The sequence below is a fragment of the Aegilops tauschii genome, chromosome 5 (assembly GCF_002575655.3).
Source record: "Aegilops tauschii subsp. strangulata cultivar AL8/78 chromosome 5, Aet v6.0, whole genome shotgun sequence".
Lineage (NCBI taxonomy): Eukaryota > Viridiplantae > Streptophyta > Magnoliopsida > Poales > Poaceae > Aegilops > Aegilops tauschii.
Genome location: NC_053039.3, coordinates 110381693 through 110453626, shown reverse-complemented (window position 1 = coordinate 110453626; position 71934 = coordinate 110381693). Strand labels below are relative to the sequence as shown.

Here is a 71934-nt window from a genome sequence, read left to right as displayed (position 1 = left end):
CTAGGGCTTTAGCTTAGTAGTCGTGTCCTACAGTCAACGTGTGCTCTGATACCATCTTGTAGCGACCAGACCTCAATAGTCTGATCTCTGTGCATCAGTGTCATCCCTGGATCGGTAATGCTGACACGCACAGTACTTGAGGATTTATAACAGAGTAGCAATCACACACTTAATACATCGAATGTCCCAAAAGAGAACTTATTACAATAAAAATGGCTTAAGGCCATCTAATACGATAACAGCGGAAGGCTTGGAAGATAAAGTGAGTCCATCAACTCCAATGGCATCACTGAGTGAAATACCACGACCTAAGGCTCCTTACTCGTCGTCTGAAAAGTCTGCAACATGATATGGTGCAGCCCGAAAACAGGTCAGCACATGGAATATGCTGGCAAGGCAACACAAAAGAGTAATGAACAGAATAAAGCTATCAGTACATGCATATATGGCTGGTGGAGGCTGTATGGTTAATAAGTTTTGCGAAAAGCCAATTTTTTCCTACAACAAAGGAATAAATTTTTATTTAACTACAAAGTTGGTTGAAAACATTGAGAATGGTAAACCCCATCTCAATCCCAATTAAAAGGTAATTAATAACCGAGCAAAATTAATTTAGAGTGATGAGATCAACATGATAATCCAAGAACTACATACTCAAGATGTCCATAACTGGGGACACAGCTAACCATGATTAGTTTGTACACTCTGCAGAGGTTTGCGCACTTTTCCCCACAAGACTCGATCTCCTCCGTTGGATTTCTCGCACTTCATAATGTTTGAGAAACGGATGACCGAGACACAGTCTTTCCGAAGAGGTCCCCTTAACCGATAGATAGGCATGTACACCTACAATCCCCTACATCTGCTAGCCCATCATGGAAAGGTTTCCAACAACTTACTCAACTATGCTAGAGCCCATAATGGCATGTGGCTGCACACGGAAGTTTCTAGCATGAATAATCTTATGATCCCTTTGAGCCTGGGTGGCAGTCCATAGGAAAATCACACGGTATCCCGGGATTTCCAAAAATACAGACAACACTGGGTTCCCCAGGTGCCTCAATCCACCCAGATGTGTATTAAAGTTGCACCTTAAGTTAACCATTAATTAACAATACTCACATCTGTCATGAATACACTCAAACCCAAACCACGTCTACGAGCATAGCATAGCAATATAAGCAACGTAGAAGTAACTCCCATAGGTTTGATAATACACAGGTGAATAGGTACTAACTCATCTACTTCCCAAACCCACAATTTAATCAGATCCTAACCATGCAATTGTTTGAGGATTGATCTAATGCAATAAAACTGGGTAGTAAAGAGGTATGGTCAAAGTGTTACTTGCCTTGCTGATGATCCGTGAAACCTAGAGACTCGTAGTAGCACGCTTCGCACTCCGGGTACTCTATCACAAACAAACAAGCATACAATAAGCAATCAAGCAAAGATGCACGGGTAAAACTCAAATAAGAAGATCTAACCAGAAAGTTCAACTTAAGAACTCGGGTTTGCAAAAAGAATCAATCAAACGAAGCAACAAAACTCAAACTGCGAAGGAAACATGCTTCGATTACTAATCTGGACTAAAGCCAAATTTTACAGTAGCAAAAACTTGTTTAAGTTGATTAAACAAAAAGAGGGCTTCGAGCCGAAACTCTAGGCGCTTGAATTGCCTGATTCCGATAAACGAGCGAAATGATAAACTAAAACGAAAATCGGATACGAAATCGCGATCGGAAATAATCGCGAAAAATCCGAGAAAAAGAAAAACCGACGAACAGGCTAACGAACGAACGTTCGCTGTCTGCGGCTAAACGGTGAAAACCGTTCGTTAAAATGAACGAACGAACGGGCGTTCGCTAAATAAGTAAACCAGAAAAAACCGATCTAAAATTAAAAAACGGGATCTAGGGTTTTGAAAAAAACCGATCGGTTTTCTCGCGAAAACTGAGGGCGGCGGCGGCGACTACCTCCGGCGAGGTCCGGCGAAACGGTGGTGGCGGACGGCTCCGGCGGTGGGGTCGGGCGGCGGCGGGGCTCGGGACGGGCGGCGGCGGCAACGGCGACGGCGGCGAGCGGCTCTGGCGGCACGCAGCTCCGGCGGCCGCGGGGGGTTCGAGCGGCGGCTAGGGTTTCGGGTGCGGGGGCTGCGGCTCGGGCCGGCCGGGCTAGTGTCCAGGTCCGACACAGCCCGGTTAGGCCGGTATCTTTTTTTTAGATCATTCCGTGCAGAAAAATGAATAAAAGAAATACTAAACGGACTCCAAAAATCCTGATATAAATTTTTCCCGTCCTCTAAAAATCTACTAGACAAGGTGAACATTTATTTGGGACTCTAATGCAATTTTGAGAAACGCATATTTTCCTAATTCAAATAAAATAGCGATAAAACTCCGAATAAAAATCTTATTTGATTTTAATATTAAATCTCCAATATTTCTTTATTTTGAGGAAGTCATTTTATCCTCTCTATTTTATTTTTATAAAAGAAATATTCTAAGAGAAAATAATTAAAATCCAACGATCCTCTTTTCAAAAATTTGAGAAAACTCAAATATGAAAATAACGAAATCCCCAACTCTCAACGTGGGTCCTTGAGTTGCGTAAAATTTCTAGGATCAAACCAAAATGCAATAAAATATGATATGCAATGATGATATAATGCATAACATTCCAAATTGAAAATTTTGGATGTTACAGGCCCATCCGCGATGACCCCCGATTGGGACGCACCGACTGTGGATTTTCTCCCTCGCCGATGTCGACCGCGTCTACGCAGAACATTGTTCCCTTCCCCCAACTGCGGGATCAGGCCGGATATGTGACCAGCGGTGTGGCCACCGTTGTTCGATGCTTGTGAAGAGAGCAACCCAAGCAAGCAGGCTTGTAGCTTAGACTCCTGCTAGTGTATATATAGTGGTTTTCTTTTTCTCTCCATATCAACCATTTTATATTGCGTACGTGTCATTGAAGAGTGAAATGATGGTTGCTTCTTCCGACTAACTTACTTTGTGATTTGACTGCTCCTTTAGTGGCCCCTACACGTACTCCCCTTACGTGTATGCAATAGTCACACGTACACATGGAAGCAAAAACACGCGCGATGCCCTAATGCATGCATGTCCGAGCACACGACGGAACACACACGGTCACGCTCAAGTGCTCAACCTACACGTGCATACACATACATACTCAGCCAGGGTGAGCTAGTGACCGTATAAACACCGGAAAATGTATATATTGAGTGCAATGAGCGTATTATGAAGTCCACTGACCGTATTTTTACAAATATACAGTGACAGACAGTGTATTTATCTCGTTTGAAATTAAGCCATATTAACCGGAGAGGAGGCAGTATGGACTAGCATTACTTTGCTGTGTCCCGTCAACTTGCCGAACAAGGAGAATCTTGCAGGACGGGAGAAAGCTTGCGCGCGGTGGCTCGCAGGACAAGGAGAAACTTTCGACTAATGCAAGATGTCCTTCACTCAGGCGGTGGACGTGCAACAGTTAATTCGGTGTCAGATTGCCAGAAGCATACACTATACTAGTACTATTATTGTTACACTTCCCGAAGAGGCGAACAGCCAAGCGCAAAGTTTACTAGTACTACTACTATTGTCTATAGAGGTACTATACTAGTACTAGGAACCGGATGGAGGAGCGTCTGCACTCTTATTATATTTTTAAAATGTGATAAAGCAATCTCAACACATTTGGTTCTCTTCGAGGGTTCTTGCATGTGATAATGGAAGTTGATTGCATAGAACACTCGCCACAATTCTCGTTTAATTCTGGCTCATATCCTGTTACAAATAGGAGCGCTCGGTAATATTTCCTCTCTTTTTTGTTATTCAGCATGTAAACAGGTCAGCAAACCTTGCGACGCATCTTTGTGCGAACCGTGCTTGCTGCACTTTGAATGTGGCCGAGAGCTGGCTTGATGAAGCACCTCACTTCCTACTTATTTTTTGCGGGGTACCTCGCTTCCTAGTGACCAGTGTCTTGGCTGATTGTCCTAAGAATGCTTATATATGAATAAAGCTCTCTCATTTACCCGCAAAAAAGATTAAGCCATATTAACCGGAAAGGAGGGAGTATGGACTAGCACTACTTGTTGGTGTGTCCCATCAACTCACAGAATGAGGAGAAGCTTGCAGGACAAGGTGAAGCTCACTTACGCCTTTTGACTAATGCAACGTACCTCGCCCAGGCGGTGGACATGCATCAGTTCATTTGGTGTCAGATTGCCAGAGGCATACACTGTAGTACCGAACATGCGGAGTACCATCATTGTTCGACTTCACGAAGAGGCGAAGAGCCAAGCGCAAGGTTTAGTAGTACGAGTAGTACTACTACTAGAATCGCATGGTGGAGCCTCTGTACTCTTATTTTTCTTAATCTTTGATAAAGTACACATTTATTCCGGAGAAGGGCGGAAAACGGCAGCCCAACATGTAATGATGATATCGATCAACCATGCTCGAATATATCTTGGCCTCCGTGCGAGCCCGTCTGTGTGTTCTCGCTCCTCGTCTCTCTCAAGGAACGGCGGGTTGGCCATTCTGCCGTCAATCGAGATAGGTTTGCTCACACTCCGGTCCCACATGTCAGTGATATGCCAAGACGAGGTGCGTTGACCGACTGGCCATACGCGTACTTGGTTTTGCGCCTTTATACTACTCCTCCCTCCGTCACAGTTTACAGGGCGCGCTTCATTATGATGCATTTCTCTCAATGCATTTCCACCACCAGAGAGACTTTAGACACGTTTGGTTTAATGCTCAATTAATTAGGGCATGGTAACCGCAATTTTCTCTCGATGTAGTACTACGGAGTGGAGTACGTGCATGCATGTGTATACCCGGGGTGGAAGCACTGCATGCATGTGTGTACGCATTATTTCCTCTAGTAATAGACGCCGTGCTATAACTACCAATGCTATTTTTCAGGCCGACCGCTAGTCGCCTTGGTCCCAGAGATTTTCTCTTTTCTGAAGCGCACTCTATAAACAGTGACGGGTGGAGTAGTATGAGCGGATTCAAGAAGAGCGTATTGATGGTTGCTTCTTCCGAGCAACTTACAGTGGGAAAGGTGAGGCTTATGATTTGACTGCTCATTACTCACTATTAATGCGGTGCAATGACCGGTCTGAGTCTCCCATGCGGCTGTGCACTACCCCCTCAGTTCTTAAATATACTCCGGAGTATTTGTGTTTCTAGAGATTTCAACGAGTGACTACTCAAATATTTGTCTTTTTAGAGATTCAAATGGACTACTACATACGGATGTATATAGACATATTTTAGAGTGAAGATTCACTCATTTTGCTCCGTATGTAGTCACTTGTTGAAATCTCTAGAAAGACAAATATTTAGGAATGGAGGGAGTACACATACGAAGCAAAATGAGTGAATCTACACTCTAAAATATGCCCATTTGAAATTTGTAAAAAGACAAATATTGTTGATGACAGTTGCGACGACAAAAAAGAAGCATATTCCTTGTCCTAAGGGAAGATAACAACACGGTTGTGTTTGTCTAAAACGGTGTGAGGACGAGATTGCAATATGGAAAGTACGCCGGATGAGCTACGTTTTGTGCAAAGAACTATGGAAGATCCACATGCAGCGATGTGGGAAGACGGGCAGTGGAGCAAGGCCGGAGGGGATACCTGGAGGTCGTCGGGATGTAACTAGGTGAGCGGCGGCGGGCGGAATCTGCCCATACTGCGGCAGCGAGCAGGTGGCATAGGCCCTACCGCGCCGGAGCTTGGTCAGAGAGAACGGCGTGTACCGCAGATCGGGACGTGTTGCCTCGGCGCCGTCGAACGAAGAAATGATGCACGTCCTCCCTTTCCGCCGGTGGACGGGATGCGGTCGGATTAGTGACCAACGGTGAGTGAGAGAGAGAGAGGCCACCGCAGCCTTGTGTGAGATACTCTGAAGAGAGACAAACCAGGCAGGCAGGCTCCATTGTATATAGTGGAGCGGACTACCTTTTTCTCCATGAAAATCGGTTTTATATTATGTGTACATGCCATTGAGCGATATAACTTTATTTAAAAATAACGCGCCAACGCATCAAGTCGAACTTTGTTTCGTGCACGCGTGGTACACGAACCTCCGTAGGTAAAGAACCGCTACACGCGTTCAAATTAGCACGTGGGCTACCATTTCATACAGAAATGAGCTCCACCGTGTACCCGCGTGGGTGTGGCTGGGCACGAAGCGTGAGTACGTGCACGGTGCACCTATTCTCTTCTTGTATACGTACACCACCTACGTGGGGTTGTGTGAGAGATATACAAACATAGAGAGATATAGTGTGTGGGTTCGTGAGAGTTTTTTTTAGGGGGGGTCAATCAAAAAATGTAACATATGCAATGTGTGTGAAATAGAGTCCTGGATATATCATATATATAGAGGGGGCGATCCACGAGAAGAGAGTGGAGGTATCATCGACTTGAGGTGTCCATAGAATCGAAGAGAGGGATGATGTGTGTGTGTGCGCGCGCGGTCGATAAAGAGTGCCATCGAATTTGTGTGTGCCCACGTCAAAGATATAGAGTGGCTGGCCTACTAGAATGAGAGAGGGGACAGGTGCGGTTTGTCTCTGTGGCATGGATACCTACCTACAGAGCTCGACTATCGGTGTGTGGTGGGGGGAGGGAGGCCTAATTAACTATAGAGGTACAATGGCTGGTATATTTGTGGAGGAGGAGAGAGGCCTACCTCATGTATTAAGGGATATCGATCTACCTAATGTATTAAGGGAGATCGATCGGCATCCATGCATATGTGCAGGAGAGGAATAAGGTTGGGAGAGAGACAGAGCTAGAGTGTTGGAGGGGGTGGTAGTGGAGTTGCTTCTAACAAATGGTGGGATAGGATTGCTAGACAACCGGAGGGCACGCCTGCAATATCAATAAGAGAGGGGATGGCTGCCTGTCTGTGCACGTGCGTGTGAGAGACAGGTCAGGAGGCATGCACGAATGATGGGGGTGATATGGATGTGGTAAGCAGACATAACTACATAGGAAGATCAATCATCCTTTGTCAGAGAAAGGAGAGAGATAACTTGTGAGGTACGTCGATCGATGGGGGGAATAGTTAAAGTCGACCTAGGTATATGTTGGGAGATCGATCGGTATACATGCATGTGTGTGTTAGAAGCAAATGAGGCACGGGGAGAAGGATAGAGAGGGATGCATCTAGGAGGTGGTGCGAGAATCATACTATATCGAGGGGGAGAAGTGTGCGAGTACGAGATCGATGAAAAGAGTGGTGGGAGTGAGGCATGGACGGTGATAAGAGAAGAGGGGAAGCTTGTGTTTTGTGCTAGGCACACCTGGCTAGAGAGGCATATCGATCGATGTGTGCCGTAAAGAAGGAGCTAGGGGGCCTACACTCACCGTGGGTTAACGACCTAAAGTGAAAAGACGAATTTGCGCGATGGAGCTAGAGAATGCTGAGGGAGGGTTAGAGGGATGCGGGCGTCTGCATGCACGAGAGAAAGTTAGCGCTAGCTAGCTCGAAAGATAAAAGGATTGTGTGGGTGTAAAAGATGAATAGAGATCATACTTCATTATAAAAAGCGAATTCGGATATTTGAAGAATTTATCATAGTGTTTTAAACCGACGCATGTGTGAATATATATAACGGTGATACACAGGTGTGGTTATGAACATGTTATACTACATATAATATATTTTATCTCTACTCTTATAAAAAACGGAGTTGTTGATGATGGTGCCATCCTGCAATATAGGCCGTCCGATTTATATCTGACGGATAGGAAGGAAACTATGGCAATTTTGAAAAAAGATACCCACACCCCTCTCCATATTTGCAAATTAGGCCTCCCCTTGATCATGTTGATGTTCTGTGGAACGCATGGGCATCTTGCTAGTACTACGTATAACATATAGAACATTGATCCTAATTTGGGCTAATGTGTGGCTTTTGCAGCTCAGGTCTAAATACTTGTCATAATGTAGGGGGCGGGGCACTATACTATGTGTAATAAACACGGTGTACACGTATGGAACATGGTTTAGATTATGAATATATAGTTAGTACATCAAATGTACTATTATTTGGAATCAACATCAAGTGTATTCAAGAAATAGAATTCGAGTTCATGTAGTACACATAGTTCATATCTATCTCTATAGTAATCATGTGGTGTGTTATTAAGGTAATACACGAATGATGGTTGAAGTTGGCAACAATCATGATTGTAGATTTGTTATTGAAATAGAGAAACGAATTCAAACTTAGTTCGAATTGCAGCGGTAGTATAGACATTTGGAATGCACTAAAATGTTGGTATGAGTAGGTTACATGCATTATACAGCAAGTGAAAAAAAAATATTGGACATAACATGGATTCATACTACCGAATAGCATTTAATTGCACTAAATTGTTGGTATGAGTAGCTTTAAATAGCATTTTTATAGTAAAACGGGGCAAGACTCTCTCTTTGTGTGGTGTGAATAGTTTTAGTTTTTCGTTTTCTTTTTGGTTGAGGGAAGTGCGAATTGATTTGGTACGTACAAGTACAATATTACACGTTAGGCTTGTCCCTAAAATTCAACCCGCGCCTTGTTATATCCCGACAATTCAGATATCGTGCTCCCAAAACTAGCGCCTTCACAACCCGCGCCTTGCTATCCCGAAATTACAACGCGCGCGGAAACTCCCTCCAGCTGCCAAATCCCGACATGCGAAACCCCCCTTCTAACCCTGAGCCGAAAGGGCCGCTAGTTCAAATCAGTGCGGGGTACTTTTGTAACACACCCTACATTTTGGACAAGCGCGTCCCTAAGTCATGGTTCACCCCCTCCCATCGCCTCCTTTTTGTCATTCGAAATCCCAGGCCGCCATAACCTCTCCGCTCCAGCCGCGAAACCCCACCCTCCTCCGTCCGCCACCTCACCACTGCTCAGCCGGAGCCTCTTCCCCGACGACTTCGTCCACCGCAACAGCTCGACGTCCCTCGTCCACCTCCCCGGATGAGGATCCGTCATCCATCTCGTCGTCCCACCGGTTTAGCCGCCCCGTCCTCCACCTCCAAGGAGCTGCTCCGACGATCGCCTCGTCTATCGTGGTTGCTCCATCCCCACAGCGCCGCCTTAACCTGCTCCACCGGAACCGCAACATCCTCACCGACTCCTCGGACGAAGCCGAGGCCTACTCGGCGCCACCAAAGAGGTTGTACACTCATCGCATCGCACCTTCTCCTTAGCTCGACCTCCCAGCGCTGACGGTGCTCCATCCCGCACCCCCATGGAGCGGCTACCTTGAAGCCGGCGCCACGGGCGACATCTCCACGGCGGCTCTCCCCCAGTGCGAGGCCCCTTCGGCGGTGGCGGCCATACCAGCCGGATCTACTGCTGCTGCTCCGGCTCTCACTCGATCGCTCGCTCGCCCAGCTACTGCTGCTCCGGCTCTCGCTCGCTTGCTCGCACTGCTGCTGCTGCTCTCCGCCTCGCTCGTGCTGCTGCTCTGCTCCGATTTAGCTACACTTCAGTCGACTGAATCGACTTTTGGGTCAGTCGATTTTCAGGGGGTGGGGGGCTCGCCGGAGTTAAGGAAGAACCACCCGCAGCGGGGACGGGGGCTCGCCGGAGAGGTACCCCACTATCTATCTTAGGGTTCAGGGTGGGGGCGGGGGGCCTATAGGGCTGGCCGGGGCAGCGGCGGACCGGCGGTGGGGAGTTGTTTCGGGGCGGCGAGGCGGCGCTGGGGCCGGCGGTTCGGCCAGTGGTGGCTGTCGGCTCAGGGAGGTGCAGGTTGAAGATGAATTGCAGGCCCTCCCTAAACTACATGTCAAGTGCCTCTCTGCTACCATTGCGTTCAGTTTCGACAGTAACATTCAGATTCCAAATTAATGTTCAAACTTGAGTTCTAAATTAGTTATGGGGCACATATCGAGGAAGCAATAAATAGTATCTCTGTCTAATATCTGGTTCACCTAGGGTATGCCTATGTTGTTCATCTTGGGTGGGAAACAAATAGTAAAGCAATCATCATCTGTCTTTTTATTAAATTAAAGCAATCATCAGCCTGCTATCATTATTTTTGGATCCACCTACTGGTTGTTACCATCACTCTAAATTTCTGCATGCTCTCCTTACATAATCTCACCATATTTTTTTCGTATGCATGTCAGATATTGTACACAGTCATGCTGAACATGTAGAGAAAAAGAGAAGAGTTTTGCGCGGCAATACAATGTCATGCAGACATCACTCCATGGTGGGTTCAATGGCAAACCCTCCCCACCCCTCTCCAGATTGTAATCCAGAGGAAGCTATCTATTCTGAGGCGGATTCAGACGCCGCTGACCACTCCTATTTACCCCCCAAGGTGTTTGCTCTACCTTGGCATGATGATGTTAGTCATATCATGCATATGTTGCCTTGTAGTGCCTACTTTTGAAATCATATACGTCATCTGCTTAGTTTAGACATGTTCTGTAATGCCACCTGTTTAGTTTCTATATCATATATGGGAATTGTGCAGTCTCATGTCTTTTAGCCAGCCATAATATACCTGAAATGTGCAATGCCATCCTGTTTAACCAGGCATCATATATTTGAATGATATCTTGCCCATCCTTTTCTTCATTACATTTCCATTTGTCGACAATGTTTGTACATTAAACTACTCTTCCTGTGAATCGGCCATTTGGGTGGGAGATTGAAAAATCTGGAGTGAAAACAAGGCCTTCTGAGCAGACAGTGCTACCTGTCGAAGCAGATCTCTTGTTGGGTCCCGATAGCTCCTTAGAGATGGATTCAGAGACAGATGACCAGTCCTATTCCCCCACCGAGGTGTATGCTCTAACTTGGCATGGTTATACTGCTCATATCATGCATATGGTGTCTTGCATTGCATAGATTAGACATCATATACACAATATTCAACACCATGTTCTTAGTTCAGACATCATATCTAATGCCCTCTGTTTAGCATATAAATCACATATGTGAATTAAATGATGCGATCCTGATTACTTAGATGACATGTAGGTGAATTATGTCATGCGATCCGGTTTAGTTATTCATGATATCTTTGAATTATGTTATGCTATGCTATCCAGTTTAGATAGACATCATATATGTGAAATTATGTCATGCTATCCGTTTTAGTTAAAGAATATACATGTCAACTATTTCATGCCCTGTTTTTCCCACACTATCTATTGCATATGTCTCTCATACAATGTCTGTACATTCAACTATGTTTCCTGTTTATCAGCCATTTGAATTGGAGCGGGTGATGCCAGCATCTAGCGGACTAAAAACACAGTCTTGGAATAAAACAGTGCTACCTCTTGGTGGAGATAGCACCCCGGTTGTACATGCACGAGAACCAGCCCTACCACACATAACCCAAACTCTCGCAGATTGTACCCCTACTGCGATGGACAGAGAACCAGCTTCACCCAATCTAACCCCAACCCCAGCAGATAGTAACCCAGTTCCTGTTGACACAGCACCATCTCCACCACAGAGCTCCCAAACAAGAGCAGTTAGTAAGGCAGCTCCGGTGCCCAAAGGGCCAGTACTACCACGGCGAACCCCAACTCCACCAGTTAGTACGCCTATTCCTGTGGAGGAAGCACAACCAGCTAGTCGTAGTTTAGCATCTATCGCATTTGATGTTGTTAAATCATATGTGCGTATCTTCCCATCTTGGAAATATTATACTGAAGATGAAGGAAAATGCCAGTTGCAGGTGTTTGTCCAGGAGTTATGTGTAAGTAATGTTATTCATGGCAATTACTTTGCTTTGTCTCATACATCCTACCTCCATGATGGTTATAATATAGCAAATTTTCCCATTTTTCTCTATAGAGAAGGACCGATTTGGAAATTCATAATGAGGTAACCTGTGCTAATACCTCTGCTATCTTCAAGAATGCTTGGTGGCAGTATCGGAATTACCTGAAGAAAACGTACTTCACCGGCAAAGAAACTCATCAAATTCCCTTGCGTTCTCCTGAGACACATTTACTGGACGATGACTGGGAACGCCTTGTTCTGTACTGGTCCCGAACCAAGAATGTGGTAAGGTCTATGAGCTCATTTTCTATTTTTTAAGTACTATATTCTTGCGTCTTACTGTACTCTGTTCATGTAGAACAAGTGCCTAAACCTGAAGAACAACTGTTCTAATTTAAGATTCCATTGCTATCATAGTTCAAAAAAGCGCTAGGCGTAAATTGTGCGTTTTGCCACCGCCTTGCGCTTTACTGACCAAAGCGCATGCTTATGCGCAGTTATGCACAGATTAAGCGTAGTTATGCGCAATGCGTTTCGCCAACGCCTAGAGCCTAGGCACGCTTACGCGCTCGCTTAGGCGCGCCTTTTTTAACTATGATTGCTATTGTGCATACTGCTTTGCTCTTGTATCACTATATTTACTCATACAAACTTATTTTTAAATTGAAGGATCCAATCGAAACTGCAATGGCACAGCAGGTATGTTCACGCATGTTTCTTTAACAGGCTTGCTCTTATCAATAGCTCTGTTGATTTCAATTGCAATTGTGTATACAGTTGACTTCTCATATCATGCACATTACTAGCATCACAACAGAGCCAATAGTGTTCTTGTACATGTAGACCCGTGGTACCCATCTGAAATCTTGTTGTGCCGTGTAGTTTCCCACGCTTTGTTTTCTTTCACTGCTGCTTTGTCTTGAACTGATATGATTTGAACCGTGTCTCTATTTTGATTTGGCAAGACAATGCAGTGACCATAGGACATAGACATATGTTTGTTTGATGCTTTTATTATGTACTAGTACTTGGCAATAGAAGACTTGGTAGTTTAATCATGTCCACCTTACTAATGAACTGGTTCACCGAAATGAGTTTCATATACTAGTACATGCTAAACTTATGTGTCTGCTTGTTTCTTATTTTAGAATGCTGACAGAATATTGGGGAAGAGTGCCTTATTAAGCAATGGTAAAGGAAGTAATGCAGATAAGGTTCAGGATAGTGACACATCCTTGTTGGTCTCCAACAAAGCTGATAAAACAGCTAAGGAAGACTATCTCGAAGATAGTGAGACAACCCCAAAGTACTGTCTTGGTTTAGTGTTGGAGTTACTGGCCACTACCGCTTGCACCAGCTATTCAAACTCACTGTCTGAATCAGTTCAGTTTCTTGAGTCTCAACTACAAGCTGAAAGACATCGATCAGTTATGCTGCGACAAGAAGCGGAAGGACTGCGAAAGTCCCTGGAGCATTCAGATGCATACTTTCTGGTGCAACAGCAAGCGTTGGAGGATTTTAGCGCCAAACAGGACAAAGCTAATAAGCTTGCTAAGCTTATTGCCAGCATGGTGGATACCACGTTTCTTGAGCTCTTATGAAGTTGTTTCAGTTATGCTCTTGTTTTGCTGCCGCGTTTATTTGCACTAGTGGCCAATTTTGACGGCCAGTGTATGTAATATGCTGCTTTGTTCCCTATATTTGCACTGGTGGCGAACTTTGATGCCCATTGGATGTAATATGTGTAATAGAGGTAATAGGCTAGCGTTAATTGCTTGCTTATTTATTTCCTTATTGTCTTGTTTAGTTGTTTGCTTGTAGTCACTGCAGTTCTTTTTCTGTGTTTTTCTAATAATCATGGCAACACACGGACTGTTGTAACCATGGGCCTCCTGTGGGCCGTATGATCCATGGGCCTTCTATGGGCCGTAGGATCCATTGGCCTTCTATACGTGCCATAGGATCCATGGGCCTTCTACAGGCCGTACGATCCATGGGCCTTTTATGGGTCGTACGATCCATGGGCCTTCTACGGGGCGTATCATCATTTCGCCAATCATGGGCCGTACTATTCGTGGACAATAACGGGCCGTTTATTGGCCGTATTTGATAACTCTATGAAAACAGCCCAACGGGTTTTTTTTGACATGAAAACGGCCCAGCGTATTAACGGGCCGCAAACGGGCCAACTATAACCACGGGCCGAATTTGGCCCACAAGCAGAAAATGACAGTAACGGGCCGTAAGTAACCGAATGCTGGAAAGGAGCCCAAGATTAAATGGGCCGTAAGAAGGCCGAAAGATATCATGGGCTGGAAACGGCCCAACGGAATAATGGGCCGTTAATGGGTATAAAGTGATACACTGTTCATTACGGGCCAGTTTTACCACGGGCCGTTAAGGGGCCAAGGGTTACTAAGGGCATCATATGGGCCGAAAGACGTCATGGGCCATACATGGGCCGGAAGTTAAAACGGGCTGGAATTATATTGGACGGCCCAGATGACGCTACTGGGCCTAATTCGGATAGGCCGTAAACGGGCCCTGGGATAGCGGGCTGTAAATGCGCTATATGCGAACAGGCCGTTAACAAGCTTGTCGTGGGCCGGCCCGCCACCTTTTGACCAAGTCAAACGGGCCGGCCTTTTCACACGAATGGGCCTCTATTGGGCCGTGCCACGTGTCGACGTATCATAGGCGCTTTGTGTCCAATGAGCGGATGACATCTGTCCCAACGGTGAGCCGACACGTGTTTCCTCCAGCCAATGATGATTTTACACGTGGGAAATCCCCATTGGTCAGGGTTGTTAACGGGTTATCGGATCCAAAACCGGACCCGATAGCTTAACGGCGTTCCGTTACGGTGGATGCCACGTGTCGGTCACCCTTGACGAAAGCACTTCTGTGACGCGCGATTTATCGTCATGGAAGTGGACACTTCCGTGATGATAATTTTGGTAATGTCATGGAACACTTCTACAACAGCACAGGTATGACTATCTTGATTCTGTCATAAATTTGTCATGGATGTACATGCATGACAAAAAACGCGACCTACTGTGACAAAAACGTATCATCACGGAAGTGTATTTTTTTTGTAGTGTGACAATATATATATGTGTGTGTGTGTGTGTGTGTGTGTGTTGCTGTTATAAGAAGGATCATGATGCCGTCATGTCCGTATTTTATTTTATCGACACCTCTATCTCTAAACATGTGGACATATTTTCCGATATCGGCTTCCGCTTGAGGACAAGATAGGTCTAAGCTTGGGGGAGTTGATACGTCCATTTTGCATCATGCTTTTATATCGATATTTATTGCATTATGGGCTGTTATTACACATTATGTCACAATACTTATGCCTATTCTCTCTTATTTTACAAGGTTTACATGAAGAGGGAGAATGCCGCCAGCTGGAATTCTGGGCTGGAAAAGGAGCAAATATTATAGGCCTATTATGGACAGCTCCAAAAGTCCTGAAACTTCACGGAGGCAGTTTTTGGAATTAATAAAAAATACTGGCGAAAGAATCAACCAGAGGGGGGCCACCCACCATCCACGAGGGTGGGGGGTGCGCCATACCCCCTGGGTGTGCCTCCTGCCTCGTGGGCCCCCTGGCAGGCCTCCGGTGCCCATCTTTGGCTATATAAAGTCTTTCGCCCTGGAAAAAATCAGAAGGAAGCTTTCAGGACGAAGCGCCGCCGTCTCGAGGCGGAACCTGGCGAAACCAATCTAGGGCTCCGGCGGAGCTGTTCTGCCGGGGAAACATCCCTCCGGGAGGGGGAAATCATCACCATCGTCATCACCATCGATCCTCTCATCGGAAGGGGGTCAATCTCCATCAACATCTTCACCAGCACCATCTCCTCTCAAACCCTAGTTCATCTCTTGTATCCAATCTTTGTCTCAAAACCTCAGATTGGTGCCTGTGGGTTGCTAGTAGTGTTGATTACTCCTTGTAGTTGATGCTAGTTGGTTTATTTGGTGGAAGATCATATGTTCAGATCCTTTATGCATATTAATACCCCTCTGATTATGAACATGAATATGATTTGTGAGTAGTTATGTTTGTTCCTGAGGACGTGGGAGAAGTCTTGCTATAACTAGTCATGTAAATTTGGTATTCGTTCGATATTTTGATGAGATGTATGTTGTCTTTCCTCTAGTGGTGTTATGTGAACATCGACTACATGACACGTCACCATTGTTTGGTCCTAGGGGAAGGCATTGGGAAGTAATAAGTAGATGATGGATTGCTAGAGTGACAGAAGCTTAAACCCTAGTTTATGCGTTGCTTCGTAAGGGGCTGATTTGGATCCATATGTTTCATGCTATGGTTAGGTTTACCTTAATACTTCTTTTGTAGTTGCGGATGCTTGCAATAGGAGTTAATCATAAGTGGGATGCTTGTCCAAGGAAGGGCAGTACCCAAGCACCGGTCCACCCACATATCAAATTATCAAAGTAACGAACGCGAATCATATGAGCGTGATGAAAACTAGCTTGATGATAATTCCCATGTGTCCTCGGGAGCGTTTTCCTTTATATAAGAGTTTGTCCATGCTTGTCGTTTGCTACAAAAAGGATTGGGCCACCTTGCTGCACCTTGTTTACTTTTGTTACTTGTTACCCGTTACAAATTACCTTATCACAAAACTATCTGTTACCGATAATTTCAGTGCTTGCAGAGAATACCTTACTGAAAACCGCTTGTCATTTCCTTCTGCTCCTCGTTGGGTTCGACACTCTTACTTATCGAAAGGACTACGATAGATCCCCTATACTTGTGGGTCATCACCCCCTCACTTACCCCTTCTCCCCTTGGGCTATAAATAGACCTCCTCCACCTCCTTTCTAGGGTTAGCAAAGTAGTAGCCCATTTGAGATAGAGCTTTGCTCATCCATCCGGATCTACTCCATCGAGAGAGACCGCGCGCCTCTACAGAGAAGATCCACCTTGGATTCAAGACCCCTTCATGGGATGACCCCTCAAGACCTCCTCATGGAGATGAACTTTACCTTGTACCTTTCCCTTTGTTGTTCATGTACCTTGTAGATCTTGTGTGCTTGATTGTCTAGTGGATGTGTGATTGGACTTGTTCTTGAGTGTTCCTCTCATTTTCCCTCGTGTTTCCCCTCGTGTTCTTCGTCTTCTTCGTGGGATCAGTCCAATCGTGAAAGATCGGGCCACTAGGGTTCTACCCTACATCGATTCGCCATGCCGTTGTGCCTAGCGCGCGCAGCTCCAGGCCTGCAGGTCGTGAGTTTGAGTTCTCCTCGTGCAGGATTTTTCGTTTATGTTATTTGTTTGTTCAATTCGCCGGAAACTTTCAAACAAGTCAGTGGAAAACTTGCGAACGGAAAAAAAATCCCTCTCAATAGCGTTTTTCCCGCGAAATAATGGGCATTTATGTGATTACATATAAAGCTAGGGGTCTAGGGGTTTTCTGCAAAAAAAACTGCCACATAGGCACCTGACAGGCGGGCCCCCTCGGTCGGATACACTGTCAATACATATTTATACGCGATTTAGACCTTTTTGTAATGGCTAGCACCAAACTTGATACTGACATGCAAAAATTAGCAATCGTGGTACCAATCTATATGTGATGCCCTAATTGTGGTACTTCTGTGCAATTAACTCCCTTGGTTGGAATGGAAGGACTCTACCAAATTGTGGGTTCGGTTGGTAAACCCGTGCAACAAGGCTATATGGATCTGTTCTATGCCTCCACCACAATAATAGTTGTCAATGGTACAACAACACCATTCAAGTACGCTCCCTCGTTGCAAGGAAAGAGACCGTAGGATGTTGCTCCTATCATCTTTGTGGGATGCAAGCACAAATGTTGGCCTGTGTCCGAGGCCATGAGGGACAACGGTTGGGCGAGCAAGATCAACCCTTCGGTGGAGCTCACTTTGGGCCACCTTATCGAGTTTGTGGACCTTCGGGTCCGCTTGGAGCACTTCCATCTTCATTCGGATGCGGAAGATGACATCTTGTTGAAACTTGAGACCAACGGCGAGTACTCGGCAGCGTTTGCGTACAAGGCACAATTCCTAGGCTCCCCGTTGACCACCACGAACAAGACCGTTTGCAAGGTTTGGGCTCCCCCCCTCCCCAAGGTCAAGTTATCCTCCTTGCTAGCGCTGCCAACTAGGTATTGGACGGTGGACCGATTGCAAACGGGGATGGCCTAATTGTGGGCTATCCATGTGCAATGAAAGGGAGCCAATGAGACCCTCCCCTCCCCCAATATTTTCTACAAATGTCGCTTGACTTTGAGAGTGTGGAGGATTGTGGAGGATTGGCTCATTTTGGCAAACTTACCGATTGATCAATGGGCAAATGAGTGTTGTATCAAGAAGTGGTGGACCAACATGTCAAGACCCAACACGCCTCACCGTAAGGCCATGGCCACCCTCACCATGCATGTCGCTTGGGTCATTTGGAATGACACGAATGCGAGAGTGTTTTGAAAAAAAAATCGATGACACCATTCTACATTCTAAAGTTTATTAAGGATGAGGCCAAACTTTGGGTCACCGCCGGGGCTAGGCACTTGGGCCCTATGATGCCGTTAGAGTAATCGATTAAATCACTATTAAGGATGAAGGCCTCCTCAGGGAGAAGACTCGTTTATGTTACTTGTTTGTTCAATTCGCCGGAAACTTTCAACAAGTCCGTGGAAAACTTGCGAACGAAAAAAAATCCCTCTCAATAGCGTTTTTCCCGTGAAATAATGGGCATTTATGTGATTACATATAAAGCTAGGGGTTATCTGCAAAAAAAACTGCCACATAGGCACCTGACTAGCGGGCCCCCTCGGTCAGATACACTGTGAATATGTATTTATACGCGATTTAGACCTTTTTGTAATGGCTAGCACCAAACTTGGTACTGACATGCAAAAATTAGCAATCGTGGTACCAATCTGCATGTGATGCCCCAATTGTGGTACTTCTGTGCAATTAACTCCCTTGGTTGGAATGGAAGGACTCTACCAAATTGTGGGTTGGGTTGGTAAACCTGTGCAACAAGGCTATATGGATATGTTCTATGCCTCCACCACAATAATAGTTGTCAATGGTACAACAACACCATTCAAGTACGCTCCCTCGTCGCAAGGAAAGAGACTGTAGGATGTTGCTCCTCTCATCTTTGTGGGATGCAAGCGCAAATGTTGGGCTGTGTCCGAGGCCATGAGTGACAACGCTTGGGTGAGAAAGATCAACCCTTCCGTGGAGCTCACTTTGGGCCACATTATCGAGTTTGTGGACCTTCGGGTCCACTTGGAGCACTTCCATCTTCATCCGGATGCGCAAGATGACATCTTGTTGAAATTTGAGACCAACGGCAAGTACTCGGTGGCGTTTGCGTACAAGGCACAATTCCTAGGCTCCATGTTGACCACCACGAACAAGACCGTTTGCAAGGTTTGGGCTCCCCCCCCCTCCCCAAGGTCAAGTTATCCGCCTGGCTAGCGCTGCGAACTAGGTATTGGACAGCGGACCGTTTGCAAACGGGGATGGCCTAATTGTGGGCTATGCATGTGCAATGAAAGGGAGCCAATGAGACCCTCCCCCTCCCCCAATATTTTCTACAAATGTCGTTTGACTTTGAGAGTGTGGAGGAATGTGGAGGATTGGCTCATTTTTGCAAACTTGCCGATGGATCAATGGGCAAATGAGTGTTGTATCAAGAAGTGGTGGACCAACATGTCAAGACCCAACACGCCTAACCGTAAGGACATGGCCACCCTCACCATGCATGTCGCTTGGGTCATTTGGAATGACACGAATGCGAGAGTGTTTTGAAAAAAAAATCGATGACACCATTCTACATTCTAAAGTTTATTAAGGATGAGGCCAAACTTTGGGTCACCGCCGTGGCTAGGCACTTGGGCGCTATGATGTCGTGAGAGTAATCGATTAAATCACTATTAAGGATGAAGGCCTCCTCAGGGAGAAGACTTGTTTCTGTTATTTGTTTGTTCAATTCGCCGGAAACTTTCAAACAAGTCCGTGGAAAACTTGCGAACGGAAAAAAATCCCTCTTGATAGCGTTTTTCCCGTGAAATAATGGGGATTTATGTGATTACATATAAAGCTAGGGGTTTTCTGCAAAAAAACTGCCACATAGGCACCTGACAGGCGGGCCCCCTCGGTCAGATACACCGTGAATACGTATTTATACGCGATTTAGACCTTTTGTAATGGCTAGCACCAAACTTGGTACTGACATGCAAAAATTAGCAATCGTGGTACCAATCTGCATGTGATGCCCCAATTGTGGTACTTCTGTGCAATTAACTCCCTTGGTTGGAATGGAAGGACTCTACCAAATTGTGGGTTGGGTTGGTAAACCTGTGCAACAAGGCTATATGGATCTGTTCTATGCCTCCACCACAATAATAGTTGTCAATGGTACAACAACACCATTCAAGTACGCTCCCTCCTCGCAAGGAAAGAGATCGTAGGATGTTGCTCCGCTCATCTTTGTGGGATGCAAGCGCAGATGTTAGCCTGTGTCCGAGGCCATGAGGGACAACGCTTGGGCGAGCAAGATCAACCCTTCCGTGGAGCTCACTTTGGGCCACATTATCGAGTTTGTGGTCCTTCGGGTCCGCTTGGAGCACTTCCATCTTCATTTGGATGCGGAAGATGACATCTTGTTGAAATTTGAGACCAACGGCGAGTACTCGGTGGCGTTTGCGTACAAGGCACAATTCCTAGGCTCCACGTTGACCACCACGAACAAGACCGTTTGCAAGGTTTGGGCTCCCCCCTCCCCAAGGTCAAGTTATCCGCCTGGCTAGCGCTGCCAACTAGGTATTGGACGGCGGACCGATTGCAAACGGGGATGGCCTAATTGTGGGCTATGCATGTGCAATGAAAGGGAGCCAATGAGACCCTCCCCCTCCCCCAATATTTTCTACAAATGTCGTTTGACTTTGAGAGTGTGGAGGAATGTGGAGGATTGGCTCATTTTGGCAAACTTGTCGATGGATCAATGGGCAAATGAGTGTTTTATCAAGAAGTGGTGGGCCAACATGTCAAGACCCACACGCCTCACCGTAAGGCCATGGCCACCCTCACCATGCATGTCGCTTGGGTCATTTGGAATGACACGAATGCGAGAGTGTTTTGAAAAAAAATTCGATGACACCATTCTACATTCTAAAGTTTATTAAGGATGAGGCCAAACTTTGGGTCACCGCCGGGGCTAGGCACTTGAGCGCTATGATGCCGTGAGAGTAATTGATTAAATCACTATTAAGGATGAAGGCCTCCTCAGGGAGAAGACTCGTGAGAGTATCAAGGCTGTTGAGGAGTATTTGTATTGGTCTAGGAGTCATTATTAGTCTATGTTTAGTTTCCTTGCACCTCAAGTTATGTGTAAAACCCCTTGGGACTTGGGACTTCAATAAAGTTAAGTTGCTTTCCTAACATAGTATTAGAGCCTAGGTTTAGGACTCGGACGCCACAACTGGTCCTTATGATCCACTAGATTTTTTTCTCGATCAGTCTGTTCTTCTATGGGTCGATCTTGTCTTCCGTCGTCGTTCGGCGGGCCGCTGCTACTCCACGGCTCCACCAACCCCGTGATCTGCCCAATGCGTGACGGCCGCGTGGGCGTGTCGACTGCTTGCCCAGCTGCTTCGGCGTGGGCTGCCGTTCCTGCTACTACGTGGTGCTCCTCTTGGCTATCGCTGCCTCTGCTTCGCACATGATGCTTGCTTTTGCGTGCTACCTTGGCCGCAGCATGTGCTGCTCTGCTCCTGCATGTCCATCTGCGTACTACTGTTGTTCCCGTTGCCCTTTGTTGTGTCTTGGTCCACTGTCTTCAATAAAGTTAAGTTGCTTTCCTAACAAAGGCCACCTACGGGTGAATATTCCTCTTGTGGAATTCAAGCCCTCCTTGTCCTAAGACTTGGGGGAAGAACTCTCTCTTGTTTCATCTCTTTCTTTGGATGATTTGGATCAAGGATCTATCTGTGCGTATATTTTATTGCATCTACATGGGTTGATTTGTGTGTTTCCCTAGTGTTTTCTCTCGATACCCCCTTGTGCTCTTTGTGTTCATCCTCAAATCAATTTCCAATGCGTGAAAATTGGGCCACCATAGGGTTTGCCCCATATCATATGTTTTCACTCAAAATTTTAAGACTGTCTCACAATACTATTACTGCATCACATTCGTACAATTTTGTCTTTTTTGAAAGAAAAATAAACAAAGTCAAACTTTTAAAACATTTTGAGCACTCAATTTATTATGACAGATATATAAAAATGGCAAAATATGTTGTGTCACTACTAGCCAAACTATGCAAAAATCTTTACATCACATGAATGGTTAACGTGTGTGTGGTTCCCTTTTTTCACATCCAACACCTTAAGAAACCAATGCCTCATTTGTTTCGTAGGATTTGCATGTCACAGGAATAGGAAATGCATAGGAATAGGATGCCCAGTCTAGCTCAATCCTATGAAAAGAAAAATCCTCAGGAATAAGGAATAGAGAGCATTCGGTTTACCCCATAGGAAAAGTACAGGAATGTACTAGTCATTAGCTCATTTATTTATTACTAGGTGCTCAACTAGCCCGCTCACAGCCCGTATGCCGTTTTTCTGCAGCCGGACATGGAGGGCTGCTCGGCGCTTCACACGCTTAGGATTTTTTTCCAAGAGGTCCGACTGGATGCAATAAATCCTCTGGAATATGGTAGTTAGGAATAGAATCCTCGGGATTTTGTAATCTCAATTCCTGTAAACTGAATGATCCTTACAGGAAAAAATCCTGAGATCTAAAATCCTGTAAAAATCTTCTAAGAATCCTACAAAACGAATGAGGCCCAAAGGTTTTTCTTTCCTAGAATCTTTGCCCATACAGAAAAAGCTGCAGTCCACTTTGCTATGCCACTGAATTAAGTAAACACAGGGTGTATGAACAGTACTTGAGTAGCCACATGCCGATTTCCATTTATATTGCCAAAGTGCCACTCACGCACTATACATCATGGTCTCACTAACTTTGATCAACAACAACAATAATGTGCAAACAATATTTCATTTCTCTAAGCATATGGCCGGCCCCTTGGTCGCTGGCTAACATGGCTTTAACCCCAAAAGGAATATCCCAAAAATATAAAACTCGAAAAGGGAAGGGAAAGAAGTGTGAAAAATCTGTAGCTTTTGGAGCTAGCAGTGGCCGGAATCATGGTGGAGAACCATGCATCCTGGACACTGATTTCTTGCTGGAGGATCGAACACTACTCGTACTAACCACCTCCTCGATCGCTTAGACATAAATAAGAGTATGCATGGCTACTTGATTATTATGGTGAGACATTACATTAGTAAACCAAAAGCATGACTGGCGTGTACGTGACCTAGTTACCGTGTGATCGGCACGGTGGATTAATCAATTCCGTGCATGGTGACTTTAAACGTGCGGGACATATTGCGAGAGAATCGAAGTTTCTTTACGCAGGTGGCATCTTTTTCTCCCGTCTTCGGGGTGGCACGTAAGAATTATTCCCCGGACTATATATTTTAGGCGCGGAATAACCACCGCCGACAGAGCTGAGTGAGTCCATCGTGTCCAGTCCAGGCGAATGAAAATGCAGATGCTGCTTCCACTAGTTACCACCACGGTGCTCCTCTCGATCCCAGCATGGCAGCCGTTGGCCGCGGCGCCGGCGTGCCAGCGGAAGTGCGGCGGGGTGGACATCCCGTACCCCTTCGGCATCGGCCGCGGCTGCTTCCTGGACACGGGGGACAGGACCTTCGAGGTCACCTGCCGCAAAGCCACCGCTTCCGACGACGCCCGGCCCTTCGTCGACGGCTTCGAGGTGCTCGGCATTGACCCGGGCCGCGGCAAGATACGCATCCGCAGCCCGGTCAGCTCGTGGTGCTACGACGGCGCGAGGCGGTCCATGGGCGCGCCGGACGCGTGGTCCTTCAACTCGACAGCGCTCCGCGTCTCGGACGCGGACAACAAGCTCGCCGTCGTCGGGTGCAGCGCGCTCGCCTACATCGGGTCGCAGGACGGCGCCGTCGAGAACCGGTACGTGGTGGGGTGCCACGCCGAGTGCGCGAGCGCGGCGTCGCTGTCCGACGGCCCGTGCAACGGCACGGGATGCTGCCTCACGCCGGTGCCCCCGGGGATCAGCTCCTTCGACGTGGCCTTCGACGACGCCTACAACAACTCCGCTGTCGCCGGTTTCAGCCGGTGCAGCTACGCCGTGCTGGTGGAGGCGGCGGCGTTCGAGTTCCGGGCGACCTACGTCACCACCGGCGCGCTCGGGGACGCGGGCGGCGTTCAGCTGCCGGCGGTGCTGGACTGGGCGGTGGGCAACCAGACGTGCCGGGATGCGTTGCGGAAGAAGACGGGCGCGTACGCCTGCGCAAGTGCCAACAGCGAGTGCATCGACGCCAAGAACGGCCCGGGCTACCTCTGTAACTGCTCCAAAGGGTACCAAGGAAACCCTTACGTCATCCATGGCTGCCAAGGTTAGCTTCTCACCGGTTTTGCTGAATCTTTTGATCCATTCATTGTCTTGCGGAAATCTATGTGTTTCCCCATTGCTGTTCAGGCTCAACCTTTTCTTGGGGGCAATGTGTCGTTAGCAATAGTTTCAAAAGTAAAAAGGAAAATTATGTTTTGAAAATGCCTCGAATCATATCAATTTTGCGGCACATTACTTACTTCTTACACTAGCAAATATGACATGCGAAGTAAAGAGACAGAAAATTAAATATATTCATACATTGTAACGAGACAAACAAATTTTTGAATGCCCCAAGGCAATGTGCTTCTTTTTAGGGGTAAGACAAGGCAGTGTGCTTTGTCGTCATACTCTAGCACGCTGCACTAGAAAGCCCCCCTTTGCACCGACTTGTAATTTTGCGGACTTAAAACGTCACTGGACGTCACTCTACTCTCATCAACACATAGTGCATGTACCATACCCACACTCATGCACCCTTGTCGAAGACCCACCCATGTCATGGGTCCTCCTCGCCATGAGAACCTCTCCCTGCACATACTCATATTTACTTGTACAGATGGTGGGAATGTCTCACTCGCATCTAATGCATGCATCGTCCCCCCACAAAAATGAAAGCATAAGGAGTGTATTGTAGTTAAAAATCCCGAGTCGATACCCAAATACTCCGACTAAGTGAAAAAATGAACTAAGTTCGGTCAGATCAATTGTGTTCCAGCTAAACGGTATAAACACCAATGGACCTCACATCTTGCTAGGGATGCAAGGCAGTGCCTGAACCCGTCTCACATCTTGCTAGGTGTACACCAAACACTCACCCTGCTGCACCCTATTGGACCCACGCAGTACAGACTTTTCATGTTTCTCTCCAATTTTCGAAAGGTTCCAGAAGTTTATTCATCTAGTCTTTTCTTTTTTTCTGTGTTTTCCCTTCTTGTTTCGTTAGTTTACTTTGGTTCTTCAGTTTTGTTATTTTCCTTTTTTTAGTTCATTATTTTTCAAATAAATGAAAAGTTTGTGAAAATCAAGACCAGTTTTTAAATTCATAATATATATATATTTTTTTTAATTCATTTTTCTTATAAATTTGTGAAAAATAAATAAATTATGGAACAAAATTTAAAATTCATGGTTTTTTCAAATTTGTGTGCATTTTTAAAATTCTACAACTTTAAAGTTCGTGAATAGTTTTTATAAAATTCTAATATTTTTTAAAAATCGTGCACATTTTTTAAATTCTATAGCTTATTTTCTACTTTAAATAAATCCACGAACATTTTTTTAATTCAAGAACATATTTTAAAATCGTCGAACATTTTATAAATTCTTACAGTAGCTGGTTTCAGGGAAAAACCTACTCAAAAAGGTCGACCCAGCACACCTACAGTAGCCTGCTCCATCCCAACAAACCCGACTGACAAAACAGTTTTTTTAGAAACACATTCATACTCATAATAATTAAGGTACCCTAATTTGAATCTAAGACCCGAAAAATACAAATTAACTCCTATAACTAAAATAAAATCTCTTCGAAACACCTTCTTCACAGTATCAATCTCTACTAGAAGAAATACTTCAACACTTCAAAAAAGAGAGAAGAAATACTTGAAAGACTTTGGTAAAGATGATAATTGGACTGGAGCAACAATGTTGTCACTCTTTCACTCGCATGAACATTACCAATAATAATTTTTGAAAGTGCTTTGAGTCGTCCATTCAAAAAGATGGGAAGTCTTGATCGATGAATGTACTTGGGCTAGGGATGATCCCCTAGAAGTACAGGCATCGAATCATGATATCTTCACCATGGTGTCAATGAAAAATTTCGCCTCCACAAAGAACCAAACCAATACAAAAAGCATGGCACACCAACATAAACTCATCAGATCCGAATAAATCGGATCTGCGATGACAGGAAAACTCTCTAACCTCAAGGCACTGCATCACCCACACAGTCCGCGTTCATGAGGCTCCTGGAGAGTTCCTAATTGGCGCCTTGGGTGCCAGCTAAGACAGCTGGCTGGCACCCACGCGCAGGAGAGTATGGGCTAACCCAGCTACATTTTGTTTTAATCAGTTAACTAGCGGACCTGCTAGGATTGACTGGCGACCACGGAGAGTTGAACGTTGGATTTACAGAATAAAAAAGAAGATTTTGAAAATCCTGAAGAAAACATTTAAAAAAATCATCTAATTTGAAAGAATATTTATAAATTTGGAAAAAAAGTCCATGAATCTAAAAAAAGTTCACGATTTTAAAAAGTTTGTAATTTGGAAAAACACAAAAATGAAAGAAAATTCACGAATTTTAGAAAAGTTCACATGATTTGAAAAAGATTGTAATTTGAAAAGGTTCCATTTTTTTGGAAATTCACTCAAATTTAAGAAAAGTTCATAAAATTTGGAAAGGAAAAACAATTTTTAAAAAGTTTGTGAAATTGTGAAAAGTTCACGAATTTTATTAGAATAAAAAATGAAAAAAAGAAAGAAAGTACTCCCTCCGTTTCTAAATATAAGTTTTTTAGAGATTCCGCTATGGACTATATACGAAGCAAAATGAGTGATACGTCTGTATACATCCGTATGTAGTTTGTAGTGAAAACTCTAAAAAAAACTTATATTTAGAAACGGATGGAGTAGAAAAAAAATGAAAACTAAGACTGAAAAAAAATGAAAACTAAAAGAGAAAATGAAAAGTGAAAAGAAAATAAGAAAATTGGCAAAACCCGTACTAGGGAAAAAAATGTCAGGACAAATCATGGGGAGGTTCCCTGCAAAATCGATGAAAAAATAACATGGGGCGGTCCATTCACATACACAGTGTTGTGGAGGGGTATGTGCCGGTCTGCAATTTGCACTATAACCGACGGTTAAGAGCCAAATAGGAGTTGGGAGACTGTTGTGCATATCACGGGATAGGACGTCCGAGTGAGGCGCGGGTTGAGATCGTACAGTGCAGTACAACGGATGACATGTGGGTCCCGGATCCTAACCCGTGAGGCGCTAGGGCTATTTCTCATCCATTGCGAGACGTAAGTTGGTATCTCCTCCGGACGCAAGGAAGTGGGCCGGTCACTGTAGTGCCTCTGGCTCAATTTTTTTCCTGTGTATTTCTTATCGGTTTTCCTGTGTATTTCATTTTGTCGTTGTTAACAAATGAAAAACACGAAGTTAGGCTTTATAGTGTACACTGATCTTTAATTTGGTACGTATCTCAACAAACCAATTATTTGTCTTTGCCATGGCAGATATTAACGAGTGTGAGGAGAAGGCGTCGTATCCATGTGCCATTCGTGATTCCTGTATCAACACGATCGGAGGGTACAAATGCCCATGCCCTGCACAAAAGCGAGGCTATTCTGATGGAACATGCGAAGCGGATAAATCCATAACTAAATTGCAAGTCGCCATAGGTATGATCGACATTGTCATCTTCATCTCAATTTCATTTCATTCCAGGAAAAAAATGTCGGCACAAAACAATATTAGTATTATTTCATCAATTCGACAATAAAACCAGGAAATGATTTCTTCTTCTTCAATTTCTACAGGTTTTAGCATCGGCGTAGTTATGCTGGCACTGGGCATGAGCTGCACCTACGCCATCCAAGAGAAGCGGCGAGTCGCCGTCGTCAAGACACGGCACTTCCGGCAGCACGGCGGCCAGCTGCTGTTCGAGGAGATGAAGAAGTCCAACAAACAGGGAATGTCCTTCACGCTGTTCACCAAGCAGGAGCTGCAGGAGGCCACCGGCAACTTCGACGAGCGGCACGTGCTGGGCAAGGGCGGCAACGGCACCGTGTACCGTGGCACGCTCCAGGACGGCACGGCGGTGGCGATCAAGCGGTGCAGGATCGCCGGCGAGGACGAGCGGCAGCAGCGGGAGTTCGGCATGGAGACGCTCATCCTCTCCCAGATCAACCACAAGAACATCGTGAAGCTCTACGGGTGCTGCCTCGAGGTGGAGGTGCCCATGCTCGTCTACCAGTTCATCCCCAACGGCACCCTCTACCAGCTCATCCACGGCGGCGCCGCCGTCGTGCCGTTCGCGGTGCGTCTGCGGATCGCGCACGAGACGGCCGAGGCGCTGGCGTACCTGCACTCGATGGCATCGCCGCCGATCATCCACGGCGACGTCAAGTCCCCCAACATCCTCCTCGACGAGAACTACGGCGCCAAGGTGTCCGACTTCGGGGCGTCGTCGCTGGCACCGGCGCCGACGGACGAGGCGCACCTGGTGACGTTCGTGCAGGGGACGTGCGGGTACCTGGACCCGGAGTACATGCAGACGTGCCGGCTGACGGAGAAGAGCGACGTGTACAGCTTCGGCGTGGTGCTCCTGGAGCTGCTCACGTCGCGGAAGGCGCTGAACCTCGCCGCCCCCGACGACGAGAAGAGCGTCGTCGCGAGCTTCCTGACGGCGGCGAGGGACGGCAGGCTGGACGGCCTGCTGGACGCGCGGATCAAGAGCGAGGTGAGGGCGGAGACGCTGGAGCAGGTGGCCAAGCTCGCGAAGCTGTGCCTGGAGATGTCCGGCGAGAGAAGGCCCTCCATGCGAGAGGTCGCCGAGGAGCTTGACGGGATCAGGAAGGCGTCGTCACAGAACCCATGCTTACTAGGTGAGGGTGAAGAAGCTCTGTCAGGCTACTCTGTTGTGGATATGTGTGACTGGTGAGAATGATCAGACAGACCTACTCCTTAATTTGCTGGATGGATTTGGACGCGATGGGGTTGGAGATTCTTGATTAGATCACCAAACATGCACTGCTCAGTTTGACTGAGATGTACATTGCGTGGTAGCTTACTTACTAGTATTAGGATTAGTAAAGCAGGTTTGACAAATGCACAGCACAGTGATAACGACATAATTTTTTTTCTATGATGAACAACTGGACTGTGTGCATATCTCCGTTGTTTCTTGTGAGAATATTTCAGATTAACCACCGAGTATCATCAATGTGTCCAAAAAAATGAACATCATCTATGACCGAGAGAAAACGAAGCCGGGGCGTGTTCAGAAGCGGGAGGCGTGCGTCGCACAGCAGAGGGGAAGGACACGGCCACACGGGCTTGCTCCAATGACGACTAATAGCCGTGGCGGCGGCCGACGGCGATCGCCCGGACGAAGCACGCGGAGGCACCGACGGAGAGTGCCGCGAATGCCGGCGGCACGATGATGTCGGCGCAGGTCCGGCCGGCCATCCTCGCCGGCACGCAGACGTGGTCCCCTCCGCCGTCGAGCGGCACGCGCACCGACCCGGCCGCGCACCCGCCGCCGGCCAGCGCCCACACGAACGCGGCCTCCGGTGCGAACGACGCCACCGACACGGCCAGCGCCAGCGCGCCGGCCCACGCCGCGGCGTGGCGCGCCGCCGGGCCCCAGCACGGCCACCACCACCGCTCCCCGGCCCCCACCAGCAGCGCCCCCACGAGCGGATGCATCGGTCGAGGGAGGGCTCGAGATCGCTCGCTCGGCTCGACCTTGATTTTCTTGGCCTCCCTGCAGAGGATCGAGTCGAGTTGGAGCCGCCGCGCAACTGGCGTTGCGAGTTGCGAGCCGTCCGTGCGGCGCGCGGGGTGGTGGTTATGTACGCAGCGCGGAGGCGAGTGAAGCGGCTGCGTCGCGCGTCGTGGGGGACGGACGGAGGTAGGGGCAGATAGAATGGAGAGGTTATACGTTACGCATACGTGGCCGTTGAGTAGGTGAGCGGAGGGAAGAGGGGCCGCGGGGTTTCTAAACCGGCCTTGTTGAAACGAGAGGTCGGTCCAAGGAGACGTGTTGGGTGCGTAAATTGCCCTGCGCCCGCGCTATCTAGGTGTCGTGTTTTTCTTTTTTTCTTGATCGAGCGGTTTGAAATCATGGGCTAAGATGTGGAGCGTTGATGTACCATCGAAAGTTAAAATGTTATACATCCTAAAAAAAAAATGTTACCGTGGCGGCTCTCTCGTAAGTCCATCCCGACTTCTGATCTTCTTTGTTCCGCAACTCCGCCGGCGAGTCCGGTCCGAGGTTGCGGAGCGAATGCAAGCGTCGTAGACGAAGTAGTCGAATACGCAAAAGTAGATGAACACAAGGAAGTACGAAGGAGACTATCTTTATTAATCAATGATCAGGGGTTACAATGATTGCTCATCGTCTCTTTATATAGGGGTAAAGGGTCAAGGGATAAGTACCCACTTAACGTAAAGTGTGGAAACGGGAGGGGCTAGCCCGTGCGATACGCACGCGGCCGCCGCCACCCCTCGAGGGGGCCCAGTTTCCCAACACTCCCCCTTGGGTAATTATCCGTATATCCATGCCTCGAAACTCCGAAAAACCCAGTGGGAAAAAATATGGAAAAAGAGCACACAGTATACGTTGTTGTATTGCACGAATTGCCTCGTCAAAAACCTCGTGTGAGAAACATCAGGAAAACTCACTCAAGGGAAAAAGAGTACAATCCACTCAACCATCAAGTTGAGTACTCGATCATCAGGATCGAGATTTTAACGACGAGTTTGTGAAGTTTCTCCCCCTGAACCTTGCATCTCTCTAAGTCTCATCATACTGATTCCACGCACACACCTCTCTAAGGTTGACGCCAGTAATGATTTAGTGAACATATCAGCAGATTGTCACAGGACTTAGTATGCAAAACTCTCACCTCGTTCAACTGTTGCAGCTCATGTGCATAGAAGAACTTGGGACTAATATGCTTTGTGAGGTTACTCTTCACATAACCCAACTGGACTTGTGCAACACAAGCAGCATTATCTTCATAGATAATGGTAGGGGTTTGTACGGTGTTCAGCCCACATATCTGCTGAATGTGGCCGATCATCCGCCAAAGCGATACACACTCTTTTGACGCTTCGAATAGTGCCATGATTTCCGAGTGGTTCGTGGAAGTCGACACAAGAGTTTGCTTGGACGATTTTTAGGAAAACGCAGTTCCACCACAAAGGAAAACATATCCAGTCTGCGATTTGCAATCATGCGGGTCCGATAGGTACCCAGCATCGGCATAGCCTATAATAGATAGGTCTTGATTTCTTTTATAAAACAGACCAAGATCTTCGGTCCCTTGCAGGTAACGGAAGACGTCCTTGACACCTTTCCAATGTCTCTTGGTAGGTTCAGAACTGTACCTAGCAAGCAAACTGACGGCGAACGCAATGTCTGGCCGTGTACAATTTGCGAGGTACATGAGTGCTCCAACTGCACTCAGGTAAGGAACCTCTGGTCCCAGAGTTTCCTCCCCCTCTTCCTTTGGCCTGAACGGGTCCTTGTCTGGCTGTAAAGATCTTCCAACCATCGGGGTCTTAGAAGGATATGCCTTATCAAATCCAAATCTTTCCAACACCTTCTGGGTGTAGGCCGACTGGTGCACTAGAATCCCGTCAGGGGAATGTTCAAGTTGCAGACCTAGACAGAACTTGGTTTTACCCAAATCCTTCATCTCGAATTCCGACATCAGGTAGGAACTCGCTTCCTCAATATCCTCAGGCGTACCGATTATGTTTAAATCGTCCACGTACACCGAGATTATACAGAATCCATCTTGGGATCGCCGTATAAAAACACATGGGCAATCTTTATTGCTCGTGTAGCCCTTCTGATGAAGGAAATCACTTAAGCGATTGTACCACATTCTACCAGACTGTCTGAGTCCGTACAGTGCCTTTTGAAGTTGAACACTGTATAGACTCCTGTTTGCTCTATCATGGTTCAGAACAGGGATACCTTCTGGAACCTTCATGTATATTTTCGAATCCAAGTTACCATACAGGTAAGCAGTGACAACATCCATTAGTTTCATTTTCAAGCCCATGTTTACTGCCATCGAGATCAAGTATCTAAAGGTAACTCCATCCATGACTGGGGAATAAGTCTCCTCAAAATCGACACCTTGTCGTTGAGTGAACCCTTGAGCGACGAGCCTTGCTTTGTACCATACTACGTTATTATTTTCATCTCTCTTTTGAACAAAAACCCACCTATGGCCAACAGGGCGAATGTGGGAAGGAGTTCGACAAACTGGTCCGAACACTTTCCTTTTGTTGAGAGATAATAATTCGGCAGTAATTGCCTGCTGCCAATCTTTCCAATCCGACCTTTTCTTGCAATCAGCGAGCGTGTTAGGCTCAGGGTCAAGATCTATGATTGAGGCAATTTTCGTAGCAAATTTAATGTCGACAATCACCGTTGCTCGGTTCAGGGACTCCCCCGTATAAATATAATTTATGGCCATTTCGTCATGGAGCGCATCCGGCGCAAACACTTGCTCTACCAAATTTCCCATTATGGGAGGAAGGTCCTTTGGATTTCCCGCGCCGATGTGTGCGCACACATCTCCGCTGGGTGTTTCCCCTATGGGAAAGTTTAAGTCCGGAATTTCGTGCATGGAATTTTCCGTACTTGTGCCAGGTCTCGACTGGCTCCCCGTTTCACTTTGGGGTACTTTGGCGACAGGCTGTAATAAATCTCTCTTATCCTTTTTCGTCGGGCGTCCCCAAGTACTTGGGATTTGAGAAGCCGGATCTCTCGTCCTTTTAGGCCTTTGGACGGGAGCGGGTATGCCATCATTTTTCTTCGGTATTTCAACCCTTTCCGGTGCATTGTGCGCGTGCACATGCGATTTTGTCACAGTCTTTAAGTCGCTAAAGTGGTCAGGCAGTTGATTTGCTAATGACTGCAAATCTATTATCTTTCGGACTTCTCTCTCAGTCTCAGCAGTGCGCGGGTCATGAGCGTGGATTCCCGTGGCTTGCCACGTGATTTCTCGACTTTTAGCATCAAGGGGTTGATTCTCTCCCCCTAAAGTCGGGAAAAAATCCTCGTCAAAAATGCAATCAGCAAAACAACCCGTGTGACAGTCACCTGTCATGGGGTCCAGATACCTGATTATGGACACAGTCTCATAACCAACGTATATCCCCGACTTACGGAGCGGGCCCATCACCGATCGCTGAGGTGGTGGTATTGGTACATATACCTGGCAACCGAACCTACGAAGGTGGGAAATTTTCGGTGCCGACCCTTGCGCAAGCTGAACAGGAGAGTGGATGCTGTAGGCCGACGGTCTAAAGTTGATGAGATTGGCCGCGTGTAACACCGCGTGGCCCCAACACGTAGTTGGTAAATTACAACCCTGAAGGAGCGGTCGGGCAATGAATTTAATTCTTTTAATCAATGCCTCGGCAAGTCCATTTTGTGTATGAACATGCGGTACCGAGTGCTCAACTTTGATTCCCATTGCCATGCAATAATCATCGAACGCCTTTGAAGTAAATTCTCCGGCGTTGTCCATTCGAATAGACTTTATACGATAATTAGGGAAATTATTCCTCATTTGTATGATCTGAGAGATCAACTTTGCAAAGGCATGGTTCCGTGTTGATAGCAGGCAAACATTGGACCATTTAGAGGAAGCATCAATGAGCACCATGAAGTACTGAAACGGCCCGTTGAGGGGCTGAATTGGACCGCATATGTCCCCTTGGATACGTTCCAAGAACGCGGGGATTTCATCCCTCACCTTGAGGGGCGATGGCCTAATGACTAACTTCCCCGTGGCGTATGCGGAGCATATGAAATCATCGGGATTCGGGAAGTTATTCACGTTAACATTATGACCATGCGAGTTGTTAATTATATTTCTCATCATCCTAAGTCTGGGGTGGCCTAACCTATCGTGCCAGAGGCAGAAGAGTTCAGAGCTTCTAAAAACAGTCTTGAGGGTAGTGTACACGGGCGGTGCTACTATCTTAGTGTAGTATAGCCCTGTGTCAAACGAAGGAAGCCTTTCGATAACGTGTTTACCACTTGCATCCCGCTTTGTGATGAGTAGGCACTCCTTGCCGTTTTCATCATCGGTCTCAATATGGAAACCATTAGCGCGGATGTCTCTAAAGCTCAAAAGAGTACGAGTCGACTCCGGGTACAACAACGCATCATTAATGATCAAAGTTGTTCCCATAGGAAGTATAATAGTGGCTCGTCCGGAGCCAACTATATGCGAACCGCAGCGGCGATTGTCATAATACTTCCCGAAGATTTTTTAATAGACTCAAAGTACTTAGTTTCTCGTAAAATGGTATGTGTGGTGGCGCTATCGGCAAGGCACGTTTCCTCCATTCGGGCGCCACACGCGTTCTAAATATGACATCTAATTAATGTATGAGGAAGAAACTACATTAAAAATAAATGCACACATCTCAGAACATAACATACTATCATGTATAAATAATGGAATAAATGAATGAAATAAATGTCATCCAATCGCCAAAGTAAAGAATAAGTTTATGCTCTCATAGAGCTTACAACCAAATCGAATTTATTGTATCAAATCACGGAATCATGATGACCAACGAGGTATGCTAAGTAGACTCGGTAAAGAAGCCATTGACTTCAGCCGCAATCTCCATACTAGTGAGTTGATCCTCCTTAGAAATCATCTTGGAGGCAGCATCAACATCTAGTTGCTCAGCACCGCCGAGGCGACCATGTGGTCAACCTCCATGGCAACGTGGGCGTCATTAGAGACCGCCAAAGCCGTCGCGATGGGAACCACGGGGGTCACCTCTATGGGCGCAGCAGGGGGCGTAGAGATCATCACGGGTGCCGCCATGGGCGCCGGTGGTGCTCCCTCCTGAACCAAGGCGAGGTGCGTCTCACGCGCCTTCCGAGCCTTATATGCATCAACGACCTCCTGTGGTGCGCGGCACTGGCGGGAGAAATGCTCCACCGAGCCACACCGAAAGCAGCCCTGAGGCCTCTGACCCCCCTTGCCTGGCTTTTGCTTCTTAGCCAAGGCGGGGGCTGAGGGCTCTTCTTCTTGCCCTTGCGGCCCCTCTTCTTCTATTGAGGCTTGCGGACTTTGAGAGCATTCACCTCCTGACGAGAACCCCCCCCAAGTGGTTGCATGACAAAGTTCTTTTTCAGAACCTCGTCCTGCGCCTCTGCCACCTGGAGGACGTCAATCAACTTTGAATACCTCATGTAGTTTCCCTGGTGGTAGTTCCGTGAGGACTGGACCGCATCAGGGTGGAAAGTGGATATGGTTTTCTCAACCTTCTGGGTGTCGGTAATCTCAGTACCACACAACCGAAGAGTCGTACAAATCCGGTGCAGAGCCGAATTGTACTCCCCAACCGTCTTGAAGTCCGCAAACTTCAGACGGATCCACTCTGCCTCTGCATGTGGCTTCACAGTGTACTTCAGCCGCTCATACCGCTGCTTAAGAGCGGTCCAAGGGCCAGAAGCACTCCGCTCAGCCATATACTCGTCTTTCAGAGTAGGTGACAGGTGATGACGGAGAAAATGCAGAGCCTGCGCATTCTCAGTTTCAAACTTGGGATCAGTGGGGGCCAGCTGGGTCCCCTTACCGATCGCCCTCGGGAGGGTTTTGCCCTGGAGAAAGATCTCGCAGTCCGACGACCATGACAGGTAGTTCAGCCTTGTCTCGGCCAACTCAGCAAACTCCTTGTTGACAATTCCGGCCATCTGCGATTTATGCAAAAATCATGAGATTACAACAGGTAATCTTTTGCACAAATGGGATGTTGATAAACTTATTCAATAAAAATGACGTTCCATTATTTAAAACATGTTATTATATGATTTACTTAGTGATTAAGAGTGCTAAACAGTTAATCTACAGTAGTAAAAACATACAATAAAATCATGTTACAAAAGATAGCGTGTTAAGCGCGTCTAGTACGTGAGAACTAGCCCAAAAATTGAATTCCCGAGACATTTTAAAGCCAAAATACGCATTTTTCAGCGAAAACAGACAGTTTCAAGGGCTTCTACGCGAAATATTACAGCAGGAATATAATATGCGTGAAAACAAAAAACTGCAGGGGTTAAAATGCAAAGAACCGCGCGCGCGCGCTCTCCGGCTCGGTCCGGTTCGGCTGCAGGCTGAAAATGGGCCGCCAGCCACCTCTCTCTCCCTTTTTGTTTTTCTTTATGGAGAAGGGAAACGGCCTGGTCCACAGCAGCCCGCTGGGCCGGCCTGCTCAGGGCTGCGCTAGGGTTTCCCAAGCGCCCGAGCGGCGGCGGCGGCACGCACACACGCACGCACGACGCGGCCAGGGCTGGCCAGTGCACGTACTCGCGGCGGTGGCGGCCACGCACGCACGCAGGGCGCGACCGGGGCTGGCTAGAGCGCGCGCTCGCGGCGGCTGCGGCTACGGCCCGCGGCGGTGGCTGCGGCCACGGCTCGCATCGGCAGCAGCGGCCACTGCATGCGGCGCGGCGTCAGCAGGACGCGCGGGCGGCGACCATCGGAGCAGCGAGGTGCCAGCAGGGCACGGCGGCTGCGCGTGCAGCGGGCACGCGAGCGCGGCGACGGCAGCTGAGCGACGGCGCGCGGCAACGGCAGCCAGCAGGGCACGCGAGCGTGGCATTAGCAGGACGCGGCGGCGGCGGCCAGCGGCGCGGCACCGGCGACCAGCAGGGTCGCTGCCAGAGCACTGGCATGCGTACGTCTCGGGATTCCTAGTCTTCGTTGTGTTCATCAGGAACATCGACGGCGCATGACACAGCAGGTGCGTTGCGGCGGTACCGTGACCATCTGGATCATGATCTGTACCGACTCCCGTATAGTGTAGTCAACAAGTCTCTCGTGATCCAAGAACATCGACATTGGTCGGCGACATATTCGTCAGCCAGTTCTTGGGAGAGAAATCCACACCATAGGTAGATTTATCCGAAAAATAAACTAATCGCAAAAACGGAATCGCAGTAATGAGAAGAATCCATTTTTTGCAAAAGTGGAGATCGGATCTTATACCTCCGCGGGATCGACGAAAGCCTGCGTGATGCAGGCTTGACGCAGGCTTGACGGAAAGTTGATGGAGCGAAGCATGCTGATAACATATTCCGCAACTCCACCGGCGAGTCCGGTCCGAGGTTGCGGAGCGAGTGCAAGCATCGTAGACGAAGTAGTCGAACACGCAAAAGTAGATGAACACAAGGAAGTATGGAGGAGACTACCTTTATTAATCAATGATCAGGGGTTACAATGATTGCTCCTCGTCTCTTTATATAGGGGTAAAGGGTCAAGGGATAAGTACCCACTTAACGTAAAGTGTGAAAACAGGAGGGGCTAGCCTGTGCGATACGCACGCGGCCGCCGCCACCCCTCGAGGGGGCCCGGTTTCCCAACATTCTTAACCATTGCCATATAGCCACCAGTTCAGCTTGTGGGCGGTCTGAGTGCAACCTCGCCAGATGTATATGGGTTCTCGAAGACAAAGACTTGGCTGAAGTTGTAATGAGCAACAGAACCAGATGCCAAAAGATTCATCTTCAGCCTCATGAACGCACTCCCCCACTCTGACTTTGTAATGGTGCTAGTAACGCTATGTGTAATATGGCATGCACGCCGCAATGCAATGCATGAAAATGTCTTTAAAAGCCTGGCTTCTACCCATCATTTTGTCAAGAGGTATATGAAAGAGCTCGCCAAAACAGTCTCATCAAAATCCTCTGCCGGTCATGCGACAAAGTAGTAGATGGATTCCTCCACCAATCGGTACAACAAAAATCAAAGTCGATGGAGCAGTTGCTCGGAATTCTCTTCAAGGCTCCTATAGCACGATGTGTAGAAATGTTGCAGGGTTGTAGGTGCTTCTGCAATCAAGTGCTCAAGGGTCACTGATACAACAACTTTGGAAGCATTGGCATGCCGTGAAGCGATGGCTCTTGCACTTGATCTTGCTCTCAATGATATCGTCATTGCTTCTGACTATCAGGGTGTGGTTAACGATATACGAAGAGCCACTGGAGGCGTGTATGCTAGCTAAGAGAGATCAAGCAGACAATGGTTGAAATCCCTAGATGTTTCTTCATCTGTGAGGGAATGGAGACTAATCTTGAGGCTCATAGCGTCGGTAAACATGCTCTAGGTCTACCATTGGGTCGCCACATTTGGCTTCTCAATATGCCAGACCTAAAATGTATCCCCATGAACTTGTTATTTGATCAATAAAGAGGAGTATGATTAGACTAAACAAAGACAATGTCGTTGCAGCAGCTATCCACCAGGAGCTAAGGGCATCTCCAACGCCGACCCCCAAACCAAACACCCCATTCATCCGTAGACAGGGGGACCAGTCTGCGGGCATGGATGCAGGAAACGGCCATCCAACCGTAGCAGCATACATCTCCGCCCGGTACGGGCAATTCGGTATTTATATCCTTCTGATCACAAAGCATGGGTCGGACTGCATCCGCGTCCGATCACCAAAAAGAGACAAGCATTCATAGTTTTTACATGCCTGATCATAATAATATCAGTCTGACAGTCCATGCAAAACATTTGCCCAGCCGTACAGGCAACTAGAGCCTCCAGGCTCGCTCCACCGTCGGTGCCGTCTCGGTTGCCTTCTCCTGCCCCGCCACCTCATTCTCTTCCCTCTCCAGTTGATCCTTCGCGCGCTTTAACATCCTCAGACTGACGTTCGCATGATCATCCTTGTGTCTTCATCCAAATCGTCCATCTTTAAGGTGAACATATCCGCGTCTTCCAAATTGGCTGCGATCTCAACCTTCTTATCTTCAAGCATGGCTCTCTTCTCTTTTAGCTTGAGCTTATAGTCAGTCACCGCCATCAACAAGTTAAACATGCCCGCCTTTTTCCTCCTTGATGTCCTAGATCTTGACGTATGCCTCCTCCTTCTTCGCCAAGATGTCCTCGAACCTCACCGTCATCTTGGTTGCGGCCCCTTCTCGCTTGGCCCTCTCCTCCTCCCACTTCTTTCCCCGGAACCCTCTTCGAACCTTCTTGGGCGTTTCTTCTATTGGCTCGGTTGGATCACCGGTTTCTTCCTCAGTGGCATGGGCGACGCTCTTGACAATGTATATATTCCACTTGGGTTGTCCGTTCAACTTCAACCAACAATGCATGACAGTTAAGTTCTTCTCCAACTTTAAGAACACACTACACGCACGGGAAGGCTACAAAAAAATATTGTCAACAATGCACATCCGACCAAATGATCTACAAAACTATGCACATCGGGTCAAATGATCTACCAAAATATGCACATCCGGCCAAATGATCTACCAAACTATGCACATCCGGCCAAATGATCTACCAAACTATGCACATCCAGCGCAATGATCTACACAACTATGCACATCCGGCCCAATGATCTACAAAACTACGCACATCCAGCCAAATAATCTACCAAACTATGCACATCTGGCCCAATGATGTACACAACTAGGCACATCCGGCCAAATGATCTACACAACTATGCACATCTGGCCAAATGATCTACCAAACTATGCACATCCGGCCCGATTATCTACACAACGATGCACATCTAGCCAAATGATCTACACAACTATGCACATCCGGCCAAATGATGTACACAACTATGGAGTTTCCTGGCGAAGCTGGCCAAAGCGTTACGTCCTCTCTTGACACCTGACAATTATACTGATTGGAATCTGTAGCTTGTGACATATTTTAGCCTGGAAACAAACGACGCATAATCAGATTCAATGATCATGTGTCACATGTGAAGGTCTAATTGCTCCACTAGCCCATGCATTTTCGGATCATGAGGACTAGAGCATCAAACAAATCATCAAGGGAACTCATCAAATTCTTCACAACATCATGATTGTGGATGTCAGATGCACCAAGACCTGCCGGATCTCGGGTTCCGGCAAAACCCTTAAGGTTCGAACACTGGGGTGCGCGTGAAGATCTCTCCCTCACAGATCACGCCCTCACACGCTTCGCGATCACTATGCTAGCTCGATGAACTCGCAACACAAGGGACACAAGATTTATAATGGTTCGGGCCACCATTGTGGTGTAATACCCTACTCCAGTGTGGTGGTGGTGGATTGCCTCTTGGGCTAGGGATGAACAGTACAAGGGGAAGAACAGCCTCCTGAGGAGAGGTGTTCTTGTGCTTGGTGAACTTGAGGGTGTGAGGATCCGGTCTCTCTCCTACTGTGGCGACTATCCCTATTTACAGAGGCCCTGGTCCTCTTCCCAAATATTGAGCGGGAAGGGAGCCAACAACGGCCAATTTGAAAGGGGGACAGCTAGTACAGCTTATCCTGACAAAAGTAGTCTTCTCCTGCCAAAGGCTCTGGTGGTGACGCCGTCTTGGGCTCCACGGTGACCTCCGTCCTGCCGTCCTACTGGTCTTGGTCTCGTTGCACCGATGTGGAAACCTTTGCCTGACGCCTCGGAACTCCTCGCCTGTGCTTGCCTCCTTAGCACCAAAGAGGAAACAAGGACACTGTGCGCGCTGGCGCCCGCCTGGCCTTGGTCGTCATGGCTCACGTCACGAGAACCTCGCGAGGTTTGCCTTGCCTTGATCTCTCCGCCCCTCGCGAGCCGGACCGATGAGGCCGCTCCCGAGGAGGTCTTATGTCGTCCGCCTCACGAGGGTCTTGAAAGCTTGTTGGTGAAGATGGGCCGTACGAGCCCGCTCACAGAGCCACGCCGTGGGCCACAGGCAGGCTAGTCTGGGGACCCCCATTCTCAGAACACCGACAGTAGCCCCCGGGCCCAAGGCGCGCTCGGACTTGGCTTTGAGGCAAAACCAAAGGGCAAGTGCGTAGTGCCGCGGGCCCCAATAGCCTGCGGCCTTGGTCGACGCGTGGCGGTTGATTGGACGTTGGCGTCTCCGCTTCCCCATGATGCCTTAATACTCGCCTGGCTAGGCGGCCACCACAGTCTACACGGTTTCCTTCCCCTTGTTGCGGCGCGCTCCCCCAATTCTTCCGCTTCCTCGAAGCTCACCTCCTTCTCCCAATCCGATCTGAGCTCATCTCTCCCATCGCCATGGCGCCAGATCAGATGGAGAAAGGGAAGGAGCCTGTGTCCTCCGCCGAACTACATCCGGCCATTGAGCCCACCATTGGCAGGTCGCTGGTGCTTAACCAAGAAGCCATGGACAAGGTGCGCCCCATGCTCGCCTCCAGCTTCAATGAGTGGGGTAGAATGGTGGCCTGGCCTGCATCTCGAGCTCGTGTTGACAGGACCACCACCGAGGTCCCATTCTTCATCGACGCCCTCTGGGCCGGCCTGGTTCCTCCTTTTTCTGCCTTCTTCAACGCAGTGCTTGCTCATTATCAGATCCACATGCTGCATCTCAATCCTCAATCTGTGACCCTTCTCGCCGTCTTCGCCTTTGTTTGCGAGGCCATGGTGGGCATTGCTCCTTCCATGGCACTTCTCCGCCACTTCTTCTCGTTGCACCTGACTGATTCCCGACAGACCTCGGGATGCCTGAGCTTCCAGGCCGTGGCGACGACAGCCGGCGCGGGGATTGACTTTGAGCTTTCGCCATCCACGAGCGAGTTTCGGATGCGTTGGGTATTTGTTGATGTCGGAGTGCGCAACCCCCTGCTCTCTTCTCCATCGGCGCCTACCATTCCCATCTCCAGTTGGTGCCACCAGAGGCTCGCCGATCCTTGCCTTGTCCCCATCTGGCTCAGGTTGAAGAGGCTGAAGGACCGCGGCGTGACTGTGCCTATGGTGGTGCAGGAGTTCGTCCGGCGTCGAGTCGCTCCACTTCAGCGACACTCTCGACCGATGTGGGCCTTGCTCAGCAGCAACGACCAGATGAGACTTCAGGAGTCCGGGCTCCCCCTTGAGGCGCGGCGAACTGTGCTCGAGGTCCTGACAGGCATCCCGTTGCCTAACGACATGCCAGGGAAGAGTTGTCTTCTGTACCGCTGCTTGAAGAAGGTGCAATTCGTGGAGCACATGCCCTCCTTCTATGAGTGGGGGCTGCGTCCAGTCGGCCTTGTGGGGCCCCGTGAGAACCCCATCATCGTGGTCCCTCTCCTTGCCGTCAGCCCCGATCCTGCCCCCAGAGTGGATGCTGGGGGGCAAGCATCGTCGGAGGCCGGGGGCGCTGGTGTAGATGTGTCGACGCAGCCTGAGGCTCCCAAGGCGTCATCCTCGGGAACCCGTGATCCCCACGCTGGGGCGGCAGCTGAAGGGGCGACGCAGCCCGCTGTTCCTAAGGTCGAAGCCCCTGAGGCCCGGCAGGTCGCTGTGAGGCGGAGCCCGACAGCTTTCCCCAACTTGGCACCCCTGAGGCCTCCTTGGGCGCTTCTCCAGTTGCGCCCCGAGATGGCCTCCATGTCCACCGCTTCGGCCGGCTTGGCGTGGACTTTGAGGAGCTCCGCAAGAGGAAGGAATCTCCGAGCTGCAGAAGTGACACCTTCAGGCCGTTGAAGCGGAGGAAGTATATCGCCATTGACGAGTAAGTACCTTATCTTTGTGATTCTTTGATTGCTGCTTCTCTTCCTGACGATGGCTCTTCAGGATCCCTTCCGCCAGGGCCACGGAATCTCCTGAGAAGCGGCCTCCTTTTGCCCCGTCTCCCCCGCTAGACTTGAGCGATGTGAGCCCGCACGCCGCCCCGGTGTAAGGGCATATTTATCCCTAAAGTGTTTTGGTGATTGATGACAATGCTTTTGCGGACTAATCTTGTGTGTTAAGTATTTCAGAGATTCATCCTTTGGCACGAGATGATTCCCTCCCCTCGGAGTTTGAAGTGAAGACGGTGTAGCCCTTTCGGTTCAGTTTTGGTGGACTTGTGTCGTAGGAGTCACCGTACTATCAAGAGGGGGTCCGCTTTGGTTAGGCTAGGGTGGAATCTACACGTACACATCCTTTTCACACCCTCTGAGCCTTCCCGCTTTGATGGAGGTTTCACTCCCTTTCTTTTTGAGTTTGTTTTGGTCCCAGCGGTAGTACCGCGGTGCCCAGCGGTAGTACCGCTTAAGAGTCACAGGCGGCAGTACCGCTCGGCAGCGGTAGTACCGCCGGTGGGTCATCAACCGTAGTACCGCTGCGGTACCGGGCTCCTACCACGTCGACTCGAGGGGGTCGCTTCTCGTGTCAGATTGTGCGGCACTAAGCAGCGGCAGCAGAAGCGGTAGTGCCGCTCGTGAGCGGTAGTTCCGCCCTATCACCGCGGCAGTACCGCACTGGGTCCGACTCCTGCTCTCTCGCTAGCCCTCCCAGACTGCACGGCAGTACCGCGAGGGGGAGCGGTAGTGCCGCTGGTCCCAGTGGTAGTACCACTGCCCCCTGCGGTAGTACCGCCCTTTGCGGGGCTGTTCATGGGGTAATGGTTGGATTGTTCCCCCCTCTATAAAAGGGGGTCTTCTTCTCCAAGGTTGACTCACCTTCTCCCAAAAAGCTCCATTGTTGCTCCAAGCTCCATTTTCGCCCGATCTCTCTCCCTAGCCAATCAAACTTGTTGATTTGCTCGGGACTGGTTGAGAAGGCCCCGATCTACACTTCCACCAAGAGAAATTTGATTCCCCCCACTAATCCCTAGCGGATCTTGTTACTCTTGGGTGTTTGAGCACCCTAGACGGTTGAGGTCACCGCGGAGCCATAGTCCATTGTGGTGAAGCTTCGTGGTGTCGTTGGGAGCCTCCAATTAAGTTGTGGAGATTGCCCCAACCTTGTTTGTAAAGGTCCGGTCACCGCCTTCAAGGGCACTAATAGTGGAATCACGGCATCTCGTATTGTGTGAGGGCGTGAGGAGAATACGGTGGCCCTAGTGGCTTCTTGGGGAGCATTGTGCCTCCACACCGCTCCAACGGAGACGTACTTCCCCTCAAAAGGAAGGAACTTCGGTAACACATCCTCGTCTTCACTGGCTCCACTCTTGGTTATCTCATCCCTTTACTTGTGCAAGCTTACTTGTGTTAAATCCCTTGCTTGCTTTTGTGCTTGTTGTTGTTGCATCATATAGGTTGCTCACCTGGTTGCATATCTGGACAACCTACTTTGATGCAAAGTTTAAATTGGTAAAGAAAAGCTAACAATTGTTAGTTGCCTATTCACCCCCCTCTAGTCAACTATATCGATCCTTTCAATTGGTATCAGAGCCAAGTTTTCTTTATGAAGGACTTTGCCGTCCGAAGAGTATGGTTGATGTCGTAGACGGAGTGGAGGAGCACTCCGATGCGAATCCGGTCTCGTCTATGGGTGATGGGGGAACCTCGGTCTCTCTTGAGGAATTCAATGTGGCTTTGGACACATTGAAAACCTCCATGACGACCGAGGTTGAAAGCATGTTTAATAAATTCATTGAAGGGCCCAAACTATCTACCGCACCGTTGAAAGTGGGTGATCCCACTAACAAGGTGACGGATGCTACCTCCGACAAGGGGGAAGCTACTAGTGAAAAGGCTCCTTCTTCTAGTGGGAAGAATGGCACCGGCATCTTTGCCCATGTGGAACCTCCACTCGTCTATGGTGGACCGATTCCTTCTACTCATTTGAATCATGCCGGTCCTCCCCCTAAGATTGTGAAAAATGAGTACTTTGATTCTTGGGTCTATCGGTTTAAGCGTCATTTAAATCATGTGAATACTAATCTTTGGAGAATCATTGAAGAAGGTTTCTATCCGCATGACCGAAGCAACTTCACTCCTAGAGAAGCCGCGGATAATTAATTCAATGAGAATGCTCTCTTCATCATCCAAGATGCAATTCCACCCGAAGATCTTCCTCACCTCCGGCCCTACGCCATGGCCAAAGATGCATGGCACCAAGTTGTTTCCCTCTACCGTGGGAGCGCAAGCATTCAACGCTCCAACTATGAAGTGGTGCAAGATGAAGCCGACGAGCTTGCAATGAAAGAGGATGAAGAACCTCGTGTGCTTTATCGAAGAGTAACCAAACTCGCGGTTTCACTCCGAGATCATGGAAGCAAGGACACGGATGACAATTGGATCAAGCGCAAATTCCTCAAGGCAATGATGCCTTACCACAAGGCCATGTCCTCCGTCATTCGTCAAAGGCCGGACTTCCACACTTTGTCCTCAAGTGAAGTGTTGGATGAGTTTGTGGCTATGAGCATCTTGGACAAGATCGCCGACAATGCGGTGCTACACTCTCAAAGGGCAAAGAAGCCCAACCTTGCATTGAAGGCCAAGGTTTGCGTTGAAGAAGAAGAAGAAGAGGAAAGCAACCCCGAAGATACAAAGTATGCTTATCATGAACACATGGCTCTTGCTTCAAGTCAATTTTGGAGCAAGAGGAACACAAGGCCCAACTTCAACAAGAGCAACTCAAGTGGCACGAAGGTCAAGCAACATGTGAGGACTTGCTATAATTGTGGCAATATGAGCCATTTTGTTGCGGAATGCCCTTATGAGAAAAGGGAAGACAATGGTGGCAAGCTCATCCGGAAGGACAAGGCCAAGTCTTTCTCTAACAAGAGCAACTTCACCAAGAAGACTCCTCCCAAGGCGTTGGTGGTACAAGAAGAGTACAATGAGGATGATGATGATGATGATGAAGATGGTGAGTCGGTTGCCATGGCCTCCGTTGCCATTGCAACAAATCCACGGGCTTCTCTCTTCGACTCACCTAATGATAACATCACCGCCAAGTGCCTCATGGCTAAAGCCACCAACAAGGTAACCCCCAACATCAAAACTACCATCATTAATAATCCCTCGTTGATGGATTTCATTGATGAACATGAGGGGTCTAATGTGGAGGAGAATGAGTTTGTGTCTTTTATGAACAAACTCAAGGGTAAACCCAAGAAGCACTTCGTTGGTCTCTTGGAACAACTTGGTGAAGCCAATGACATGATCGAGGCTCACGAAGATACCATCTCTAAGATGGAGGGGCATAGTCGTGAGTATGCCGATGAGATTTCAGATCTTTCCAATGTGGCTCTTGAGGAGTCACACAACGATGATCATGCTAAATTAAAGAAAGATCGTGATCATGCTCTTGTTGTATCTCGTGTGCTAAGTTCCGAGAAGGCCAAACTTGGGGTTGATCTTGCTAGAGTCAAGGAGGAGTTTGATATACTTGACAAGGCTCACAAGGCCTTGAAAGGTGTTCATGCTAGCCTCAAGGAGTCTCATGATCAACTCCGAGTGAAGGTAACCAAGGAGAAATCCACCTTTCCTCATATGGTGTCAATTGATAATGCAAATGCCACTAGCCCCTGTTGTGAGCATGTGCATCTTGTTGAGGAGAATGCTAAGTTGAAGGAGCAACTTGAGAAAGGCCTTGTGTCGTGCATTCAAGGTGAGAAGAACCTCAACGACCTTTTGAGCAATCAAAAGGAAGTTGTGGCCAAGGAAGGGATTGGGTTCGCACCCATGCCCAAGAACAAGAAGAAGAATGACAAGACCAAACGACCCCCCCCTCTCAAGCAAACCTTTGTGAAGGAGGGAGAGGGTGTTTCCAAGGAGAAGAAGAACAATGTGAAGGGTGGTGATGTCAAGAAAGGCAATGCCACCCCTTCCAACAAAGCCGGCGACTTTAACCCTTCTTATGTGTTGTGTCGTGCTAGTGATGGGCATGTTTATGCCAAATTTGTTGGTTCTCCTTATGAGTACATTGAATGGTTTATTTGGGTTCCTAAGACCCTTGTTACTAACATCAAAGGACCCATTACAAAATGGGTACCTAAAACCAAGCATTGATTTCTTGTAGGTGTTTGCTTCCGGTGGGAGATCATGGTTGCTCGATAGTGGAGAAACTAATCATATGACCGGGAGCAAGGACTTGGTGGTGGATGTTCACAAGATTCCATCTATGCCCACCAATGTCGAGTGGGGTGATGCCTCGTCCTCTAAGGTATTGGGACTTGGCAAGGTTGTCATTTCTCATGATCTCATGATCGAGAAGGTCATGCTTGTTGAGTCCCTTGCATACAATTTACTTTCCGTTCGTCAACTTGCACTCATGGGTTTTGCCACTTTATTTGATATTGATACCGTGGCCCTCTTGTGGAGCAAGTCTCTTAAAGTAGCCTTTATTGGGCATGTCGAGAACGGTCTCTATGTGATTAACTTTTCGGAGCGACCCACTAAGACCGCGACATGCCTAATGGCTAAAGTTGACGTGGGATGGCTTTGGCACCGCCGTTTAGCCCATGTCAATATGAGATCTTTGCAAAGTCTTCTCAAGGGGGACCATGTCCGTGGACTAAGGAATGTTAGTTTTGCTAAAGATCATGCTTGCAGTGCTTGTATCGAAGGAAAGCTACATGAGAAGGCTCACCCTCCCACGACTATCATTTACTCGAAGAGGCCTTTGGAGCTCCTTCATTTGGATCTCTTTGGGCCTCCATCCTTTGATAGTCTTGGGGGTAGGAAGTATTGCTTGGTGATTGTGGATGACTATTCAAGATACACTTGGGTATATTTCTTCAAGAGGAAGAGCGAGACCCAACAAACCGTCATTGACTTTGCAAATGAAGCCCAACGTCAACACAATGCAAAGATCTTGACAATAAGAAGTGACAACAGCACCGAGTTCAAGAACTACACCTTGGATGAGTTTCTTAGTGATGAGGGGATCAAGCATCAATATTCCGCACCTTACACCCCTCAACAAAATGGTGTAGCGGAGAGGAAGAACCGGACGTTGATGGAGAGTTCAAGTCTCCATACAACTTTTGGGCCGAAGCCATCAACACCGCGTGTCATGCTTCAAATCGTCTCTATCTCCGCAAGGGCTTGAACAAGACTCCGTATGAGATACTCACCGGTAACAAGCCCAACCTCAAGTACTTCTGGGTGTTCGGGTGTAAGTGTTTCATTCTCAAAAAGGGTGTTCATTTGTCTAAATTTGAGGCTAGAGCTTATGAGGGCATATTTGTTGGTTATGCTACAAACTCTCATGCTTACCGTGTCCTCAATAAGTCCATGGGGCTTATTGAGGAGACGTGTAACATGGAGTTTGATGAGAATAACGGCTCCCAAGTGGAGCAAAGTGGCACTTGTGATGTAGGTGATGAAATTCCTCCTCAAGCCATAAGAAGAATGGGTGTTGGTTTCATCCTACCCATTGAGGAACCCCTTGTGGCCGAAGGAGAAGGACAGTGCTCCACTCAAGTGGAGCCATCACCAACCCAAGGCCCACACGCTTCCGAAGAACAAAGTGAAGGCCCTCAACCTCAAGAACAAGACCAAGGGCAAGATCAATCCCAAGATGGTGTTATAACATCAAGTGATGCCCAAGGTCAAGTTCTCTCCTCCGAGCAAGTTCAATATCAAGAGCTTCCCCAAGATCAAGAACAAGCTCAAGACGGCGCTCAAGATGATCAAGTGACCGCTCCTCGAATCACCCCCGAGGAGGAATTGGAGCGTCGTGCCGCCAAGATTGCTTCCAAGCTCTCCACCAAGGGTCATCTCATGAAGAATGTGCTTGGAAGCATCCAAAAGGGGGTAAGCACTCGTAGACAATTGGCAAACTATTGTGAACATCACGCGTTTGTCTCTTGTGTTGAACCCCAAAAGGTATATGAGGCACTCGAAGATCCGGATTGGCTTAATGCCATGCATGAAGAACTCAACAACTTCGAGTACAACAAGGTGTGGAGATTGGTGCCAAGGCCAACGGGGAACCACAATGTCATTGGAACCAAGTGGATTTTCAAGAACAAGCAAGATGCTCACGGGACCATCGTTCGCAACAAGGCAAGATTGGTGGCACAAGGCTACTCCCAAGTCGAGGGTATCGACTACGGTGAAACCTTTGCTCGCGTTGCTCGCCTTGAATCAATTCGTTTATTGATTGTGTATGCTTCTCATCACAACTTTAAGTTGCAACAAATGGATGTGAAGAGTGCTTTTCTTAATGGTCCTATTAATGAGTTGGTGTATGTCAAGCAACCCCCCGGGTTCGAGGATCCCTACTTTCCCGATCATGTGTATCAACTAGATAAGGCACTCTATGGCCTTAAACGATCCCCACGTGCGCGGTATGACCACCTTACCGAGTTGTTACAAGATCGTGGATTTGAAGTTGGGCTAATCGCCCCACTCTTTTTACTAAGAAGGTCAAAGGGGAGTTGTTTGTGTGCCAACTATATGTTGATGATATTATCTTTGGTTCCCCTAACAAAGCTTTCAATGAGGAATTTGCCGCACTCATGACCTCAAAGTTCAAGATGTCTTCCATGGGAGAGTTGAAGTTCTTTCTCGGGTTTGAAGTGAAGCAAAGAAGAGAAGGAACCTTCATCAACCAAGCCAAATACACTCAAGACATGCTCAAGAGATTTAAGCTAAGTGATGTCAAGCCGGCTTCCACTCCAATGCCCACCAAGTGCCAACTTGACATTGATCCCAATGGTAAAGCGGTGGATCAAAAGGTATATCGCTCCATGATTGGCTCCTTGCTTTACCTTTGTGCATCTAGACCGGATATCATGTTGAGTGTGGGAATTTGTGCACGGTTTCAAGCCGCACCTAAGGAAAGCCACTTTGTGGCGGTCAAGCGAATCTTTCGATATTTGGCTCATACCCCAAACTTTGGCTTATGGTACCCAAGAGGAGCAAACTTCAAGCTCGTAGGATATTCGGACTCCGATTGGGCGGGAGACAAAGTGGATAGGAAGTCCACTTCTGGAGGGTGCCAATTTCTTGGTTGCTCTTTGGTGAGTTGGTCTTCCAAGAAGCAAAGTTGTGTGTCTCTCTCGTCCACCGAAGCGGAGTATGTGGCGGCCGGTAGTTGTTGTGCACAACTTCTTTGGATGAGGCAAACTCTAAAGGATTACGATGTCATTTGTGACAAAGTGCCTCTTTGGTGTGACAATGAAAGTGCCATCAAGATTTCTCTCAACCCGGTGCAACACTTCAAGACGAAGCATATTGAGATTCGGTATCACTCCATCCGGGATCACATTAGGCGAGGGGAGATCGAGCTCAACTACGTCAACACTCATGATAACCTTGCAGATATTTTCACGAAGCCCTTGGATGAAGCAAGATTTCGCGAGTTAAGGCATGAGCTAAATATCATTGATTCGAGCAATGTTGCTTGAACCCTTACACACCCCACCACACTCGACTTGTTGTCTTGTTTAGGTGTAGGCATGGACATAGGGGGAGTGTTGTTCTCTCAATGAACTTTTCCTCCCCCATTATGCAGAAACTAATCAAACTCTTTCACATTAGCCATTCTTGATGGTACTTGTGCTTCAAAGATGAGTCTTGGTCATGGTCCCAAGGTTAAAATCTTCGCGGCGCCATACCTCCGGACTCAAACATAGGTGGCCTCGGCCAGCGCCCTCTCTTGGAGAGGTGTGTGTTTCTCGTCTTCTTTGTTTTGGCTTTGTGTGTGTGTTTGCTCTCGTGTTCTGTCGGTTTCCTCTCTTGAGCTTTAGCCATGCTGGCCAGTCTCTTTGCGGCCGTGCGGTACTACCGCTGGGTGCGCGGTACTGCCGCTTATGATCGTCAAGCAGTACTACCGTCCACCCCAGCGGTACTACCTCTACGGGGCGGGCGATGGGGGTTATGTCGGGGCAGGGGGAGTTGTTTTTCTCCCCCATACCCATTCGCTCCACTCGCCCATCTTCTTCGTCGCTCCAGTGACGTCTCGCCGCAGGAGGGCTTCGGCCGGCCGCCGTCTTCGTGCCGTCCCTCTCCAGTTCCTCCGGTGGAGTCGATCCCCACCGCGTCCTCTTGCCATGGATGCTGGTATTGCCCCCGTTCCCGTTCTCTCTTTGCCTAGATCTCACATCTAGTTGTTTAGGGGCAATAGGCATTGCTTTTCTTGATTTTTGGCTAAGTCGAGGCTTGAGTAGGATGGAGATGGCATCTAGGCCCTTTGGATTGATGTTTGGTAGGTTAATTTTTGAATTTGGCATCCCCGGTAGTGCCGGATCTGTCCGCGGTAGTAGTGAACTGCCGTTCCCCATCTAGAGCGGTACTACCGCTCATCTTGCGCGGTACTACCGCTTGAGCGGTACTGCCGTGGTTGGGGCGCGGTACTACCGCTGGATGGCCCATTCCATCATTTCCTACCACTTTTTGATCCATGTTGTTTTGTTTGGTGTCTTATGCTCTTTCTTTCATGTTGTTTCTTCTGCTCGTGTGTTTGGTTCCAGGTGATGAACATCCTGAGCAGCAAGTCTGCCGTGTCAACCCCGGGCGTGCAACATCAAAGCGCTACCGCACATCTGAGTGAGCAGGTGCTTCCTCAAGTGCTCCCCCTCCGCCTCAACTCAAGAAGAAGTCTGCTAACAGGCCGAAGCCAAGGGGCAAGACTGTGACTGAGTTGACTGCCAAGGAGTTCTGGGAAAGGCGTCGCCGCAACCCCTATGCGGAAGACCAAGAACCATCTTTGGTCAACCGCCCGTTCTGGAACCGCTTTCAGTTTGCCATCTACTTTGATGTGATCAAGGCTAAGAAGAATCTCTATGTTGATGTTTGCTCCATCGACATGGATGCCATGGAAAAGGACCCTGAGTACTTTGGCGAAGCCCTTCAGATGTGTTCTTAGCTGAACATTCTCAGAATCATGCAGTTCAACAAGGACTTTGATGCAGATTTGGTGGCTCAATTCTATGCTACTGTCCATCTTGGAACTGATGAAGAAAGGACTCCGACTTGGATGAATAATGGCAAGTTGCTTTCTGTCAAGTGGAAGGCCTTTATGGAGTTACTTGAGGTGGAAGATCACGGGCTTGAGACTCCTGTCGGCTTCCGCCCACACCACAATGCAAACTCCACTCACAAGCAAGCCCTCTGGCCCTACTGTATTGTGAAGGTTAACCCTGTGACTAAGAAGGAAACCTATGAGCTGTCTGCCTTTCTGGACATCCTTCATCGCGTCTTCCGAGAGACTCTCTTCCCTCGTATCGGGAATCTGGATATGGTCCACTCCTATCTCGTGGACATGCTTCTCTTCTGCCAGCATGAGAAGGAAGCAAACACTGGCGAGTCCCTGGACATTTCTCATGTTATGTGGTCTGAACTTCTATCTGCCGTTTCTGAGCGCAAGTGCCCGATCTATGGTCCGTTCATCATGTTGCTTATTGAGAAGGCCTGGGCACATGTCTATCCCAAGGTTATGCTGGAAACTGGAGAATTGGTTTCTCATGAGATCAAGCGTCTAAGGAAGAAGGACAACTGGGGCACCCCGGCTCCTAAATCTGGGGGTCTATCTACTGCCGCTGACGTGGAGATCGAGGGCGAGGCTGAGGCCCATGATGATGATGAGGACTATGAGCCTTCTGGAGCAGAGCCCTCTTGGGCAACGAAGCTCAAGCATAAGATGAAGAAGCTCTTCTGCATGGAGTCTCATGGTCAGTACATGACTCATGTGGCTGAGAAGCAGGCCAGGGGGCATCCCAAGGAGCTCATGCGTCAGTTGGGTGCGACCGTTGCCAGCGGTTCTGAGGGCCAGATCACTGAGGAGGAGGAGTGGATTCAGCAGCACTATCCATGGACCGATTCAGACACCGAGCAATTTCCGACTGAGGATGGCAGTGCGGATGACCCCGCTAGGATGTGATGAGAGAGCTCCTCAGTTTGCTATCACCTGGAGCCGTAGCTTCGCTCTTTGCCTTTTTGGTGTCTCGATGCCAAAGGGGGAGAGAGCATAGGGATTTGTCTTTGTCGAGTTGCGAGCGTGTGTTTGTGTGGCGTGTTTGCCTTGCTGTCTTTCTCGCAAACTCTTTTGCTTGCTTTTGGTGGTGTAAGACACATGCACTCTGTCGCATCGTATTGAGCTTATGGTTTCCTGTCCTATTTACTTTGTCTCTTATTTACTATTGCTTAGTGTTAGCCTTATGTTTGCATGATATGCATGGTCTATAAAATATAGGTGGAGTGTTGATCCTAGTATGTGTGCCGTGCAGTCCAAAGCACCTATCTAGATAGCACACATCTAGGGGGAGCCCGTCTATATTTTAGAGATGTGGGTTTGCTTATGTCCTATTTTTTCCATTTGTGCAAATCCCGTATTGTCATCAATCCACCAAAAAGGGGGAGATTGTAAGGGCATATTTATCCCTAAAGTGTTTTGGTGATTGATGACAATGCTTTCGCGGACTAATCTTGTGCATTAAGTATTTCAGAGATTCATCCTTTGGCACGAGATGATTCCCTCCCCTCGGAGTTTGAAGCGAAGACGGTGTAGCCCTTTCGGTTCAGTTTTGGTGGACTTGTGTCGTAGGAGTCACCGTACTATCAAGAGGGGGTCCGCTTTGGTTAGGCTAGGGTGGAATCAACACGTACACATCCTTTTCACACCCTCTGAGCCTTCCCTCTTCGATGGAGGTTTCACTCCCTTTCTTTTTGAGTTTGTTTTGGTCCCAGCGGTAGTACCGCGGTGCCCAGCGGTAGTAACGATTAAGAGTCACAGGCGGCAGTACCGCTCGGCAGCGGTAGTACCGCCGGTGGGTCATCAGCCGTAGTACCGCTGCGGTACCGGGCTCCTACCGCATCGACTCGAGGGGGTCGCTTCTCGTGTCGGATTGTGCGGCACTAAGCAGCGGCAGTAGAAGCGGTAGTGCCGCTCGTGAGCGGTAGTTCCGCCCTATAACTGCGGCAGTACCGCACTGGGTCCGACTCCTGCTCTCCTGCTAGCCCTCCTAGACTGCACGGCAGTACCGCGAGGGGGAGCGGTAGTGCCGCTGGTCCCAGCGGTAGTACCGCTGCCCCCTGCGGTAGTACCGCCCTCTGCGGGGCTGTTCAGGGGGTAACGGTTGGATTGTCCCCCCCCCCCTCTATAAAAGGGGGTCTTCTTCTCCAAGGTTGAGTCACCTCTTCCCCCAAAAAGCTCCATTGTTGCTCCAAGCTCCATTTTCGCCCGATCTCTCTCCCTAGCCAATCAGACTTGTTGATTTGCTCGGGATTGGTTGAGAAGGCCCCGATCTACACTTCCACCAAGAGAAATTTGATTCCCCCCACTAATCCCTAGCGGATCTTGTTACTCTTGGGTGTTTGAGCACCCTAGACGGTTGAGGACACCGCGGAGCCATAGTCCATTGTGGTGAAGCTTCGTGGTGTCATTGGGAGCCTCCAATTAAGTTGGGGAGATTGCCCCAACCTTGTTTGTAAAGGTCCGGTCGCTGCCTTCAAGGGCACCAATAGTGGAATCACGACATCTCGCATTGTGTGAGGGCGTGCGGAGAATACGGTGGCCCTAGTGGCTTCTTGGGGAGCATTGTGCCTCCACACCGCTCCAACGGAGACATACTTCCCCTCAAAAGGAAGGAACTTCGGTAACACATCCTCGTCTTCACCGGCTCCACTCTTGGTTATCTCATCCCTTTACTTGTGCAAGCTTACTTGTGTTAAATCCCTTGCTTGCTTGTGTGCTTGTTGTTGTTGCATCATATAGGTTGCTCACCTAGTTGCATATCTAGACAACCTACTTTGATGCAAAGTTTAAATTGGTAAAGAAAAGCTAAAAAATGTTAGTTGCCTATTCACCCCCCCTCTAGTCAACTATATCGATCCTTTCACCCAGCGTGGGACCAGCCGGGGAAGCCAGCCCGCCAGCGGGGTGCCTTGAGCTCATGCCTTCGTCGCCTCCTCTTGTCGGCCTTGCTTGGAGCGCGGCCAGTGTGCCAAAGGCCCCTCCCTTGGTCTTGGACGGCGGTTGGTTGGCTTTGATCCTGGGGTCCTCCTCAGGCGGCGGATATTCGCTCGTCTGGGCCCCTCGCATGGCTAGGACGGCAGCCGGACAGGCGCCAGCCCCCAGCCCCCTGCTGCTAGGGGGCGTGCCGCTTCAGGCCCTGTCCGTGTCCCCCGCGGCGGAGGACGGAGTCAGCGGCACGCTCAAGTCTACGCAAGAGAAGAGCGCCGTCCGCCATGAGCTCTTTCAGGAGGCGATGGGCGTGATGAACCGGCTTGGTGAAGAGCTCGTGGATGTGGACGCGCGCCTTGTGGCCGAGGGTCTTCGGCTGGCGGAGGAGCGGCATAAGCTGAGGGTGGCTATCAACCTCGGGCGCCACCAGCACGAGCTCGATAATGCGAAGGCCGAGGCCTCTCTCGTAGCCTCGCGTGAAGCCTGCTTCCGAGCTCAGGAAGAGGTCCGGGAAGCTAACCGCCGCCGCGAGGCTGAGGAGAAGCGCGCGTGGGAGCTCCAAGCCTGGAGAGCCTCCTTGGAGCGGCAAGTGGAGGCGCGCAAGGCTGCCCTTGCGTCGTTGAGGGGGACGCCCGCTGAAGAAGAAGAGATCCGGAAGCGCGAGGAAGCGTTGGCGCTGGAAGCTGTGGAGCGTAGCCTTGAGCTCGAGCGGCTTGAGACGAGGGAGCGTCAAGTTGCCCAAGCGGAGGATGCCGTTGGGGCCAGGGCTCAGGAGGAGGTCGATCGCCGGGTGGCCGAGGCTCGCGTGGATCTTGAGGGTAGGCACGACCTGAAGTTGAAGTTCATAGAAGCCGAGGCTGCAGGTAGGACTGCTGCCCTCAGGTCCAGGTTAGACGAGGTGGAGCGGCGCGAGAAGGCTGTCGGCTGCCCTGGCCTCGGCGCAGGCGGAGCTGGCCTCTGCCCGCGCCGAGCTGCTTCCTCTTCAGCAGCGGGTCGCCGACGTCGAGTCCATTGCGCGGCAGGACAGGGAGGAGGTGCTCCAGCGGCAGACGCTAGAGCGCGTGCACGCCCCCATGCTTGAGGGCCTCAGGAACAGGGCCAACGCGGCGCTGGGCCACATCTACGATGAGAACGCCCCTCATCCCCGCACGACCGACTATGCCAGCCATCTCCGCTTCTTCATCGACGTGGTGACGCGCTTGGAGAATCATTCCGAGAGGGCTCGCCAGCTTGCTGAAGAGAGGAGCCGCGTTCTGCTGAGGCGCGCGTTCTCCCGCGTCTTCAGCCATCTCCAAAACACCTACCCCAACTTCAATTTTGACACCGCCATTGCCCCTGTTCCGGAGGCCATCCGTGACGACCTGGCGTAGTGGGTGGAGGACAATGTGGATGCGCTGGTCAGGGCCTTCGCTTCCGAGGACGACGCGGTGGTGGTCGCGGCGGATGAAGGCGACGTGGTTGACGATGGTGACGGCGGCGCCGGCGAAGGTGATGGTGAGGCTAGCGATGATGGCAGCAATGCCAGTGACGCGCCTGAGGGCAACCCAGGGGACGCGGCGAGCGATTTGTCCGAGTGATCCCATGTTCCCCTGCTGTTTATCCTGCACGCAAAAGCTCGGGCGAGGGCCCGAGGTTGTAAGAGCATTTTGGGAGGGGGAGCCCCTCATGTAAACAAATTACTGCCCCTATTTTTGAACCAAGATGAACATGTGCCTTCATGCGCTTATGAGTCCCGTGGCAAGTTTGTTATTGTAATTTACCTTGACTTGGGAAGATTCCGAACTAGTTCATAAGGTTGTGAGTTCCTAAGGAGCTCCTGAGGCGCCTGTCGATCCGCTCGAGAGGGCTTCGCGAGGAGCAAGCATCAGCCGCGATAGGGCATGCGCGCGGTGCGTGCGTGCCATGCCCAGTCCCGCTGCCGAGGGGTTCGCGAAAGGAAAGCAATAGGTGTGAACTCCGAACTCAGGCAAGAACCAGATAGCAAGAAATCGAGAAAAGGCACCCCCTGCGCGCATCAATGAAAATTCAACTTCAACTTAAATCCAAATCCAGAAGGCATGGCTACAGAAAAGAGATCCAAAGCAAATGGCCTCGTCCGGCGCCTAGTCTAGTCTTCTTGTCTTCAAGTCTTCTCACCAGTGCGGAGCTAAGTGCTGCCACTAGGACGTGGGAGGGAGCCCCCGAGGCCCAAGGGCGGCACTCCTGAGGCTCCGGGGCGTGTACAGCCCCACTCATTATTACATGAGAGTGTCACGAGTGGAGACCTTCACAGGCGTGAGCATTACTTCATATCGCCAGACGAGGGCCCCGCCTTGCACCACCCTCTACCACCGTTGGGACGACCGGAAACCAGGACGACACCAAAGGGGGCAGAGGGGACGCCAGCGGCACCCTCGGCGACCACGGGTCCTCTGCCAGGGGAAGGCTCACCGGCGCCTCCCCAGCAGAGGGCCTACCTCCGGGCGACGCCTTTCTCGATGCGACGCGGGGAGGGGCCTTGCTCCTGGCTCCTCCCGCGCAGCCCCCAGTGGGTCTCTCCTGGTGAGGCGGATATCGCTGTGCCGGATCCATGTCCTGGTGCTGTGACCCGATTCACTTGCGACTCATGGTTAGCATAAGCTTGCCCCTGAGAGATTAGTGGTACCCTGTATCTGTTGTCGACGGCGCGGTTGGTGGGGCTCTCTGGCGGCTCCTGGAAGGCCTCAGCTCCTAACGCCTCCTCCTCCCAACCTGGTCCGAGGAACGAGCCGGGGTCGTCCTCCGGCATGTACTCCTGCTCCATCATGCGGGGCACGTAGGCCTCCGAGGCCGCTGCCCCGAAGACCTTGCCGAAGTGCCCCATGCTCCATGTTGCCCGACCCGTCACGCCGTCCTGAGGATGGTAGGGCAGTGCTCCGATGGGGCCGTGTGCGGCAACGCTTGTGCCCGCACCCATCTGGGGTGGTGCGGGCGCGACGGGGCGCCCTCCACCGGGGATTGCGTTGATGTCGACGAGGCCCCCGAGCGCACTTGGGAGCACGCGGGCGCGGCGAGGCCCGTCGTGGGATCCGGCCGCTGCCTGAGGCGTGAGCTGGTAGCAGAAGGGCGGTGCTCCCGTGGCCGTTGCGTCTAGTAGCTCCGCGACGCGTTCCAGCAACGCATCCCGGCCGCTCTCCATCAGTCGGCACTGCAGCAGCTCTTGCACCACCGTGAGTGCAGCCCACATGTTCGCCTGCTCCCGCCGGGTGTGTGGCGCCGTTGTCGCGGCGTGGCTTGCGGCCCTTGCAGCAGCTCGCGCCTGTCATGGAGTAAGGGTGGACGGCGCCTGGCCGCGTCGCCCGCGCCCAGCAGCGTTAGGTGGCGCTCGTGCTGCCTGGAGCGCGAGGTTGAGGTTTTCTTGGGCAGGCGGCGCCGCCCGGGCTTGCCAGGCTGCCCAGCGATCGGCGTCGGTCCTTGGGTCGCCAGACATCGGAACCGCGGAGCATTGGTGGGTCAACCGGCGGGGAACAGGCTCCGGCGCACCCCTACCTGGCGCGCCAAATGTCGGATCTCGGGTTCCGGCAAAACCCTTAAGGTTCGAACTCTGGGGTACGCGCGAAGATCTCTCCCTCACAGATCACGCCCTCACACGCTTCGCGATCACTATGCTAGCTCGATGAACTCGCAACACAAGGGACACAAGATTTATAATGGTTCGGGCCACCGTTGTGGTGCAATACCCTACTCCAGTGCGGTGGTGGTGGATTGCCTCTTGGGCTAGGGATGAACAGTACAAGGGGAAGAACAGCCTCCTGAGGAGAGGTGTTCTTGTGCTTGGTGAACTTGAGGGTGTGAGGATCCGGTCTCTCTCCTACTGTGGTGACTAGCCCTATTTATAGAGGCCCTGGTCCTCTTCCCAAATATTGAGCGGGAAGGGAGCCAACAACGGCCAATTTGAAAAGGGGCAGCTAGTACAGCTTATCCTGACAAAAGTAGTCTTCGCCTGCCAAAGGCTCTGGTGGTGACGGCGTATTGGGCTCCACGGTGACCTCCGTCCTGCCGTCCTGCTGGTCTTGGTCTCGTTGCACCGATGTGGAAACCTTTGCCTGATGCCTCGGAACTCCTCGCCTACGCTTGCCTCCTTAGCACCAAAGAGGAAACAAGGAAACTGTGCGCGCTGGCGCCCGCCTGGCCTTGGTCGTCATGGCTCACGTCATGAGAACCTCACGAGGTTTGCCTTGCCTTGATCTCTCCGCCCCTCGCGAGTCGGCCCGAGGAGGCTGCTCCCGAGGAGGTCTTGTGTCGTCCGCCTCGCGAGGCTTGGCCCCTCGCGAGGGTCTTGAAAGCTTGTTGGTGAAGATGGGCCGTACGGGCCCGCTCGCAGAGCCACGCCATGGGCCGCAGGCAGGCAAGTCTGGGGACCCCTGTTCCCAGAACTCCGACAAGACCTTTGAGTTCATTTTTTATGAATAACACCCCAGATATATTAGCCACATTCGTCCATACAACGCACCCCAAAGAAACCAAAAATTTACCGATGGATCTCTGGAGGCCCACCCCACTTCAAACACTAACGCGACACAAGGACATGTCGTCGCACCGCCTCCGCCACTCCCTCCTAGAACTGACGAGATCATAGACTCTACAGGTAGTATCCACGCAGACGGGAAGTCATCGATCTCTATCACTTCGGACCCACATGATGGAGAAGAAGAGGAACGGAGCACTACTGAGTCGAAGATGTCACCTTCCTTGCCGGCCGGCAAGATAGAGGAGGATCTGGAGCAACTCCAACATACCTTAGAATCCCTACACCATCATTCGAGGAGACGGTGATGCGTTGATTGCAGGGCCCAAAGACTAGATCCCCACAACACGCGGTAGACACGTCACCTTGACGACCACGTAGGGGAACTGCACAAATCCATCACCATTCCAGAGAACAACTGCGAGAGGGAGCAGGGACCAGGGAGACCCAAATGTCGAGTGCGCCATCGCCACTCCCATGCAGGCGACGTTGCCGGCCACACACATCTACACTTTATTTACACCCCAAAAGCACATATCCAGGGTTCCCCCACCCTTCCGCCATAGGAGCGGACGGAAAAGGGGAGGGGAACCCACGTGGCACCGAGGAATCGGGGGAACACAAGGATGCCCTCTCTTCGCCTGACTAGGACAATTTTGTTTGGACAATTTTGAGTTCATTTCTGATGGTAACCGGTCTTGAGTAAGTATGTTGAACACTCTCAGAGTCTTTTCTTTTGAATTTGGTGAACTTGTTTCGAAGAACATCCACTCTGGTCTCACGCTCAGTAGAAACACCTACATCAACTTTGGAGAACGTCCCAAATTGTTATTATTTAATGTAGTGTCAAAGAATATCTTGGGCATGTGCATCAAGATGAATATTTCTTTTTTCTTCAGGATTGATCATACCGGGATTCTCAATCTCAAAGCCCTCTGACAATTATCCACAACTCGAAATCGATATTATGGTGCCACATTTGGTGCTTCCAGTAAGGATAGTCCTTCCCATTGAAGACATGCTTGTGTGTGGATCCTCGATAGTTACCTGTCATTGACATAGCTAAACTCCAAACGGTTAAACCAAATCAGATAGATACATGGAGCACCTTTCTCTGATACCAGTTGTAGGATCGAATATCGACCAAATGGGGGTGAATGGGAGATTCGACAATTTCTTAAAAACAAGTTTTTCAAACAAAAATAGAGTATGTGAAATAATAAAAGAATTGGATAGAGGTAAACTAAGAAGAACCTGAAATAACTTAGAGGAATAACAAGCTAAAATGTATAAGACAAAATGCCAGATTGTCAAAAAGAAGTAAAACTAAGTATAAGTATATATAGATTGCAAAGTATAACAAATATTCGAACTACCTTAAGTATGGCAGCAACGAAGACAAAACTAAACATGACATATGCTGCGGGAATGTAAAGTACCTAGTAAGTCTTCGATACAATCCCAGAGAGTAAGCAGGGGAGAAGTTATTCAAGCACAAATATATTACAAAGGTAATTGAGTGAGGATAAATGCAATCCTTAAGCTCGGCGAAAATAATGATTTGTTCACCCAATTCAAGTTGCTGGTGCAACTCTACGTCTGGTTTGAGAGGCTGAGATTAAACTCAAAAGACTATGTCTTCACCCTATTCTCCTTGAGCTAAAGTCTCTCAGACTTCATTCAAGCACACTCGGTAGATCTTTAATGTGTTCTTCATGACCTTCACAGACTTGTTCTTTGGCACTCCACAATTACACTTGGATGCTCAGACCGACACTTCACCGTCTACTAGATGCATAGACTGAAGGAAATATGCCCTAGAGGCAATAATAAGTTGTTATTTATATTTCCTTATATCATGATAAATGTTTATTATTCATGCTAGAATTGTATTAACCGGAAACTTAGTACATGTGTGAATACATAGACAAACAGAGTGTCACTAGTATGCCTCTACTTGACTAGCTCGTTAATCAAAGATGGTTAAGTTTCCTAACCATAGACATGAGTTGTCATTTGATTAACGGGATCACATCATTAGAGAATGATTTGATTGACAAGACCCATCCGTTAGCTTAGCACGATGATCGTTTAGTTTGTTGCTATTGCTTTCTTCATGACTTATACATGTTCCTATGACTATGAGATCATGCAACTCCCGAATACCGGAGGAACACTTAGTGTGCTATCAAACGTCACAACATAACTGGGTGATTATAAAGATGCTCCACAGGTGTCTCCGATGGTGTTTGTTGAGTTGGCATAGATCAAGATTAGGATTTGTCACTCCGATTGTCGGAGAGGTATCTCTGGGCCCTCTCGGTAATGCACATCACTATAAGCCTTGCAAGCAATGTGACTAATGAGTTAGTTGCGGGATGATGCATTACAGAATGAGTAAAGAGACTTGCCGGTAACGAGATTGAACTAGGTATTGAGATACCGGCGATCGAATCTCGGGCAAGTAACATACCGATGACAAAGGGAACAACGTATGTTGTTATGCTGTTTGACCGATAAAGATCTTCGCGGAATATGTGGGAGACAATATGAGCATCCAGGTTCCGCTATCGGTTATTGACCGGTGATGAGTCTCGGTCATGTCTACATAGTTCTCGAACCCGTAGGGTCTGCACGCTTAACGTTCGATGATGATCGGTATTATGAGTTTATGTGTTTTGATGTACCGAAGGTTGTTCGAAGTCCCGGATGTGATAACAGACATGACGAGGAGTCTCTAAATGGTCGAGGCATGAAGATTGATATATTGGAAGGCTATGTTTGGACACCGGAAAGGTTTCGGATGAGTTCGGGCATTTTCCGGAGTACCGGGGGGTTACCGGAACCCCCTGGGAGTTAATGGGCCTTAATGGGCCATGGTGGAAGAGAGGAGGAGGCGCCAAGTGGGAGACGTGCGCCCCCCAAACCCAATCCGAATTGGGGGGGGGGGCGTGGCCCCCTGATACGTCTCCAGCGTATCTATAATTTATGAAGTATTTATGCCATGTTTACAATAGTTTTATATGATTTTGTTATGATTTGATTAGAACTAACCCGGACTGACGCTGTTTTGAGCAGAACTACCGTGGTGTTGTTTTTGTGCAGAAATAAAAGTTCTCGGATGCGATGAAAATCAACGGAGATTTTTTCTGGAAAATATGAAAAATACTGGAACAAAAAGCTACCGGAGGGGACTCCCGGGGGGCCCACGAGGGTGGGGGGCGCGCCCCTGTGCCTCGTGGACTCCCCGAGGGCCCCCCTGACGTGAAATCAACGCCAAGTTCTCCTATATATAGAAACCTTCGGGAATTAACCTAGATCGGAAGTTCCGCCGCCACAAGCCTCTGTAGCCACGAGAAATCAATCTAGGCCCTCTCTGGCACCCTGCCGGAGGGCCCATCATCACCGGAGGCCATGGAGGAGGATCCTGGAGGGGCCATCATCGCCATGAAGGCCAAGGACCAGAGGGAGAACCTCTCCCCATCTAGGGGGGAGGAGGAAGATCCCAACCCTATCCACCCCCGTTCCCCTCCCGGGTGAAAGCCCAAAATCCTTCTTGGATTGGGCGGTGACGGCGCGCTGCGCGTCGTGCCCTCCTTGGAGGCGCCGCCTGGGGAGTGTGCGTTCGGGTGAGGGGCGGCAAAGGTGGAGTTTTGGGCGGCTATGGTTATCAGGTGGTTGTGGTTGGTCTGGCTCGTAGGGAAGTCTGTCCCCGCTCCCCTCAAGTGCGGTGCTCCTCGGCGGTGGCGTGTTTGGCTCAGCTCCGGCGGTACGGCGTCTGCGATCCGGCGGTAGGGGATAGGGTTCCTCTTCCCGGCAGTAGCAGCACGTCCCTGGCCATGGACGCCCGGTGTTTCTCTTCAGCGGCCGACGACTCCTGCTCCTCGTCGTTCTGCGGCCTCTCCTGATGTCCGTGCTGCTCGTTCTTCAGTGGCTCCTCCCGGTGGCTTTCCCGCTGTCTTTCAGGTGTCCTAGGTTGCTTCGGTGTGTCAGATGAGGTGTGCTCATGTCCTAGGAGGTTGTGCTCTATGACTATCCCAGGACTCGAGGTCGGCATCTCCCTTGCTCTAGGGTGAGCGTCTCTCATGTCCGTCGGTGGCGCCTTTCAATCCAAGGCGAGAGGGAAGGGTCCCTCTACGGCGAGAGCGATGGAAGATGCTTGGTTTCCTCCAACCTTGGACTCGGTCATGTCCACAACTCCACTCTGTTTCGGCAGGTCCTCGTTGTGGTCACGCTGCTCGCAATTCTTGGCTCTTGTTTGCTGCGGTCGGCGGTGTGTACTAGCTTGGGCTTCCTTGTTCTGAGCTAGTTTTCTGCGTCGAGTTGTAAGCTTCCTAGGGAGCTCCCTTGTATCGTTCGGCCGATGTGCTTGGTGTGGTGTTGTGTTGTAATTCCTGGCTGGTTGATGGCTTTGTTAATTCAAAGCTGGGCTCTCCGCGAGCCTTCGTTCTAAAAAAAATCTAGGGGGGAGGCCATGGAGGAGGAAGCACAAGGGGGAGGACCTCTCCTCCTCTCTCTCGGTGGCGCCGGAGTACCATCGGGAGGGGAATCATCGCCGCGGTGATCGTCTTCATCAACATCACCATCATCATCACCATCTTCATCTCTTTTACGTGGTCCACTCTCCCGCACCCCTCTGTAATCCCTACTTGAACATGGTGCTTTATGCCACATATTATGATCCAATGATGTGTTGCCATCCTATGATGTTTTGAGTAGATATCGTTTGTCTTTGGGTTGATTGATGATCTAGATTGGTATGAGTTGTATGTTTTATTTTGGTGCTGTCCTATGGTGCCCTCCGTGTCGCGCAAGCGTGAGGGATTCCCGCTGTAGGGTGTTGCAATACGTTCATGATTCACTTATAGTGGGTTGCTTGAGTGACAGAAGCATAAACCCGAGTAAGGGGGTTGTTGCGTATGGGATAAAGGGGACTTGATGCTTTAATGCTATGGTTGGGTTTTACCTTAGTGATCTTTAGTAGTTGCAGATGCTTGCTAGAGTTCCAATCATAAGTGCATATGATCCAAGACGAGAAAGTATGTTAGCTTATGCCTCTCCCTCATATGAAATTGCAATAGTGATTACCAGTCTTGTTGACAATTGCCTAGGATAATTCCGCACACCGACCCATCATTATTCCACACTCGCTATTTATAATATTTAGTAATATATTCTAGCTTTATGATAACAGCACCTTCTTTTATATTTTAGCTCTCCGATATCATGCAAAGTTATCCTCTTCATACCCACAACGTAGTTTTATTTCTCGTTTCTAGTTGGAAGCAAGCGTTCGGTGTACGTAGAGTCGTATCAGTGGCAGATAGGACTTGAGAGAATATTGATCTTACCTTTAGCTCCTTGTGGGTTCTAACACTCCATACTTATCACTTCCACCATTGGGAATTGCTATGATGATTCCATGCACTTGGGGATTATCAAGCTCTTTTCTGGCGCCGTTGCCGGGGAGCAATAGCGTGGGGTTGATATTCTCGTGTGTGCTTGTTTGCTTTCTTCACTAAGTAGATTTTGTTTTACCTTTTTGTTTCTGTTTAGTTGTGGGTGAAACATACAAAAAAATTAAAATAATGAAAATACAAAAAAATTATTACTTGCCTCTCATGCCTAAAAAGTTTTTCAAAAAGAGAAGTGATTGGAAAGTTATGCATTGAAGAAGTGAGGGTCGACCTTGAGCACTTGTGTTCATGCTCACGGAAACAATGTAGTATTTTTCATGGAAGTTTCTCTATAAATAATTATCCCCTTGTATATATCCATTGTATTATAAAAATAATGTGCCAAGCTTTGGTTTTAGGATGATTAGTTTGCTTGTTTACTATGTGCAGAACAAAAACAGAAACTTTGGCTGTAGTGCATGAATTTACATTTTTTACTGGAAGGTCAAATGGGTCTGAAACTTTTTGCACATTACTTATGTACAAATATTTCAAATTTTCAAATTTATTTCATAATTTTATGAGTTACAGAAGTTTACTGAACTTCCAGATTACTACAGACTGTCCTGTTTTTGACAGATTCTGTTTTTCGCGTGTTGTTTGCTTATTTTGATGAATCTATGGCTAGTATCGGGGGGTATGAACCATAGAGAAGTTGGAATACAGTAGGTTTAACACTAATATAAATAAATAATGAGTTCATTACAGTACCTTAAAGTGGTAGTTTGGTTTATTACACTAACGGATCTCACATAGTTTTTGTTAAAGTTTTGTGTAGATGAAGTGTTCGAAGAACGAGGAGTTACCGATGTGAGAAGAATAAAGAGAGGCAAGAGTTCAAGCTTGGGGATGCCCAAGGCACCCCAAGTAAATATTCCAAGTATACTCAAGCATCTAAGCTTGGGGATGCCCCGGTTGGCATCCCATCTTTCTTCTTCAACAAATATTGTTTTGTGTGATTGAAGTTTTCAAGCTTTGGGTGAGATATCGATATGAGGAGAATAAGGAGTGGAAAGGCCCTAAGCTTGGGGATGCCCAAGGCACCCCAAGGCAATATTCAAGGAAGACTCAAGCGCCTAAGCTTGGGGATGCCCCGGAAGGCATCCCCTCTTTCGTCTTCAAAACTATCGGTATACCTTACTCGGAGCTATATTTTTATTCGTCACATGATATGTGTTTTGCTTGGAGCGTATTTTCAATTTTACTTGCTGTTTGAATAAAATCATTGGATATGAAATCTTGAATGAAAAAGAATCCTCCCATGGCTAGTTAATTATTTGACTACCCAGTGTTCTTCACTTATATCTTTTTGGAGTAGTTTGTCATTTACTCACGTGCTTCACGTATATCCTATGAGTAAATGGTTGAATGAATTGAATATCATAAATCTGAAATTATATATGTTTCATATGCTTATCCCATGGGGAGTAATGACTTCACATATAAGAAGTAGAGGTGGTAAATTTATTGAAGGTCAAACATTGAATTGTTCACTTGAACAATTCATGAAAGAATATTGAAGGAAGAGAGATTTCACATATAAATATACTATCTTGGACATCTTTTGTAATTGTGACCACTCATTAAAATATGACATGCTAAAAAGTTGATGTTGGACAAGGAAGAAAACTTAATGAGTTATGTTTTCCTATATCCGAAACGTTATATTGTCTTGGATCATCCAACATGTTGAGCTTGCCTCTCCCTCTCATGCTAGCCAAATTCTTTGCACCAAGTAGAGATACTACTTGTGCTTCCAAACATCCCTTAAACCAGTTCTTCCATGAGAGTCCACCATACCTACCTATGGGATTGAGTAAGATCCTTCAAATAAGTTGTCATCGGTGCATGCAATAAAAATTGCTCTCTAAATATGTATGATCTATTAGTGCGAAGAAAATAAGCTTTATACAAACTTGTGATAGGGAAGTAATAAAAGCGACGGACTGCATAATAAAGGTCTTTATCACAAGGGGCAATATAAAGTGACGTTCTTTTGCATTAAGATTTTGTGCATCCAACCATAAAAGCGCATGGCAACCTCTGCTTCCCTCTGCGAAGGGTCTATCTTTTACTTTTACCTTCTACCCTTATACAAGAGTCATGGTGATCATCACCTTTCCTTTTTACACTTTTTCCTTTGGCAAGCACTTTGTGTTGGAGTGATCGGAATATATATATATATATATCTACTTGGATGTAGGTTTTCATGAGTTATTATTGTTGACATTACCCTTGAGGTAAAAGGTTGGGAGGCAAAACTATAAGCCCCTATCTTTCTCCGTGTCCGATTAAAACTTTGAACCCATAAATATCACGTGAGTGTTAGCAATTGCGAAAGATTAAATGATAGTTGAGTCTGTGGAGTTTGCTGAATCAAAGCTCTGACATAGACCCTTCCTGAAAATAAGATGAATTGCAATTGTTTGATGGCCGAGAATATAGTTTGTTAGTTTCAAGAAAGTTTATGATCTATACTTTAACATGCGAATAGTTTGTTACTTGATCATGAAAAGTTTTATGAGATGAGCTACTGTTATGATACATAATGATGCTAGAAAAAGTGATTGGAATTATCATTGATCAAACTTATGCACTTGCAAGCATTCACACTTCATAAATTATTTCTTTTATCATTTACCTACTCGAGGACGAGCAGGAATTAAGCTTGGGGATGCTGATACGTCTCCAACGTATCTATAATTTATGAAGTATTCATGCCATGTTTACAATAGTTTTATATGATTTTGGTATGATTTGATTAGAACTAACCCGGACTGACGCTGTTTTCAGCAGAACTACCGTGGTGTTGTTTTTGTGCAGAAATAAAAGTTCTCGGATGCGATGAAAATCAACGGAGATTTTTTCTGGAAAATATGAAAAATACTGGAACAAAAAGATACCGGAGGGGAGTCCCGGGGGGCCCACGAGGGTGGGGGGCGCGCCCACCCCCCTGGGCGCGCCCCTGTGCCTCGTGGACTCCCCGAGGGCCCCCCTGACGTGAAATCAACGCCAAGTTCTCCTATAAATATAGAAACCTTCGGGAATTAACCTAGATCGGAAGTTCCGCCGCCACAAGCCTCTGTAGCCACGAGAAATCAATCTAGGCCCTCTCTGGCACCCTGTCGGAGGGGGCCATCATCACTGGAGGCCATGGAGGAGGATCCCGGAGGGGCCATCATCGCCATGAAGGCCAAGGACCAGAGGGAGAACCTCTCCCCATCTAGGTGGGAGGCCATGGAGGAGGAAGCACAAGGGGGAGGACCTCTCCTCGTCTCTCTCGGTGGCGCCGGAGTGCCATCGGGAGGGGAATCATCGACGCGGTGATCGTTTTCATCAGCATCACCATCGTCATCACCGTCCTCATCTCTTTTACGCGGTCCACTCTCCCGCACCCCGCTGTAATCCCTACTTGAACATGGTGCTTTATGCCACATATTATGATCCAATGATGTGTTGCCATCCTATGATGTTTTGAGTAGATATCCTTTGTCTTTGGGTTGATTGATGATCTAGATTGGTATGAGTTGTATGTTTTATTTTGGTGCTGTCCTATGGTGCCCTCCGTGTCGCGCAAGCGTGAGGGATTCCTGCTGTAGGGTGTTGCAATAGGTTCATGATTCGCTTATAGTGGGTTGCTTGAGTGACAGAAGCATAAACCCGAGTAAGGGGGTTGTTGTGTATGGGATAAAGGGGACTTGATGCTTTAATGCTATGGTTGGGTTTTAACTTAATGATCTTTAGTAGTTGCGGATGCTTGCTAGAGTTCCAATCATAAGTGCATATGATCCAAGACGAGAAAGTATGTTAGCTTATGCCTCTCCCTCATATGAAATTGCAATAGTGATTACCGGTCTTGTTGACAATTGCCTAGGATAATTCCGCACACCGACCCATCATTATTCCACACTCGCTATTTATAATATTTAGTAATATATTCTAGCTTTATGATAACAGCACCTACTTTTATATTTTAGCTCTCCGATATCATGCAAAGTTATCCTCTTCATACCCACAACATAGTTTTATTTCTCGTTTCTAGTTGGAAGCAAACGTTCAGTGTACGTAGAGTCGTATCAATGGCAGATAGGACTTGAGAGAATATTAATCTTACCTTTAGCTCCTTGTGGGTTCGACACTCCATACTTATCACTTCCACCATTGGGAATTTCTACGATGATTCCCTGCACTTGGGGATTATCACCCCCCTTTCCTTCTCTCCCTCCCCCTCTTCCTTCTTCTCCTACTCCAACTAGGGAAGGGGGGAAACCTACTCCTACTAGGAGTAGGAATCCCCCCCTTGGGCGCCCCCCATGAGGCCGGCCCTCCCCCCTCCTCCACTCCTTTATATATGGGGGAGGGGGCACCCCATAGACACACAAGTTGATTGTTTAGCCGTGTGCGGTGCCCCCCTGATGCGGAGCATCCTATGGTCATCTCCTTGTACACCTTCATAGCACCTCAAGCCCCAAGTGGACCTACCGGACTTAAGGTGAACCCGCTCCTCTTCGAGATTTACATGAAGATCCATTGGACGTGGTTGCTACCTCACCATGGAACATTGTACATCATTAGGTACGAGGGCAATCGCCACCAAGCTGCTAGGAAGCTTCCCGGAGGCCAAGGAGAAGGACCCCAAGACCGAAGAGCTGACCGGAAGCGTCAAGATGAAGAAAAGGAAGCGTGCAGAAATTGCACTACCGGACAGTCCGCTCCTCACAGCGGACAGTCCGGTCGCACCGAAATTGCACTACCGGACAGTCCGGTCCCCACAGCGGACAGTCCGGTGGCACCCGAAAGTGCATCTGTCCTCACCGGACTGTCCGGTCCGCCCAGTTTCGCTACGAATCCGGCTAAAAAGCCCATGTAACCACTGAAGCCCATACCCCTTCGCCCCTAGACTATATTTTCCGTGCTCCTCTCAGTTTTTAGGGTTAGCAAAGTATTTGATAGACAAAGAGAGAGCTTTGCTCATCTTCCTCCTCTTGGAGATCTAGACCTCCTCTTGGAGAAGCTCCTCTTGGAGATCAAGCCCTCCTCTTGGAGATGATCCTCTTGTGGATATCAAGGCCTCCTCTTGGAGAAGGATCCCCATCATAGGATCATCAAGACCTCATCTCCTTTGGATTTGGGATGAACTTTACCTTGTATATTTCCCTTTTTTGTTCTTGTACCTTTGTGGATCTTGTGTGATTGTGAGTCTAGTGGATGTGTGATTGGACTTGTGCTTGAGTGTTTTCCTCTTGTGATTTCCCCTCTTGTTCTTCGTGTTCTCCGTGTTCTTCGTGGATTCCCCTCCAATTCATGAAAGATCTCCACTTAGGGTCTCCACCCTACAACATCTTGGTATCATGAGCCATGTTGATCATGAATTTGGAGTCTCCCCCATCATTTTCTAGCCTTGTTTTGCTTGATTTCGTCCTAAAATCCGAAAATCCCCACCAAAAATAGCCCCAATTTTTTGTGCTTTGTTGGTTTGATGATGTTTTGTTGATTTTGATCCATGGATTTGTTGTGTTTCGAGTGGATCTAGCTTCCCCACAAGTTTCCCCACCTTTCATCCACGAAATCTCCTCAATTTTGACCCCAAAATTATCCATTTCTGCCCAAAAAATTCGAGTTCGTCCTTTCCCAACCCGCACCGGACTGTCCACTTGCATCAGGAGCAAATCGCTCACATACCGGACTGTCCGCTCGAGTCAGAATGTTTTCAGATGAAGACCGGACTGTCCGCTACCCCGGACCGGACTGTCCACTAGTTCAAAAACTGCTTCGGATGATTTCTTGTTTCGGCCATATCTTCCACATCCGGAGTCTGATTTTGACGTTCTTTAGCTTGTTGAGTAGCTATTGACATTCCCCGTACATCTAGATATGTTCCAACATCATTTGACTCCATAAATATTTTGATATTTTGACATCTTTGCCTAGACCATCCACCATATCATCCGCAAAACCACCATAGCTCTCCGCAACCTAACCCATTTTGATCCATATAGCATTTGTGGTTGCTTGAGTGGTGACTTGAGTCTCCTAAGGTGTTTCGGCTACTTAGGGATGGTTGCTTCTTCATCAACCACCACCACCACTTCCGCATTGTCAACTCCGGAACCACCATCGCATTCCGCTACCACCATTTGACATTTGAGATTTTGAGTTTGCGGTTTTTCCGTTTCCTAAGGTGTTTCGGCTAATTAGGAACGGTTCTACATCGAGAACACCGCCAATCATCATCGCCATGAGGTCGTCATCGACATTGACTACACCACCATTTTGACAACCTAACCGTAAGCAAGAATGGTAACCTCTATATCATCTTGGTATCGTGGTATCCCATCATTGTACATTCATTCTTGCCATTGCTTTGTTAACCCCTAGCCATTTTGCGTCACTTGCCTATCGAGACTAGCCATTTGACTATTGTCGGCAATGTTACTTGTGCACTTTAGTGATCCGCACCTTCCATTGCATACATACCATATCATCTTGGTATCCTCATCTTGGTATCATCATATCATCTCTTGTGTCACAAGATTGTTCCCGCATATACACAATTGCTATCTTGATTTGTGCATTTTGCATAGTGGCCATACAACAAAAAAGAGAATAAGCTTTTAAGCAAAGAGAAAACAAAGAGCTTGTAAGCAATAGCCATAGCATCTCCACATTGCATATCATACTACCATATTGATCATCTTGGATCATCGTGTGTGAAACACCGGGAACCATACATAATAGCATACTTGGGATAGAAAGTTTATCCATTTTGCATCTTATAGGTTGTGCACAAGTGTCGTATCCGCCTACTGAGCAATCGTGCTAGCGTCTCTCTTGAGTTGTGCAACACAAGCGTTTTCCGTGGATTCCACATTTTGTGCTCACTCCTTGGTTGCACGACCCCATTTATCTATCCGTGCGTGCGTTTCCGTGTGCCTTTCATTGCTATTGGTCTACTTGTTTCACTTGCAAATTTGTGAATCTCTTTCAACATTATTGACTCTTGCTAACATTTTGCATCAAAAGTTTGTGCCACTTGTCCTAACCAAGCCACTCGATAAGCTTTACTTTGTAGGTGTGAGTGAGCAAGTCCGGTACCAATTCCACTATTCTTTCATTTCACATTGAGTGAAACTGGATACATCCTCAACTTTGGGAAGCTTGGTATTGTTTATCTCATTTCCTACTCACCCTTTGCTCGAGTCTTGTGATGGATAGGCAAAGCACACCTCCTTCGGTCTACAACAACAACGACGAGTTCGATGCCATGAAAAACTTCATTAACGCCAAGATGCAAGCTCAAATGGAGGAGATCAAAACCCTCATCAAGTCCTACAAGAGGTCTTCCTCATCTTTGAGAAGACGCTCAAGTGCACATGCTTCCGAGC

At 48.4% G+C, this 71934-nt stretch overlaps 3 protein-coding genes across 3 annotated transcripts; 1 reads left to right on the top strand and 2 right to left on the bottom strand.

Moving 5' to 3' along the window:
- The first annotated feature begins 23414 nt into the window (after positions 1 to 23414).
- LOC109740076 (putative wall-associated receptor kinase-like 16) lies at positions 23415 to 29101 on the top strand. The gene is made up of 3 exons (XM_020299108.4): positions 23415 to 24321; positions 27566 to 27730; positions 27869 to 29101. Exons 1-3 carry the CDS (start codon positions 23424 to 23426, stop codon positions 28990 to 28992), a joined length of 2187 nt encoding a protein of 728 aa, XP_020154697.3. The 5' UTR covers positions 23415 to 23423; the 3' UTR covers positions 28993 to 29101.
- A 113-nt stretch (positions 29102 to 29214) lies between these two features.
- On the bottom strand, positions 29215 to 30883 carry LOC109740077 (uncharacterized). The gene has a single exon (XM_020299110.2). The coding sequence runs from the start codon at positions 29757 to 29759 to the stop codon at positions 29403 to 29405; it is 357 nt and encodes a 118-aa protein (XP_020154699.1). The 5' UTR covers positions 29760 to 30883; the 3' UTR covers positions 29215 to 29402.
- Positions 30884 to 35157: 4274 nt separating this feature from the next.
- Positions 35158 to 35802, bottom strand: LOC109740075 (uncharacterized). Its single transcript, XM_020299107.1, has one exon. The coding sequence runs from the start codon at positions 35800 to 35802 to the stop codon at positions 35158 to 35160; it is 645 nt and encodes a 214-aa protein (XP_020154696.1).
- Between the last annotated feature and the right edge of the window lie 36132 nt (positions 35803 to 71934).

Coding starts and splice junctions, on each gene's coding strand:
- LOC109740075 (XM_020299107.1), bottom strand. CDS start 35,802: ATGGCCGGAATTGTCAACAAGGAGTTTGCTGAGTTGGCCGAGACAAGG.
- LOC109740077 (XM_020299110.2), bottom strand. CDS start 29,759: ATGCATCCGCTCGTGGGGGCGCTGCTGGTGGGGGCCGGGGAGCGGTGG.
- LOC109740076 (XM_020299108.4), top strand. CDS start 23,424: ATGAAAATGCAGATGCTGCTTCCACTAGTTACCACCACGGTGCTCCTC. Junction 24,322..27,565: donor CGTCATCCATGGCTGCCAAG/GTTAGCTTCTCA, acceptor TTGCCATGGCAG/ATATTAACGAGTGTGAGGAG. Junction 27,731..27,868: donor TAAATTGCAAGTCGCCATAG/GTATGATCGACA, acceptor CAATTTCTACAG/GTTTTAGCATCGGCGTAGTT.